Below are 72,089 nucleotides of genomic sequence, written 5' to 3'. Positions count from 1 at the left end.
TCGTAAATATGTAAAAATGATAAGTTAAACAAAAAAATACACATCTAATCAACACTTAAATTGATAACTCCAACAAACATTCAGGAAAAAAAGAAGAAGAAAGCAGAAATTGCTGCCAAATTCAATTAAAAAACAGTATCTTATTTTTTAAAAAACTATTTTCAAACAATATATGTATATATTTAAATATATATATATTTGTGTGTGTGTAAGCTTGAAATATAATTATATATGTGGTGGATAGCTCTCAAGACCCATCCACCATAAAGATAACATTAACAGAATTCTTAAATGTTGTTAAAAAAATTGTACTATTGAAGAACCCATTGTGTCACATGAAATATAAATAAGTTTCACAATCATTAGGAGAAAAGTATCCAGTACATATTTAAAAGAAAAAAAAAATCACTTAAATGATAAAAATAAATATGACAAGGGAAAGGGTGATTACTATTTTCATCACCGAAACATGATTCTTAAGCTATTCCTTAATAGTTCTCCTACTTGTTTTAGACAAACTTATCACATAGTTTCGCATCCATCAAAAAGCAACCACCAAATAATTTTTTCTTAAAAAAAAGGATCATTCAAGCAAAAAAGTAACTTTTGAAGTCATATAAAGGATAAAGTACATTAATAAAACCAAAGTTTGCAAGCAGAAGCAACTGATATCAAATGCAAACTAAAATCTTTGAATAGACTCCTAATCTTCAAAACTTAGTATCATCGCTACCCTTTAAATAAGCATGGAAATGAGTAGAATTTCTGGTACAATAATAACTTACCCAGAAAATAGCAGCAGACCTTGACAGAAATGGCAGGCAGATGTTTTGGATATCGCATGTAATATGGACATTCTTTCTCACCCTGCGATATAAACCACATAAGATGACCACAAGCAACTATTGCAGCTTTTATATGTTGAAAGGTTAAAATATAGACAGAACAATGATGTTATACCACTCAGATTGGAAGACCAACAAAGTAAAACTCTAGAACTGGTGCTAATGGTGCTGCAGAAGTCTTTCCTCTAGTGTGGTTATATTTACACGCTTTTCCAAATTTACATCCCCCTGACCTCAAATAATACTGCAAGAAGCTCAAGATTTTATAGCACAGCACACCGAAAGTTTAAATCCAAAAATAGGATAAAAAAACTGAAACTAAAATAATCTCAAACCCATAAAACATAATCACAAACAAGATCAAATGTCAAATCCAAAAATATACTCAGGAAACTATATAGTCGGATATTTGAAAACAACAAATATACCAAGATATTTATATTAAAAGGGCATGGCCTAACCAAGTCAAGTAATAGTAATATCAAACTCTATAACTAACACTCTATAACAAAGCAGCAGTAATTTTTTCAAGCAACTAAATTGTGATTGAGGCTAAATGGGTTACAGTTGAGAACAACAACAAAAGGCTAGCTACTATAGATTGGAAAAGAAAACGCTACCAGCAAGAACCAGCCGACTGTGGCATTGTGCTTGTTTCACATTGAGCAGGTTTTCTAGATAAAGGATCTGTGGTTTTAACCTGAAAATAAGTGATAGAAGTCAAGGGATTTGAATTATGAAGGCACTCAGAAAAAAAAATAAATGCAAAATCATTTCTAAAACAATGATAATAAACTAACGTGTCTTGTTATTGAACAACTAATTCAAAACTTTTGCATGCAACTTGTAAAGTTACAAAATGAAAGTCTCTCCCATAGGTCATCAAAAAGAAACTATAAAAAAATGGGCATATGAATTACGCATACCCAAGACTTTTCTTTTGAGAGTGGAGGCTCCCCTGTTCCAGTCGGAGTAAAATCATCCAACTCAGTTTCAGAAAGGGGAACACTCTCACCAGTTACATGATTACATCCAAGAAAATAACAGGAATAGATTCACCTAAAGAATGACATGTTTGATGCAAGTAAAGAATATATTATCTATAAGACCTAGAGTTGTTTAAGCCAACCAATGAACATAAACTTCAGTTTATTGACAAACCACCTGTTACATAACTGCGTTAGTAAATTATCTTTAATAATCACATGTAATAAGCCCTCCAAATGTTCAAAATTTCAGAACTGTTTTTTACTAACAAAGATGTTGCACCAAAATGAAGTAGCCCAACATGCAATTCTGATTCTAAACAGATTAATGATGTTGCACCTAAAATTGTTAGCCTAAACATAGAGAGATAATCGAAAGCTCCATCTAGTTAAATTCAGATTCCAGACTTCTAACCCAAAACTAATAGCCTAAACATAGAAATACAATCGGTCTACTCAAATTCACAATGCACAAATGTAAGCCTAAAGAAAACCAGTCCTCATTCTTTTAATTTAAGTTGATTTTGGTTAGAACTTAGATGGCAAAGGATCAAATCTATTGAGCAAAAAGAGAGCAATATTTAAAAAAAAAAAAAATTGCTATGTCAAAAGCCATTGTCTCTACCATTAAACAAAGTACTTTGAAAGACTATCGTTGATATCCTAAAAGATTTACATAATCAAGGTGGCATCTTCACACTAACACATATATGAAAAAAATATATAATATATTTGTTTGGTCTCTAAGTAGCGTCCACTTCTATGACAAAGAGAAAGACAAATCACAAGATAATATATAGACACAAATGAGAATCAGTTTCTAACATATTTGATTATTGATCCATATAGATAATTAATACCAATTAGTTTTATGAGGATTGACCTTAAATTAAACCACATAAAAGAGTTTCAAAAAAATAGAAGGATCAACACTAATGTTTAAACATAAAACAAGAGAAACATATCCCGTTTTCATCTGCATAGGGAAAATAAACAGAAGTTAAATTAAGCAGGCATCCAGAAAATAAATGCAGCATAACAAAACCCAAGAAAAGAGTGAGTAAGGTAGGAATTTAAGTGATAAATTATATGGAACTTTAACGTTAATTGGAAGCAACTTATTACATTATATGGAATTATGCTATACCTAAGTTTAACTTCTTTTACTTTTTTTTTTTTTTAATAAATACCTAAGTTTAACTTGAAAGGTAGAAAGATACCAAAATTTTGTCAGGCAATAAATAAAATAAGAAAATAAGTTAAAATGACAATGATATCATAAACTAAACTCACTCGATAAAATTAACTTCCATTTAAAAGTAAACATTTCCAATAGATAGACTTCAGCAATTGATGATTTCAGATTTTTATAATCTTTAAGAACAGTAGACTTTTTTCTTTCTTCTTCTTTTCTTATTTGGTCTTATTGAATAAATGTAAAGTAAGTATATACTTGGATATGTTTATCACATTAAATAGAAATAAAAAAGAGGAAAAATCAATAAAATGCGTGTTGCATATTTAAAACCAGAAAACGAAATTGAATTGAACTTACTTTCTGCTGCTTCTGCAATTCTTCTCACAAACTCATCCTTTTTATTTATGTCTCGGAATTGCAATCACATCAACTGTATCAACAACAGTGTATGTGGTAAAACCAAATATTAATTTTCACATTACAACATTAAGCAATTTATCAAAATCACATATTAAAATTGTAATAATGTGTAAAATTGCAGCTTTATAACAACAATCCAGACAACCAACCATTATTTTGGCATTCTAGAATCTGAAATACACATATTTAATTGCTTCCAAAACTATCTCTTAACTAAGTAAACAACCAGTGAATCTAACACCCAAACTAACACAGAATGGAACGAATTCGTAAACTCTCACCAAAATTTTCTGAAAAATAATTATGACTGACCCACAAAGCAGATTATAAAAAGAATTATGATTTTTAAATTAGAAAAAATTAATTATTTATTAATCTTTCTAGCGTTTTATCTCATATCAATGCACAAATCTTATGATTTTTAAAGGGACAAACAAAAAAAGATTCAGCGTTGTAAATACCATACATATAAGTTTCTGATTCTTGAAGCAAATGAAGTAACTATATCTCAATCATTCATCCAACTATGAAACAAAAAATAATAAGAAAATGAATACCACTTTTCTGTTGATTAAAACATACATATTTATTCTTGTCAAATAAAGCAAAGATATTGAGATTTAATTATAAAATTAACCAAATCAAGCTCTCTAAAATAAAACAACAGAAGAAAGAATACTGATTTCTCTTTTTTTCTTTCTCCCTATCTCTCTGTCACTCTAATTTATATGAGTTTATAAGTTTTAGATATTAAATAAAAGCAAGAAAGAAAAAGTTGAGTATATATATATATATATATTCATATCTATTATAATACTTTTCCATTAGTCTTGTGTTCATCTGTTGTTAAAAGTGGCTTTTGTTACAAGAAGAAGACTGAAAGGAACAAAGAATAAATTTAGACAAAAGAAGGAAGTTATATAATATTGAACAACAAATCCAAGAAAAAAGTTTTAAGCAATAGACACTTGAAACATATTTATTAAGTGCAGTACAAATAAGAGCAAAAATGAAGGAAGCTATTCTAAAATACTGAGGAAAATTACCTGTTGTTTGAGCCATTCAATGTAAAGTTGTTGCCAAAAAAAATGACAGTTTTTTTAGATAGAAAGAGTTAACCAAATGGTACAAGCACGTTAACCCAAGAGAGAAAACTAAAGATGTATTACAGATAAGAGAGTGAGCAAATGTTGAAAAGAGAGTTTGGAATCTGTCCATTTAACTTGTTAAAGCTCAAATCTCTGTAAAAAAAAAAGTGCAACTTCATGAGTGAACATGAAAAGTTAATAGTGCAAGTAGGGTAGTTTTGAGTTTCTTAATTAACTTACAGTTTTTGTAACTGTTGGAGCTCTCCGTTATTCAATGGAATTGTACCAGTGATATTGTTGTTCCTAAGTACTCTGCAGGTTTTTTTTTTAATAGTTGTTAGATTATATCTCAAAGCAGAACAGCACAGAAGAAAAAAGATATGTTTGAATTTGAATGATTTATTAGAAAGGGTGTAATAATGTGTTGAAACCATGTTACTTACAAGGTACTTAGAGACTTCATATCCTTGATAAATGTAATAGAAGAACTTACATTAGATATTTCACTTAATCGCCTACAGATAATTCACACTAAAGATTGTTAGCATTAAAAATGTGCGTATAAATATGAAAATGATTATTAAATATAGTACTCACAAGTCTAATAGGGAAGTCAGATTCGTGATCGTTGATGGTATAGGTCCCATATTTAGTATTATTAATCAGACCAAAAATAAGTAAAAATTACACACAATAAACACAATTTTTTAATTAAATTAATAAAATGGTTGAAAAAGGTGTATGAAGAAATTCATGGAGAGGAATCTGATATTGAGAAAAACAGTCAAATTTGGAAACAATATTGAAATTCCTTCTGTTTGAAAATTTGGAGACAATATTGAAATTCCTTCTGTTTGCAAATATTATAGTCGCAATCAATTTAAAGAAGTTGAGAATTAGGGCAGAGAAGAAGAATACTTACGGCAGAAAAAGGAGGAAGAAGGCCAGAAATTCAAGGCGGACTGCTGCGCTGCGGAGTTTTGTTGACCGGTGACCGGTGGTAGCTACTGACTGGGCGGTCGGTCGGGGAGCTGGGTTTGCTTCGCGTCTGTGGTCGCATTGTATTACAGAGAGAGAAAGGGCTTTGGGTGATGAGTATTTTTTTTTTTTGGCTTGAATGATACTTTAGTGTTAGCTTAATTTTATTCATAAGCTTTATTCAAAAACACTAATCCAAAAATTTATCAATAAACAGAACACATCTATCTATTTATGAAAACAATCATCGCAATAAATATGATCAAGTTAAGATCACCAGTTAATAGTATTGAACATACCAGCACAAGAATTGCAGCCCCCTCCTATTCCAAATTCCACAAGCTTCTCATTTGGTTCTGGTATGCAATCAAGAAGATTTCCAAAACATTGAGTTGTTTATAATATCTTCAAATGATTATAAATAAGGTAAAAGTTCATCTACTAGCTCATTCTTGAAAAGCATGTCAATTAAAGAATTATCTATGAATAAATTAGGCTCACACCCTTGTTTCACCATCTCAGAAAAATAAATTATTGGAATAGAGCGTTATATAGCATGAGCATTGAATTTCAAACCCAAAAGAATATTTCAAACAATTAGCCTGAAATTTTCATTCTCCAATTTAAGGATATAAGCATAGGAAGCAAACACTTGTCTAAGTATTAATGATCATTCTTTAAATTTAAGTTGATTTTGGTAAGAACTTAGAACTGAAAATAGTATACTCTTTTAACGGTATAAAATCATTATGATGGAAGAGATTAAATAAACTACCAATTCATTATACATAAAATCAAAACAAAAAGTGCAACTTGACATATGATCGAGATTCAAAACCATTGCAATATTGAGAATTTGGGAGCAAAAAGAGATCAATTCCTTGAAAATGCCCAACTCAAAAGCCATTGCCTTGCCCTTTGCCATTAAACAAACTGAAAAGCTCTAACAAAAGATTTCTTTGATTATCTAAAAGTTTCACATCAAACTAAGCAAAGATTAACTTTTCAAGGATCCCTTAAGCCTCCCAGTGAATTCTAAAGAATTCTCAAAGTTACAAAATAATTCCACTGCCACTACTATCCTATATCCCATATGCTAACAACACACAACAATAGATTCAATCCAATAAATATAACTAACTCTCAAAATAGTACACAACACAAAATTGATCCTCAGAACATATATCAACAGTTTGCGCACAGAATACACATAAATAAATAATATTCAAGAAAGTACCTGCAGGGCAAAGATATAGTTGAACTTAGAAAATATGTTAATTAAACCACTTAGGGAGACAACACGGTGAATTATCTTCAAATAAAGTACCAAATTTATTACAACTGTCAATACAAACAACTCCATTATGTAATTGATTGTATGTGCCAAGGATTTTGAATCAAGTTATGGGGCTATAGTCATATATATATATATATATATATATTCATTCAACAATCTATTTTTAATCATAAATACTAGTACAAATGTATAGATTTTCCATAAAAGTTTCCTGAGAAAATCAGGAATACTTTTTGTCCAAATAGACAATTATAATACATGAATTTGGCTTACTTTTATCGTCTCACTAATTCCTGTACAATGGAGGAAATTAGGGTAATTGTCTCACAAGAAAATTAGCACAATCCATTCATACGATATTCCTCTGGGAAAGTCACTAGATTTGGGTTACTTTTATTGTGTCACCAATTTCAATCATGATTCTTCATATTCAAGCCAAGCCAAAATCTTGGATTGGTAAAATAAAATGGAGGGAAAATAAATCATAATGTCAATGTCCACCAACTCCAACCTTACACTGACATAATCAAATCAAATCCAATCCAATGAACTCTTTGGCCTACGAAAATAAAGTAACTACAAAAGAAGAAGCTTTAAGAAGCAAAGAGAATAAATATGGTTATACAGGGTCATCAACTTGCTTGTTTTGCTAGTTCTGAATTAAAAACACTACTGCAAAATAAATCATAATCAAATCCAATCCATTCAACAATTTGGTCTACTTCAGAACCATGGAGTCTACTTCAAACCCAAAACCCCAAATCTGTTTTTTATTTTATTTTTCCTTCAAATGCAAACCCCAAAACTGAAAAAATAAGAACCATTCCTAACCAATAAACTAAATAAATTTCATATGACACAACCAGACCTAAGCCAAAAATTGGAAGAACTTTACCCGCTACAGAGATGAGACAGCAGCGATGACAGGCTATTCCTCAATATCGCACTCTGAACAAAACCCAAGTGTACCGCCTGCTTCATGACTGGAGTGCCGAAGCTTGGAGTCTACAAAGACTGTGATAGAGAAGGGAAGAAAAGGGAGGGAAATTGAATGTTAAGTACAAATATTGAAGCAATTGGAATGCTCATGAAAAACAATATTGGAAAATCACCTGCAGTAAAATTAGGTTAAGGGCATATAATAATTTGAGCAACAAATCATCTCGTGTACCAAAAAATCTAAACAAAAAAAATGTGAAAATCACTTTCTAAATCCAAGAAAGACTCACCTGAACTACTCCATGAAAGACATCACCCCTGAGAGCTTTATTAGTTACAGATATGAGACAACTATGATACCCCGGCAGTTCCTCAACGTCGCACTCTGAACCAATCCCCAAGGGTGTCGCATGCTCCATGACTAGAGCATCAGAGGTTGGAGTTTGCCAAGACTACGATGGAGAAGGAGAAGGAAAGGAAAGGAAAGGAAACGGAAGAAGGAAGAAGGCAGAGAGATGGGAAACAAGAAGAGAAAAAAAGAGGTAACCAAGAAAACATATGATATAATATTATAAGATTGAAAGGATACAGAATGAGAATGATGACTAAAATAATGGGTGAAAAAGAGACTAAAGGCGCCATTATATTAATTCACTTGGCGCCAGAAAATTTCGTTCCCTCCGTGTTTTTTTTTTTTATTTAGCAAATCAGTAATGATACTCTAGCATAATACTTTTTTATTAGTATTATATTCATGTGTTATGGAAAGGGGTATTTGGTGTAGTGACAGACCTATCATGGACATGGGAGACCAACATCAGTACCTGCAAAAAGCATACAAGTGTTAGATAACATCAATAACTAAACTATCTAGACAAAAAAAACTTTAGAGGACTTACACTCTGAATGTCAAAGAGTGAATTTGTGAGGATGGTGTTCAAGTCCTCATTCTTAATCCAGTTAAAGGTCTTTTTCGTCTGCTCCAGAAGGGACGCTTGGTCCATAATGGCACCAAAATTCTATATGGCAGACAGGTGTGGCTCAGATAATGGAGCTGGTGCAGAGGAGGAGACACCTGCATCAGTGATACTTGGAGGAATTGGCATGGGCAAGGATGGCTCTACTTCTGCAAGAGGACTAGATGCCAGTGGAGACGAAGGAGGTGCCTCGAGAGGGACCTCTGTCATTGGCTCAGGCTCAACCATGTCCCTCTTGGCTGCTCGGGTAGAAGGTCTAGTCTCGGTTAAAGTCAACCTTTGTTGGGTGTAAACAAAGCCAAACACATCTTCACCTAAAAAAGGAAAGTCAAATATTAGAAGGATATCAAACACAAACGAAACATAAAGTAAAGGTGATAAAAGTGTCAAACCTTCTGAATGAGATTCAGGTTCGAACATGACTTCATCAAAGTCATCTCAAGCAAGTAGTGAGTGCGCGGATGCACCCACCTGATCACCCTCCTGTCCAGCTAACACGAGCAAAGAGGGTACATTCTCAATATGAATAGGGCCCATGGAGTCTATGGCGTTCACGGGCTCGGAAATATCTTCATCCGGAACATCGGCAATAGTAGAAGGAAAGAACCTGACCTTCCAAGGTTCCAACCTTGATTTTCTGCTCCTCAGGGGTCATGGTAATCAATTCCTTGGCCCTAACAGTCATGGCTTGGGTCAGGAGCGGTCTATAAAAAGGCTCAATATGCTTGAACTTGGAGTAGTTGGCCTCTTCATATTTTGTGAAGAAATAGTTGTCGGCATATCTAAACGCCTTGCTGTTTCCATAAATCTCTTCCAAGAAGGTGCCGGTACCCTCACTCGTATAAAGGTGGAAGTGGAAGTACCCCGAGTTGCAATGAGAAGGGTTCGTCTTCAGATCAAACAAGTAGTGGAGCTCATGAGGTACTAGAACAACCCATTTTCTATGATGATAGATAATGTACAATGTAGATAACACCAAGATAGCATTGTGAGCTAACTATGAGGGACTAATACCAAAATAATTTTCCATGCTCTGGAAATATGGATGAAGAGGAAGTAGGGCGCTAGACTTAATGGCAAAGCATGTCCAACTGCACATACCTGAAGGGGGGTCCTCAGCTCTGTTGTCTGGACCAGGGATAGTAATGGAAATGCCAGAAAGGTCATCAGGCCTAGCATCCAGAAGATCAGTAGGCCTAGCACCCAGAGGGTCATCAGGCCTAGCATCCAAGCACTAAAAGGTCATTGAGCCTAGCACCTAAGTCTCATAGACCAACCAAGACTTAGTGTTTTCCCAAAGGTTTCAATCGTGCATCATCAACCATGATCCAAAAAAACAACGAGAAGACCCACGATCTTATAATCATTTGGAGGTGGACACATATCTCCACTACCCAATGATCGTGTACCAAACCACAATCCCACGTCTTGCTGATCATGTAACAGTCCCTTGGTACTATAAATAAATGACCCAAGGCATCATTTAGAGGGGATGATTCTTGGACGAATATTGGTTGGGGAGAGACGCTAGGGAAATCTATGATGAGTGAACTCTTCCGTTCATTTTTGTAATTGTCAATCGAGTGATTCAATACTAAAGACTAAGTGGACTAGGCTATTACAGTCCATTAGAACAGGGCTGAACTACTATAAATTCCTGTGTGTTTTGTTTAGATATTTGTACTCTGTCAGATATTTATATTTATCTCGTTCAAAAGGTGTCGTATACTGTACATACAACCGTTGGCCAATTTCATAGGTGTTATTATTGCCTGCTATGTGGGCCCCCCCACATATGGTATCCAATGTGAAGTCCATGGCCGCTGGCTCCAGTGGTGGACTCCTTTGCCTTCAGAACTCTAGATTCCTGCTTGGGGTTTCGATCTTGACTCGGTACCTCAAGCATTTTCCTAATCAGAGGAGAAACTCTATCTCATTTTGGAACCGACAAAGCTTGTTCTTGTCCCTCTTTCCTTCTTAGTGCAAGGATGTTGGCTTTCGATATGGTACCCCTGGTATGTTGCCATGTAAATCTCAACCCTTGTTGCAGTCAGGACAATATAGTTGGTGAACCTCGGCTGGTAAGGCTAGTGCTTAGGCTGTTTGTCAGTTGGTGCTTACTTAGCCTTCTTTTCTCTACTCTGCTTGGCCCCTGAGTACTCCTCTTCTTACCGTTGCCCCCATTACTGCCCTGAGGTTTTGCGTTGTTCTTGCTTTCCTTGATAGTGGTCAGATGGTTTATGCCTTTTTCTTCCTTCATGATAGTGTCATCTAGCTTCATATATTTGTCTGCTCGGTCCAGGAACTCCAGCAAGGTGTTGATGGGGTTCTTGTGGATGCTATCGCACAATGGACTACAATGAATGATTCCTGCTGAGATTGCAACAAACTTCCCTTCATCTCCTACCATGGATGCTCGGTTTTCTTCTCTCATGAATCTTTGGATGTAGTCCTTCATGGATTCATTCTTCCCTTGCTTGATGTCAGCTAGCTGATTAGCATAAACTGGTTGAATTTGTCTGGCACTGAAGACCTTGTAAAATTCCTTCCTGAATTGCTCTCAGGAAGTTATGGATCTAGGTTTGAATTTCCAATACACTTTTCTGTGCTAAGTCAGAGAGAGTGGTAGGGAATACACTGCACCTATAATCATGCTCTATACTGAGTAACTCCATCTGATCCTCGAATTTTCCAATGTGTCGCACTGGATCCTCCTTCCCAATGTATGTTGGAAATTTCAGGGTCTTATACTTTGGTGGTGGTTGAGTAGCTTGGATCTTGGCACTAAAGGGACTCCTACTTCTATGAGCCAGCTCGATATCGGAAGGTTTCTTTGTTAGGCCATGAACAACCGTGGTGAGTGCATCTATCTGAGCCTGCACTGCTGGTGGGATCGCTGCTCCAGGTGGGGTAGACGTCCCTGGTACCCCCACCTGAGGGCTGGTTCTCCTGTTGATGACTTCCCTCAGATCCTGAGGTTGTGCATCTTTCCCAAGTGTAATGCCCCAAAATCCCTAATGCGGTTTAATTGCTGGATTAGTAGGCCGGGAGGGCCATAATTGTTTTATTATGTCATTAAATGATTATATGCATGTTTATGTGAATTATATTATAATATGATGTTAAATGCATGCATGTGGCTCCACATTTAATTATAAGGGCATTTTGGTAATTTGGCCCGTTGAGGGCATATTTGTGTATTTCGGTGCATGTTGTGATTTATGGATGAGATCCCATTATTATGTGGATATATTCGAGCTATTCGGCATGAGACAATCTTAGGTTGCAAGTTAGCGGTTTTGTCATAACAGGGTAAATTATTGGGATATTGGATAATGATAATGTTTATTTGAGGATATATTGGGAGTTATTAAGATCAGGAGGAAATTCTGAGAATTTTGACTATTTTTTCCCTGGGGGTGCTTTTGGGACCCTGAGCATTACGATTTATTTGAGATTACTTAAGCTTAAAGTAGTCTGTCAGAAAGAAACTACGTTCAAACACTTTAACACTCTCTCGTTATTCCTTTTTACTGTTCGTCGCAATTTCGAATAAACTTGGGTTTTAGGAGTCGGAATCAAGCGAGGATCGAGGCATAACAATCTTAGGAAAGATTAGAAGCTTCTTGATCTAAGGATTTAGCGGGAAACAACTTAATCAAAGGTAATCCAAGCTTTAAGTTTTGAGTTTTAGAGTTTCTAAGCTTTGATTTGGATTTTGTGTGTTGATGAGTTTTTGATTTGTTTGAGCCTCGGGATTTGATGATTTTGGATCATTGGGATGTTTGGGAACTTTGATTTTTGGATTTGGAGATGTTTAAGTAGGATTATGGAAGGTTTTAAAGGTGAAAATCGGAGTTATGGCTGATTTCCAGGTGGGGGCCGCGGCCCTGTTCTTGGGCACCGCGACCCGAGCATGATGCTGATGACGATGGAGTTGAGGTGCCTGGGGGTCGCGGCACTGGGGAAGGTGAGCCGCAGCGCGTTCCCGTAGTGCTCCTATCTTGGCTGGGGGCCGCGACTCTTGAGGGTTTTTGGGGCCAAATAGGTTTTTTGATCATGGGAACTCAAGTCTTAGGCCTCGGGATCGTTCCTACTACCCGGTTTAGTAGGATTCGATGTCCTGGAGGCTAGGTCTTGGTTCAGGAACCTTTGTTATTCATTTTATTGATGGAATCCCATATTTAGTTATGACTAGGTGACCCCTAAGGAACTTAAAGACAGATCATTCTCAAGGGTCGTTCTTTTGTTAATTCTCGCTCGAATCAGAGGTAAGAAAAATGCACCCCGTATGGGACATGCATGGTTATTCATGAGGCATGTTGAATGTTTAAATGTGGACATTGATTGAATATCGAATGCTTAGCAAATCATGCTCACTTGTGTATGGCACTGACTAAATAGTCAGAATTGGCAATGGTGTCAGTATCAACTGTGAAGCTGTGACTCATTAGTCAAGTTCGGCAATGGTACTGAGCACTGGTCACATGGTATTGACTCATAAGTCAAGAACGATCTTAGCGTGTTAATGCAAGATGAAAAATATTAGATCTAATCTACATCTGTATTGAATGACTCAAATGAGTATTAATGCCGAACCGACCTCAAGTTCGATGAAAACTAAAAGCGCTTGTCTAGCCAAAGGCTAGTCATTTAGAGCCAGGGCCAGCGAGCCCCGGTGACTATTTAGTCACATGGCTATGGGTGTCGATCCCCGTAGTGACTTACCCATCAGTCACTCATATGTTTAAGCTAGTGGCTTACCCATCAGTCACTCATTTGTTTAAGCTAGTGACTTACCCATCAGTCACTCATTCGTTTAAGCTAGTGACTTACCCATCAGTCACTCATTTGTTTAAGCTACTGACTTGCTCGTTAGTCACTCATTATGGTTTACCAGAACCTTAAGTGTTAAATCACTCATCTGATTAGAGCTATAAGCTCCTTCATGGTTAACGTAATCACAAAGTGATATTCACTCATCTGATTAGAGCTATAAGCTCTGTATGATTATAATGATAATCATTTGATAGTATTTATAAGCATTACTGTGTTTTCTTGCTGGGCTTTGGCTCATGGATGCTATGTGGTGCAGGTAAAGGGAAAGAAAAACTCACCCAACCTTGAGTGGAGAGCTTAGGTGGTAATGTGTACATATGCGGCCGCTTGACTACCACGGCCAAGGAGTTCTCAGGGGAACTAGGGCGTTTACCCTATTTTTGCCGCTTAGATCGGCGGGTTGTAAATTTTATACAGTAATGACCATTTTTTATCGTAAATAACTTGTAAATGTTATGTTTTTATGGGCCCATGAACAGTTTTATGTTTTAAATAAAATATATCCTTTCCTTTTGATTGGTTTTCCACCTTAACCTATTAATAACACCTAGAAGCACGTTTTTAACCAAAGAACTCGGTTAGCAAGTTAAATTCACGGTTCAAAGTTCACCATAACTATCTTGGGGTAACCAGGGCGTTACACCAAGCCTATCAAACACGGTATTGGTGTTGTTCATCAACACCTTTCCCTTGCGAGACTGGGGGTGTAGGGGTGGTAGGTCCGCCTTGCTCTTGTCGTTGCGAACCATCACTCAAGTCTCTCCTCCTACATCACTCTGAGACTTTGACCGACCATTTCCATTCCTGTAACGCCTCTCAGATGTCTAACCTTCCTCTCCTGTATCGTTTCATCTGTCCCCCAGGAGGGAGCCTTCGGGTTGGTAACACTCTTACTCCGAGAGGAAGTGTTATTCTTCCTAGTCATGGAGGAGGCAGTCTTGGACTGCACCTCTTCATCCTATCTCTGGGAAAGTGGCTCTGAGAGCGTCCTTGGGGTTCAACTCCTCCCCTGGGACTACCTGTTACTGTTGTCACACATCCCTGCTGCATTAGCTTGAGCCTCCCTCATCGCCTAAGCAGCAGCTTCAGCGTTAGCTTGGGCGAACTAAGTAGTCACGTCCAGGGCCACAACAGCCTCCTGGTGCCTCCAGCCAGCTTCTTTCTCCCTCTGGATCATCCTTTGGATCTGGTCATCTATATCCCGCCATTGTCATTCCATAGTTTCCCTCTAGAGGGCAATTTCTGCAGCAAAGGCCTCCTGCCTCGCCAGAAATTACACCATCTCCTTCTGGTCAGCGTTCTATGGATCTTGCACATCAGGTTGATCTCCAACCTCCACCTGAGGTTTGTTAATAGGATCGACGGGATCCTGAGTGGTGGACTCCCTAGGATCCATCTTCTTCGTCTGACTGGGTTTTGGAGGCATCATAAAACTGATGAAAGTGTGTTTTTTGATTTTATACTCTCAATGAAAGCACCAAAATGTTGACTTGTGAAATTGGCCAACGGTCGTACATACGATATACGACACCTTTTGAATGAGATAAATATAGATATAGCACAAAGTACAAATATCTAAACAAACACACGTAAATTTATAGTGGTTCAACCCTTTTCTGATGAACAGTAATAACCTAATCAACTTAGTCTTTAGTATTGAATCACTCGATTGACAATTACAAAAATGAACTGAAGAGTTCACTCTTCACAATTTTCCCAAAGTTTTGTCTCCAAAAAATATTGGTTCAAAGATCCCCCTTAAATGAAGCCTTGGGTCCTTTATTTATAGTACCCAGGGGTTGTTACTGTTATATTATTTTATAATATAATGTAATATTATATTATATTATAATATAATATTTTAGATTAAATAAATGTGACAAAGAGTGTCACATATTGTAACATATAATAGAGAGTTACAATATTTAGATATATTTAGATATATGAGATATATCCAAATAATGTAACATATTTGGTGTTACAAATTTGTAACTTCCAAATATTACCCTTTATTGTGTAAATTTGTTGTTACACAATATTGAGATGAATTTCAAAAAGCCATATGTGATATGGCTGTTAGAGATATGATTTTAACCCCAATAATGTGTTTTGGGAGTTACAAAATCATTTGGGAGGGTTTGGAACCGTTTGGAAAAACAGCACATTTTTTAGTGCTGAAAATGGTCAGTGGCCATGGCCACTGAATGTTGGTGGCCGCAGCCTGTGGGACAGAGGCTAGTGGCCACGGCCACTAATGTCTCTAGCCACGGCCACAGAACAAAAACTGACCAATTTTTCAGTTTTTTTAATCTTTGTTGAACAGCTCAAAAAACCCAAATAACTCCCAAATCTCATTTTTAATTCCATATTAATCCAATTAAACATTGGTAACAGCCATGGGGGGTGGTGGAATTTGAAATTCAAAGGGTGTCTCTAAACTCTATAAATAGGAGCTTATAGCTCACTTGCAAGACACAACATTTCTATCCATTAGAGCACTTGGCTAGAAACACCTTGAGGCTTGATAATTCCAAGAAGAATTTCCTATAATCTGTGAGAGATCCCTTAGTGCTTGAGTTAGGGGGAAATAAGCTTTTGGACAAAGGTTTCAAACCTTGTTCAAGTTGGTGATCCCCAACACTCTTCACTTTGGTTGTGTGAGTGAGAGTTTATTGTTTTTGTTCTTGTTCTTATTTTCTTCCATTTGCTTTTCTACTATTTCTTCTTGTTCTATTTACTTGTACTTTTTGTTTAAGAGTTGTAATCCTTCTATTTCTTTTTGTTCAAACACTTATAGTTTATTTGTATCTTTTGTAATAGAGTTGTATTTTCTATTTCTATCATCTTACATCTCCTTCTCCTTTTATATGTAATTTTCAGTTATAGAGTTGTGACTATTTTTAAATCAATCATTATTATTTGTAATATATTGCATAGAGTTGTAATTTCTTACCATTTCCATTGAGGCAAATTTATATTTTCCTAACAGTTACATGATCAGAAAGACTGGGGATCATGGTTTGGTACATGATCATTGGGAGTGCAGGTACGTGTCCACCTCCCCATGATTATGAGATTGTGAGTCTTCTCGTCATTTCTCTGGATCGTGGTTGACGATACACGATTGAAATCGCTGGGAAAACGCTAAGTCTTGGTTGGTCTATGAGACTTAGGTGCTAGACTCGATGACCCTTTAGAGCTTGGGTGCTAGGCCTGTTGGTCTTCTCGGTGCTAGGCATGTAGATCTTCTGGGTGCTAGGCCTGTTGATCTTCGGGGTGCTAGTCCTGGTTATTTCAGCTTGAATGAGCGTGAAATTTATTCAGCGAAGTGTATTTTGGAGTTTAGGCCGACCACCTTATGAAGAATAGGTTGAGCCGACCACATCATGAAGTCCTTAAGCATGCTAGGCCAACCACCCCTAGGGGTTTAGGCCTGGTCGACTTCCCTATAGGTCTCCATTTTTGTTCATTGGTCTTTTTCAATACTTTGTTATTTTTCCATGACTTGTGATGCCACGTGCCACTTTCTCATTTGCCACGTCATTTTTTAATTTTGAGGGATAACACCTATGAACCCTATCCCGGCCCTATTAAGACCATATCCCGACCCCCAACCCTATAACGACCATATCCCGACCCCTGACCTTATCCCGATCTTATGAACTCTATCCCAACCCTATAAACCCTATCCTAACCCTATAAGGACCATATCCCGACCCCCGAACCTATAAAGACCCTATCCTGACCCCCAACCTTATAAACCTTATCCTGACCCTATTAAGATTGTATCCCAACCCCCGACCCTATAAGGATCCTATCCCGACCCCCAACCCTTTCCCGACCTTATCAACTCTATCCCGACCCTATAAAGACCTTGTCTCGACCACCGACCCTATGAACCCTATCCTGACCCTACTAAGATCATATCCCAAACCCCGACCCTATAAGGACCCTATCCCGACCCTCGGCCCTATGAACCCTATCCCGACCCTATTAAGACCATATCCCGACCTCTGACCCTATAATGACTCCATCCCATCCCTCGACACTATCATCACCCTATAAATCTACAAAAAATTGGGCAGCATCACCCCTATACTAATGACCTAGCCATTTGTAAAAAGTTAAATAAATCAATTCAAACAACACACTATAAGTTTCATCCTTATTTCTCTGCAGCACACAAAAATTTCACAGAACCTACTTCACTAATACATGCAAGTTCATAACCTCCCTTATCACCGCAACACACAATGTATGTCTCAGAACCTAATTCACTATGGATGACTATTTAGGATATTCAAACTTATCTAACAAGGGTAAATAATAATAATAATAATAATAATAATGATGATGATGATGATGATAAAGCAAGAAATAAGAGACACATACCAATTAATAAAATGCTCCAAAAGAAAAGGTTCGAAAAATTACACCAATTTATTTTCTTCTAAATAGAAAACAAAGTTAGTATAACAAAATAAATTATAACACATATAAAATAAATACATACAAAATATATATATACACCTCACATACATATACACCACACAGACCTACACACATGTATATATATACTTATATATACACACATATACACAGAGACACACATATATATAAATTACAAAAAAACATAAAATACATAAAAATAAAAACACTAAAAAATACATATATATTTATATATACCTATATATAAATAATGGTGGTGGTGGTGGCTCCGGCGTAGTGGAGGGGCAGAGGGACCCAACTAGAGAGAGAAAGAAGGATGGGGCGTAAGGGCGTGACTCTGGGGAGGGCGAAGGGGTGCGGCTCTAGGAAAGGTTGAAGTGCCGATGAGAGAGAGAGCCGGGGGCGAAGAGCGAAGGGGCACGACTCTGAGAAAGGCTAAAGGGCGCGACTCCGGGGAATGCCGAAGTGCCGACGAGAGAGAGAGAGATGGTCGGGGGGGAGGAGAGAGAGAGAGAGGGATGGGGGCAGAGGGACGAGGAGAGAGAGAGCGAGACGGGGGGAGGGGGCTCGACCACCGGGAAGGTCGGAGGGGCGAGGCTCAGGGGAGGGGGAGGGGCAGAGGTGGTGGCTCGGGGAGGGTTGGAGGGGGTGGTTGATGAGTGGGTTTTTTGTTGTTGAGAAAACTGGGACTGAGAGAGGAGAAGTCGAGGAAGATGATATCGCTGCAAATAGGCGTCGCTGATATTTTTTTATTGACGTGGCGACTATTAGCGGCGATACATGTCGCTGTTAATAGTCTTATATATTCATGTTGGTAGGAAATTTCCCATATTTTTTCAGTTTATTTTTTAATTTATTAGCGGCGACAATTAAAAATGTCACCGTTCATAATATTTTTATTTTAAAAAAATTCCCAGTCTAATATGAGCGACGACCAAGCTTTGTCGCTGCTAATAATGTCGCTGCTATAGAGCATGTTTCTTGTAGTTATCCACCTAGTCCACAACTCATTATTATTCTTGTTTATATGAACATTTGAAGATATTGTTTATGAAAATTTCTTCATAGTTTTGGCATACAAGATGTCGGTCCCTTTCACTGTCAATTTTCCTTGTATTTATAGGGAATTATGATGGAAAATATTTGGTATCTATACAATAAATGGTAACATACAAAATTGGGTAACTTCCCAAATAAATGGGTTCGTAAATAATCTAATTAAGCCTATTGTCGTTTACAATGATCAATAAATGTATATAACAATTATATGCACTTATTGCGCATATTGTGCATGTGAGTCTGTTGGGATTCTTCCATATGTGCGTTGAACCACCTCGAGCTAGTTGTCACTCTCGAACTGGATATGATTGGATCAGGACAGTTTAACTTTGATAATGCTCGGGCTTGATGAGTGCGATATGGGCACTGGACACCTCGATCTTTGTCATTGGTATTCCAAACAATCTGGGGGATCCTGGGTTGTCCCAAACTTAGTGACACAACCTTGAACTATTTGGTCTAGGGTTAACGAAACATCTCTGAAGCCTTGTATCATTTATTTATTATGTGACAACTGTACCCGAGAAAAAAATTAAGCTCGTATTTTAAGGGTACAACAATAATGATGAGTCAAAGTTTACAAAATAGTAAATGTGATGGGATAGTTTGTTTTGATACAAAGAGCTCAAATAGGTTATCTATCACATTTATTGCTTCGACAAACTCTGACTCATTTTTATTTTGATATAAAAATGTTTATGGCTTTCCTATTAAAAAAATTGAATAAGTTATTATTTATTAACAAATAAAATAAATTACTAAATTTAATAATTCATACAAATTGCAATTAAACATTTGAAAAAATTATTAAATGAAAATAATAAATTAAATAATTTTGGAATAAAAAATGGTAAATACTCATTTGGTACCATGTGTTTTATCAAAATTCAAATTTGGTGTCTTATGTTTTCAATAATACTTATTTGGTATCATTTAGTTAAAAATCATACGTATTTTGTACCTTCCGTCCGAATTTGATCAACCCAATTTTTAAATATGACCAAACGGCCCCTTAGTTATATGTAATTCATTATTTAAAATTTATTTGAAGAAATATCTCTGTTATGTGCCATATTTTCATTAGTCCAAATTATAAAATTTTATAAAGCAAATTTTAAAACTATAAAGATTATTTTTAAAATATATTTAAATTAATAAAAACAAAAATAAATTAATGTTTTTTTTTTCATTTATCTTTCTTCCCGCTTCCCTCTCTCTAATGGCTCCTTCACTTTCTCCGATTATTCAAACATAAACTTTCCTGAAGAAAAAAAAGCTACAGATCTAGCTGTTTATCTCAATTGCCTCAAAACCTTAATTAAGAATGTGTTTGTGAAACTTTCCCCTAGTGCTCCCAATTTGAATACCCCAAGTCCAATACTAATCTTGAACAAAACTAGAAACACACAAAAAAAAAATCAAGAAAGTTCATGTGAAACTTTCTACAATTCCGACCAGATCCATTGTCTCTCTCACCGCGCGTGGCTTTGAAGAGTCATGAACCCATCCCGGAGAGATCGTGACAAAAGCATCTTTTTACCCATAAGCCCTACATCACCACAATGTCATCCTGCATCCTGACAAGCCCAGATCTCAGAGAAGTCAAAAAGTTCTTCATGGCCTCATGAGTGTCGTATGTCATATCAAATTTAAATATATTTATTCCTTATTACTCACTAAATTATTAGTAAAGTTGTAGTAAGGGTCGAACCCACGAAGACTATTATTCAATCTATCATTCAAAATAAAAAGAAGAATTAGATAGGAGATTTCAAGATTTAATAACATAAAATAAAGTAATAAACAAAGAACAATGGATAATGGATAATATGATTTTCAAGAAACAATTGAGAGTTATTCTCCACCTTCGACAATCAATCTATCAACAATGACAAATAATATTCCTTATTCCGAATTAAAATATTAACCCTACAGATAACACTTTAGCAGTCAATTATCCTAGTTTCCCTAATATAATTAATTAAAGTTAAGCGCTCTTAATTAATCTTTTTTACCAAGCAATAAATCAATTGAGCACGCGATCTATTTAACCCCGAAAAAACATTACATTCAATGGAAACAAGTTAATCTAGGCAACAAATTCATTAAGTATGCAATTCATTTAACATAGGTTCTATTTTTCATCACAATTAAAATACCTGTCACAATACCCTAAGTGCAGTTTATCACTCTACTTAGAATCCTAGACTATTAGGTGAATAGCAATCCTAAGATGATAGGAGAACAATGCAAAACCCTAATTAGTGACCTTCTAAACAAGATTTTACAAGAATCTTAGCATTCAAATAGAAAAATAAAAGCAATTTAATATAATGAAATAGAAGGAATAAAATTCATCAATGCATTCAAGATCTTATGTCTAGGGTTTTGAAATAAGACTCAACTACAAAGAAAACTACCCCATAATCACACTCAAATTCACAAACATAAATATTCAAAGAAAATAAATGAGTTTTGAGAAGAAATAAATACTAGATTGAAGAATATAGATAATGATGTCTTTTCTCCTTCTCTGATGCTCTAGCCTCTAAAATTCGCCATCTGAAGTTATTCTAAATGTTAACCCTAATTCATTTTATATTTCATTAAGAATTACATTTAAAAATCAAAATTTAAGAAAAATTATATAACAGGCCTCGGCCAATGATTCTTGGTGGCCATGGCCACAGAACTGTTCTGGGAAAAATACGTCCTCTGGCTGCAGCCAAGAGTTTATGGTTGTTGCGGCCACTAGTCTCTGACTCCCGAGTCATGGCCAATGATTCTTGGTGGTCGCGATCAGTGACTATTTTCAGCATGCATGCATTTTTCTTCATTTTTTCGTGTTTCTTCATTTGCAGTCACTGACGATATTTTAACGATAACATTCTCGATATAGTTCAGAATTGGACGATTCAGAAAGCTATAGAAACCTAACAAAAATATCTAAAAATTGTATTTCTTGAAAGATTTTCAAAAGAGCATTGAAAAATTATCAAAATCAAGTGTGAAGTTTCTGACTTATAATTCCGAGTTTAACCATTGCTTGTAAACATTCCAAATTCATTATTTTTCACCCAAATCTCTTGGAAGTCCTAAAACACAAAATAAACTTATTAAATTTATATAAAAAAATAATAATCAAGTGCATAATCATACAAGAATAATGAATTAAAAATAGACAAATTTGATACTTATCGTTGTCCAAAAAATCCATCTCCCGATCTCTTGATCATATGGCCCTAGGGCCCACTGATTCTGGCTCCAATAATGGCGGGAGGCCCCTTTAAGGTCAGATAGATTTGGAGAGTGAAGAGGAAAGCATGGAGGGAGAGAGAGGGTTGGGGAAGACAGGGAAGAGAGGGAAAAATGAAAAAAAAAAATGTTGTTTCATTATTATTTTTTTGTTAATTAAAATATGTTTTATAATTATTTTTTATAATTTGAAAATATTTTTTTAATAAATCATAGGATAGGCCAATGAAAATATTACACATGGCTGTCTATTTTCAGTACATGAATAAGTTATAATTTTTTTAAATGACGATATATAGTGTAGTTATAGAAGACATTCCACAAATTTTCAGAAAATTCTAAATAATTTAAGTTATCAAAATCATGATTCAAATAGTCTGCAAGTGCATATAAATATTGAAATAAGTACATGTGCAATAAGTTAATTTAATCATGCTTTCGACATATTAAATTATTTAGAATTTTTTAAAATTTTATGAAAGATCTCTGTAATTATATTATAAAATAGAATTTTAATATATTCATGTACAGAAAAAATACTAGCAGTAGTAATTAAAAATAATATAATATAATTGAATTCTTTGGTGACAAGTTGCTAGAGAAGTCGGGGTACTTCTTGATAAGAGGCGCACGTGATTGTGATTAGCCTGGGATACACTAACATGCATATAAACTCTAATTTCTCCATTTAAAAATTTAATTAAAACAAGTTATAATTTAGTATTGAATGATAGACTTGTTACTATATTATACTATACAGGTTCAGCTAAGCGTGAAGTGTTTAATACTTCTTTGACTTTGTAAGGTCAACGTGAAGAATCAGAGAATGAAATTTGAAGCCTCGTACGCGTCTAGCTTACTACTATGTGTATTAGTGCTTTTGACTATTGAATAATGTTTATAGTTCAAAATGTTTAAAGAAATAAAATCTATTGCCTTCATGAATATTGACAGCCTACAAGGAAACGAAAGAGTTGAACGACTATTATAGCGCTAAGCCTAGTTGGTGGAGTTTTCCTACGTATTTTTGTCAAAAACTACCGCAATATTTGAAAATTATGTCAACATAAATGTAGTTGCTCGTGCGGAAAATTTCGCTAATAATTGTCGATTTTGAGTGACTACGACTCTATTTGAAAATTATGTAGACGCCAAGGAAGTCAACTAAAATAAATGAATATTTATTGATTAATATGAAGTCACTGTTAAGGGACGAGGATTTAACTTCGGTTTTTAGGTTTGATAGACTTCGGATTTTACACTGTTATCCAAAAAATTAGCATTGATGACGTGGCAAGTGATCCCTAGACACGTGGCTGACACCTGGAAGAGCTCTGCTAGGGTATCGACCAGAAGACGCATTAGAAGCAGTAAGCAGCCCAGTCTTACCTGCGACCAGTCCGGTCGATGGTTCTGCATACAAAGCAACATTACTGAGAAAATCTTTGTAAATCCCGAATTTAACTCACTCAATCTCCTGAGTATCCGATTATTCAGGAAAGAATATCTGTAACAATCTTTTGTAATCCCCCTTGAGCCTATAAATAGCAAAAGATAGCTCAAGGAATGAACTTTTGGCTTTTGAATCATTTGAGACTAGAGTAATTCTCCTAGTGATATTGTATTGTTCTTCAGAGGTTAGTGAAACTCAATGAACCCTTGTTCTTTGATCACTCATTTGATTCTTATATCAATAACAATCTAAGTGGGCGTAGGTTATTACCAGATCCTGGGGCCGAACCACTATAAAAACATCGTATTGTTATTACTTTTTTGTCATTACGTTCTTCTCTACACATTCATTCATATCAAGCATATTCTGACTCCGTGTCAGTTGACCAAAATCTAGGTCAACATACACAAATCAAAACTGAAGTCTATCCACATATACGAAGTTAAAAGTCACAAAAAATCGAAGTTAAAAGGACTTTTAGCTTCAATTATTTGGAAAAAACCCAAGTTAAATGTTCATTTTTAGCTTCGTTTTTTTTCTTCAAATAACTGAAGTTAAAAGCAGACTTTTAACTTCGGTTTTTTCCAAATAACCGAAGTTAAAAGTCCCCTTGTAAAATCCAAATTTCCTTATTACTTATCCAAATTTCTCAATTTTAATTTATATAATTCTATTTAATTTTATTTTATAAAGTTTATTTTTCATTTAATATATATCAAACATATATAAAGTTTATAAAATTAAATATTTTATACATTCCTGCAAGTTTTCTAGTCTAAAGTTTTCATATATACATTCAGCTAAGTAAAGTAGCTATAAAACTAAATTTACATATAAACAAAATAGGTCTAATAATAAATATAATTACTTTATAGTTTATCTTAATCCAAAATAAGCTATAAAAAACAAATAAACCTACTTTAACTTTGAGGGCTCCATTGAAAAAAAACAATATTAGATATAAAAAAACATTCTTAATTAATAAATCCTAAAAAAAAAACGGGCAAAGTTTTCTCTATATATACAACATATCCCAATTTCAAAATAACATATAAATTCAATACAAACACACACAACAATCAAATATGCATAATATTTCATCCTTATATCACTGCATAACACATTCCATAACTTACTTAGCTAATCTTCAAAACTAATTTGCACTAAATGATTTTAACTCAAATTCACTACTAGAAATATAGGCTTTTACTTCGGTTTTGAAATTGGCGCTTTGAAAAAAATTACATACTACTTCGCTTTTTTAAAAAACGAAGTTAAAAATTCAAAGTGAAGAGGGTCATGTTTGGTTGCACATGCCCGTGACTTATGTTTAGAGATATTAAAGATGTGAAAAAATGGTCAAGCCCAACGCAACCCTTGTGCACCTTTTACTTCGGTTTTTACCTAAAAACCGAAGTAAAAGGGTTATATAACCATCTCCCCCACCCCGAGCGGTCATATCCATCTCTCTCCTCTGTACAAAAAAACCCAAAAACCTCCATTAACAATTGTGAGTCAGCACCCATTTTCATTCTCCAAACTTTTTTTTTTCTTTATTTCTTGCTACTTTTCTTCATTATAAACCGAAATATAGCTCCAAAATCCTTTTTTTTTTAGAGAAAAAAAAATATTTGGCTGTGGGTATTTTCTCTCATGGTTTCTTGGTGTTTCTTGCCGGATTTTGACCGGAGTTTTGTCATTGAAAAGTATTTTTGAGCTTCAAAACAAGTATGGATTACTAAAATATGGTTTTGATTATAATTTTTTTATTTTTCTATGTTTTTTTTATTATTTCGAATTTTATAATTAAAATTATTAATATTTTGTTAACTTTTCTCATTATTTGTTTATTTTGTTAGGTTAAATAATGTGATAAAAATTTGGTTTATTATAAATATATATGTATATTAGTAAATTTTAGAAATTGTGACAATAGATAAATTTGCTTTTTAAATATTTGAAAAAAATAAATAGCTTGAAGATGATCAAAGTGTTGTTCATTAGTTTCTTTAACTAGTTTGATTTTCTTATTTATTGGTTTGATAATTAATTATGTAGTTTACTAATTATGTAAGTAATGTTTTAGTAGTGTCGTTGATTGAGTGGTGAACTTTGTTGTTCATTTCAGGTGAATTGAAGAGTAATATTGAAGGTTAGTTATTTTTTTTTATTTATATTACTACAAGATTTATGTATAAAGATAAAACTAATTAAATCATGCATATTGGATTTAGTGAAAGTTATGTTTGAAAATTAGTGAAGTAGGCTCTGGGAAATTTGCGTGTTGTGGTGACATAAGGATGGATTCATTTATGCTTGATTATTGTGTTTGTTTGTGTTGTTTTTATAAGAAAATTTTGAAATTGCAGTATGCTATAGAAACACAGGATACTCTGCCGGATTTTTTAAAAATTTTATAAGACTAGAACCTAATAATGATAGATTCATCTATGCTTGAATATTGTGTTTTTTTGTATTGGTTTTATAGGTAATTATGAAATTACGGTATGCTATAGAAACAGAGGAAACTCTGTCGAATTTTTTAAAAAATTTATAAGACTAGAACCTAATATAAGTTTTTTTCTAACTTAATATTTTTATTAGTATGGATAAATCATGGATGCTTGAGAGGAGAGAAACATCACAATTTCAAGATGGATTCAACAAATTTTTAGAGTTTTTCCTAAAGAATTGTAGTGATCCACAATAAATTCGTTTTCCTTGTATCGATTGTGGTAATGGAGTAAATGAGAATATTACCATGATAAATGATCATGTATTTTGTTGGGGATTTTATATAAGTTATAGTAAATGGTATTGGCATAGAGAATTATTAAATGACGACCCATATCCATTAGGTAGGCGAGGTGTAGATGATTTTGATAGTAATGATTTTGATGATCATCCTATAGAATTGCTTGATGAAGAACAAGAAGAGTTTTTTCATAATCCAGAAAAATTTGATAGTATGGTTAGAGATGCAGATAGACAATTGTTCAGTGGTTGCAATAAACTAAGATTTCCAACAATGGTTAAATTTTATAACATAAAAGCAGAAAATGTAGTTAGTGATAAGTGTTTTAGTCAATTTTTAGCTGCTTTCAATGAGATTTTGCCGCTAGAAAATTGTTTTCCGGAGTCTACATATGAAGTAAAGAAAACATTAAGTTTGATAGGGTTGAAGTATGAGAAGATTCATGCATGTCCGAATGATTGTATTTTATATCGTAAGGAGTATGCAGACATGGACACTTGCCCAGAATGTGGTTTATCACGATACAAACCTAACAAAAGTAAGGAGATTAGGAAACTTATTCCTTAAAAAGTGCTATGGTACTTACCTTTGATTTCGCGGCTGAAGCGATTATATCAAAGTATAGAACACTCTAAGAACTTAATATGGCACGAGACTGGACGAGTGAAAGATGGTAAACTCCGACATCTTGCAGATTCACAAGCCTGGAAGAAGGTAGATTATATCAATCCAGAATTCAAAAATGAACCAAGACATCTTCGTCTCGGTTTAGCTGCTGATAGAGTAAACCCGCATAGATCTCTTAGTAGTAGGCATAGTTCATGGCCTGTCTTCCTGGTTATGTACAATCTTCATCCTTGGTTGTTCATGAAAAGGATGTTTATGATGCTTTTTCAGGCCCAAAACAACCAGGACACGATATCGATGTTTATTTGGCACCATTAATTGATGATTTGAAAGAGTTGTATGAAAATGATGTTGAGACATATGATGGTTTTAAAAAATAAGTTTTTAATTTGAAAGTGGTGTTGTTATGGATTGTTAATGATTTTCCAGCATATGATAACCTATTAGGTTTTAGCACAAAAGGTTACCAAGCTTGTCCAATTTGTTGCACCAACACAAGGGCCCGCTCACATTTATACTTGTGACATTATTTTCAATAATTTTTTTTTGGGTCCGTGTTGAACCATTTACATTGAAACAATACCACTGAATATACACCAGTCTAAGATACCTCTTATATCTCTTCAAGTTGTCCATAATAGTTAAAACCTTCTGTCCCAGGAACAGACACTCCACTATTTTTTGTAATACAATTTTGATCTCAAATGTGTGTAACATATTGAACCCCATTCACTATACATGCTTGATAAGAGTATGCCAAAAGATCAGACCCAGATGCCAAAGCTAGCAACTAATCCCCATTCTCTAATGACTCGAGCTAGTGCAAGTCATATATCTAAATATACTAAAACATATTATAATAAAAAACTTATATTTCAATCTAACAACAAAGAACATCGTAGGTATAAATTACCTTCTCGTGAAACCAGGAACGAAACATTTTTTTTTTGTACAAAAGGTTATGATCACCCAATGGATCCCTCTGTTTGATCTCACAAAGGTGTTCGCTGTTGATTAACATAGTGTTATAGTTCAAAGATGTTACATTAAAAACAATATAAAAAAAAGATAATTAAATTAACGTACTCCATATAGACTTCAATTTTAGAAGAATTCTCCAGTATGAACCACTCAGCTATATTCCGAGTCTTTTTGTCGAGAGGCACTTGAAATCCCTTACTCAATGGACGACATTGAGATTGAAACACTGAAAGGTGGCGTGGAACATAAAGTATATCCGCATTTCGATCCAAACGATTAAATTTGGTTTCCACGCCTTTGAAATACATGTAACAAAATGTTAAAGTCTCATCTACCACATATCCTTCAGTTATGGACCCTTCAGGACGATCTTTATTCCTGACGTAGTTTTTTAATTTCTTCATGTATCTTTCAAAAGGATACATCCATCTCATAAATACCGGCCCACCAAATAAAGCCTCTTTTGGCAAATGCAAGACCAAATGTATCATTATGTCAAAAAAAAAAAACTGAAGGAAAAATAATCTCCATTTTGCATAAGATGTGAATGACCTCTCTTTGAGCTTTCTCCATATCATTTAGATTCAAGGTCAGCGAACATAATTTTTTGAAAAAATTTCATAGTTCCATTATAGTGTCTGATATAGATTCTGGAAGAAACTTGCAAATACCCACTGGAAGTAATCGTTTCATTATCACATGACAGCTGTGTGACTTCAACCCAATGATATTTGAGTTATTATCAGTCACTTTCTTCTTCAAGTTCGAACAAAAATCATCTGCCAGTTTAACACCTTTTAGAAATTGAAGAAATTCTCGCCTATCTTCAGGAGTCGCTTTGCAAGGAGCATGTGGTTTCATTAACTTTTTATTCTGATCTTTATATATCCACAATGCATCCCTAACTCCCATATTATTCAGATCATGTCTTGCATTTGTAGTGTCTTTGGACTTATTGTTATCCAAGATAGTACCAAGGACACTGTCACATACATTTTTCTCAACATGCATAAAATCTATGTTGTGTTTTAACTTGTTCGTACTCTAGTAGTCAAGTTCACAAAAGATGCTTTTTTTCCTCCAGTTACTATCCTCCGCGCCTCTTTTTCGTTTCATACTTCCAAACCTCTCATGCCTCCCCGCGACTTGAGGTGGTAGAGCATTAACTTGATCTAAGATATCCTGACAAGTAAACTTTCTTGGAGGAAGTTTTCTCTCAACTTTTTCGTCGAATTGAGTATCCTTTCTCCACTGATGATAACTGGTCAAGAATAGTCTATGACCAACATAAGATGTCTTACCAATCACTCAGATAGAGGATGTGTCTTTGTTGCATGTAGGACAAGCCTTGTAACCCTATCCACTCCATCTAGACAAACTACTTTGAGTAGAAAAATCATTCAACGTCCACAAAAGGGTTGCACGCATCTTGAAAATGTTTTTGTTTCTAGCATCCCCAGTTTCCACCCCATTAATCCATAGATCTTTCAACTCGTCCACCAATGTCCTCAAAAATGCATCCATGTCCTTACCTGGTGATTTTCGCTCAGGAATAAGAAGATTCAGCATGAAATAATGGTCCTTCATACAAAGCCAGGGTGGCATATTATAGTTCGTCAAGACAACAGGCCACATGCTGTACGATAAACTCATGTTGCCAAATGGATTAAACCCATCGGCAGCCAAGCCCAAATGAACATTTATACGATCTCTTGCAAAATCAGGATGTCTGGCGTCAAAATCCTTCCATGCTAACCCATCAACCGGATGACGCATCATCCCCTCTTCTTTCGATCTCCCAGTATGATGCCATAGTATCTCTTCCGCTATATGCCTTGAACTATACAATCTTTTTAATTAGGGACTCAAGGAAAAATAACGCATCACCTTATGCGGAACATTTTTCCTTTTATTCTTCTCATTTATCCACATGCTACTCCCGCATACCGGACATGAATCTTTAGATGCATGCTCATTAAAAAATAAGCAGCAATCATATCTACACACATGTATTGATTGGTGTCCCAACCCTAATTTACTCAGTTTTTTAGCCTCGTAGTGGGATGTTGGAATTTTATTTTCCTTAGGAAATGCAAACTGTAATAACTTCAACAATTCAACAAATGTGTTGTTTGGTATCTTCCCCCTCACTTTTAAGTGTATCAACTTAGCTAAAACTTTCAGAAATGATATCCAATCACAACCTGGATACAACTAAGATTCAATCTCGTCGAATAACTCGTCATAGTACTGACCCATTCCACTGTTAGCTTCTTCAGCATTGTTCGGTAAAAGGAAATCGCCAACGGACATGAATCTTTAGATGCATGCTCATTAGAAAATAAGCAATCATATCTACACACATGTATTGATTGGTATCCCAACACCAATTTACTCAGTTTTTTTAGCCTCGTAGTGGGATGTTGGAATTTTGTTTTCCTTAGGAAATGCAAACTGTAATAACTTCAACAATTCATCAAATGTGTTGTTTGGTATCTTCCCCCTCACTTTAAAGTGCATCAACTTAACTAAAAAGTTCAGCGATGATATCCAATCACAACCCGGATATAACGAAGATTCAATCGCGTCGAATAACTCGTCATAGTACTGACCCATTCCATTGTTAGCTTCTTCAGCATTTTTCGGTAAAAGGAAATCGCCAACGACATCTCGTATCTCATCTACGGGCGCATTCTCATCCACCCCTTCATCATCAACATCTTCCTCGACTTCCCCATAGTAAATCCACTATTCATAACTTTGTTGGAAACCCCGATCGAATATATGTGCTTGAACGACATCCAAAGTTTGCAGTCTAAGTTTCATTCATCTGATGCACGGGCATCTTATTCTAACTTCACAATCATTGTGTTGTGACGCCATATTCATGAAAATTTGGAGACCAATCCAATAATCATCACATGCACAATTTCTCAATTTCGTTGAACTCTTATCAATCGCCATCTACGGTAAATAATAATAATAAAAAATTTCTTTGAATAGTAAAAAAAAGTGTTATAAGAAAAATTAACATTTCTTTTGTTATTAGAAATAATAACAATAAAGACCCTACCCCTATCCTGACCTATCCATATCCCGACCCTATAAAGACACTATCCCGACCCCCGATCCTAAAAAGACCTTATCCCGACCCCCGTCTCTATAAAGACACTATCCCTATCCCGACCCTATAAAGACACTATCTCGACCCCCGTCCTTATAAAGTCCCTATCCCAACCCTATAAAGACCATTTCTCGACCCCCGACCCTATCTCGACCCCCGACCCTATGCTGACCCTATAAAGACCCTATCCCGACCCTATAAAGACCATATCCCGACCCTGACCCTATCCTGACCCTATAAATTCTCAATCTCGACCCCCGACACAATAAAGATCCTATCCTAAACCGCGGCATTTATCCCGACCCTATGAACCCTATCCTGACCCTATAAAGTCCCTATCTTGACCCACGACACAATAAATATCCTATCTCGACCCCTCGACATTATCCTGACCCTATGAACCCTATCCTGACCCTATAAAGACCTACCAAACCCTCGACCCTTTAAAGACCCTATCCCATCCCCCAACCATATCCCAACCCTCTAAAGACCCTATCCCGACCCTATAAACCCTATCCCAACCCTATAAAGACCATATCCCGACCCCTGATCCTCTCCTGACCCTATAATGACCCTATCCCGACCCTCGACACAATAAAGATCCTATCCTGACCCCCGATCCCAACCCTGAAAAGACCATATCCCAACCCTATAAACCATATCTCGACCCTATGAACCATATCTCGACCCTATAAAGACCCTATCCAGACCCTCGAACCTATAAATCTATAAAAAAATTGGGCAGCATCTCCCCTATACTAATGACCTAGCCATTTGTATTCAGTTAAAAAATAATTATTCAAACAACACACTATAAGTTTCTTCCTTATATCTCCGTAGCACACAAAAATTTCACATAACATACTTCACTAATACATTCAAGTTCATAACCTCCCTTATCACTGCGGCACACAATGTATACTCAGAACCTACTTCACTATGGATGAATATGGATATTCAAACTCATCTAACAATAATAATAATAATAATAATAATAAAGCAATAAATAAGAGACACATACCAATTAATAAAATGCTCTAAAAGAAAAGGTTCCAAGAATTACACCAATTTATTTTCTCCTAAATAGAAAAGAAAGTTAGTAAAAAAAAAATTATAACACATATAAAATAAATACATAAAACATATATATATACACCTCACACACATATACATATACAGAACACACACCCACACACATCATGTATAAAATTTAATGTGGAGTATTATTTTATATCTTTATTCTAAATGTATGTATTTAAAAAAATCATTCAAATTCTTAAAAGATATTATTTTAAATTTTAAATTTAAGTTATTTGAGTTAATATCCAAAACATATATTTATGCATGGATATTTCACTCTGATTTCAAACTGTATTTGAATTATTATTTGATTTTTATATGCTAAAATTTAAATTATTTTAAATATATATATCAATTTTATACTAATTCTGAAAATATATATATCTTTATTTTAAAATTGTAGTTATTTGAATTTATATCCAACTTATGTATATGTATATATATATATGTATTTACAGATGTTATTATATTTTTCACATACATTGAAAATAAGTACATTTTGTAAAGGAAAGAACTTGGATTTTTCTCCAAATACTCATATAATTTAGTATGTTGTATAATAAAATCTAAGAATAAATTTTAAAATACCTGACTCGCAACTGGATAGGAACGTAGTAGGATCTGGTTGATCTTGACCACCACCATCTCCGCCATGGTATGAAGCTACATTTGCTGACATCTTTAAACTAAATATGACCAAATTTTTTTGTTAATATGAATATCATATATATATTTATGAATATATAGTTGTAATCACCACAAAATTATTATTTAACATTTCTGATTACAAATCCACAACATAACAAATCCATAATTTCATAAATCATTCCACATTTCTGATATATAATTATTTCAATATAAAGTTTTTCTTAAACCGATACAAGAACTAAGTACAATAGTCACTGTCATCACTTATCAAATTAACATCTATTGGCGAAACATGATTGATGTTATCATCATCACTAAGGTCAACAAGTAAATTGTCCTCGTCATCACCTTCTTCTACGCCTTCGACTTCTTCTTCATCATCATTAATAAAATCATCGGTATCTTGAGCAGTCCAATAAGGTCGAGGGACGGTGCCTATGAATGCTGCTCGTTGATTAGATTGTTGAACAACCAACTCCCCGAGCTCAACAATCAATACGAAATTGGATGAGTTTATGTCATGTGCAACATCAATATCAGCAATCAGATCAGAACTGTCCGTAATATCCCAAACTTGCCTATGATTCACTTCTTCAACAACTTTCTAAGCTCGACCTCTAAGTTGATCATCGAGATAGAAAACATGTTTAATAGTCGCTGCTGATAATTTTTTAATCAATGTGGCGACTATTAGCGGCAACTAATAAGAAAATTGTCGACGTTAATATCCACGTTGGAGGGAAATTTCCCACTTCTTTTTCAGGGTATTTTGGATATAGTAGCAGTGACATGTGTCGCCGCTAATAGGAAAAATGCCGCCGCTAATAATATTTTTAATAAAAAAATTACCCCGTCTGATATCAGCGGCAAAAGAGCTTTGTCGCCGCTGATAATGATATTATTAGTGGCGACTTTTGGTGGCCGCTAATAATGTCGCCACTAAAGAGTGTATTTCTTGTAGTGAGTGATTAAACCAAATATAAAAGAGATACATTCACAAAGGAAAACTAGCTTACAAAAAGAGTGTTGCTATTTGTCACCTTAAGGTGCCCAGCACCACATGAGGTGGAACCCTATAGTTAGTTAGCGATACCTCATAATACTTATTAAATTCAAATGTGTGAGACTCGATATCGGTATGCCACCTTCTTGTGGTATTGGTAGTGATGCACACGGGGTGGGGAATTGGCGGGGAGTACTCCCCCCGTCCTCGTCCCCATTTATATTTCTAATCCTTGTCCCCGCCCCATCCCCTCTTATTTCCCGTCGGGGACAGGGTGGGGAATCCCCTATTAGGGCGGGGAATCCCCACGGGGAACCCATTTATTTAAAAAATAAATTTTAAATTACAATTTTAAAATTAAAATCGTAAATTATAGGTAAATTAAAATATTGCACAGTATTTATTATTTAAAATATTAAACACTATCCTAAATAAAAATTAAAATATTAAAAAAAGTACTACTATACTACAAAAACACATAAAAAATATATAAAATACATATAAAATATTACAAAAATATTTAAAAATTTAAAAGGGATCTCGTTGGGGCGAGGAGTGTTATCCTCGTTCCTGCCCCATTTAACATTCGGGAATTGAAAGTTATCCCAGTCCCCATCCCGTTCCCTATTTAGACGGAGATTCCTTGCCTCATTAGGGGCGGGTCCCCGCGGGGCCTCGTCCCCATAGAAAAAATGTGTATCCCTAGGTGTTGGGCACCAGTGGTGCCCCATAATTAGCATTTCTCTTATAAAAAAACACACATCTCATGAAGCTAATAAATATATATATATTTTTTAATAAAATAACAGGCATGAATCACACAAAAAGAGAAATATATATTCAATGACAAAAAAGAAATAATGAGAGGAGAGAAAGACAAGAAACAAAGGCTGGATACCGATCATCAACAAATTAATAACAAATCCAATCATTATACCTCCTCAATTATCAATATACTTATGTTTGGGCACACTATTATTTCTAAAAAAATAATTGAAAATGTTATTTTAGTATGTATATTTAATTCATAGGTCATTTTTAAATTAAAAGTTAAAATATAACAAAATCATCATCGCTCACTTCTTCATAGATGTATGACTCAAACATTAATTTATTTAATAATAAATCTAATATTATTTTTCTTAATTTATTTAATTGAAAACCTACTTTAGGTTTAACTCTCTGGTAGACTAATCTCTATCCAATCCAACAGAAATATGCCCTATAATTAGTGATGCACACAGGGTGGGGAATTGGCGGGGAGTGCTCCCCCGTCCTCGTTTATATTTTTAATCCCCATCTCCGCTCCATCCCCGCTTATTCCCCGTCGGGGGCGGAGTGGGGAATCCCCTATTGGGGCAGGGAATCCCCACGGGGAACCTATTTATTTAAAAAAAAATTAAATTAAAATTTTAAAATAAAAATCGTAAATTATATGTAAATTAAAATATTACACAATATTTATAATTTAAAATATTAAACATTATCCTAAATAAAATTTAAAATATTAAAAAAGTTACTACTATACTACAATAACAAATAAATAAATATATAAAATACATATAAAATATTACAAAAATATATAAAAATTTAAACGGCCCCGTCGAGGCAGGAAGTGCTATCACCGTCCCTGTCCCATTTAACATTCAGGGATTGAAAATTATCTCCGTCCCCGCTCCGTTCCCGCTCCGTTCCCCATTTAAACGAGTATTCTCCACCCCGTTAGGGCCTGTCCCCATCAGAAAAATGTGCATCACTACCAATAATATATTTCATATCCAAATCAACTATATATATATATATATATAGTCAATGGCTCCTTTTACGGGTCAAACGCACGCAATGCCTCATATTTGTGAAAGTAAACTCTTTGGTCTACAACGCTTGGATAAATGAGCTAGTTGATCAGTAGTCGAGACTTGGTATGTGGGTCAGTACAAGGAATCTTCCGTAGCTACCACTAGAAATACAGAACTTTCTATTATAATATACAATTAATGCATTATAAAAAGGAAATTGAGCAACCGGTAACCACTATATATAGAGTACATTATTAATAATTTAAGGTAGGAGAGAAGAGTTACACAATAGTTGATCAGAAGAGATCCGAAAAGAAATCCAGAATAATTAATTAGAAGATGGCAAAATCAGCAGCTTCCAAAATTGCGAGTCTTGTATTGAGAATCTTAACTATTGTTCTTCTCTTGATATCCCTCGTTGTGCTCTCCACCAATTCAAAAACTGTGGAAACCGACCTTGGTGTAGCGCAAATCAGATTTAAGGATATTCTTGCTTACCGGTAAGTACTATATATATATATATGATACATGTAATATAACTTGTTATTTATTTATTTATTTTTGAACTACCAAGTATATATTTGTGTTTTTTGCGCTATTTGTATATTTGTTTGGTGCTGTTAGCTAACTGATAATGAAATTTAAACGACAATAAACTCATATAATCATATTTTTATAGTTTAAATCAATAATATATACGTATATCATTAGAAAAATTTGTTTGCGGATTTTTGATATATATAGCAAAACTTTACACGACAAAACAAATGTAGTATGTGCGTTTTCATTTTTGTGTAAAACGCGTTAAACGTTCAAGGGAAAACGACCTGAAGTTTCTATAGTAACTTTTTCATTCCATTGAAAAGTAATGTTTAACGTTTATGAAATTACGACAATCTTTATATTGACTCGATCATGTTGTTTTTTTAACCGCATGCAGATACGTGCTTTTTACGATCGTGATAGGCGTTGCTTATTCCCTTTTGCAACTTGTATTTACAATCTTCGAGGTAATTAGAAGCAGTGAAGGCAACCTTGTATTTGACTTCTACGGTGACAAGGTATAGAATAGATACCATAAATTCATACATATATATATATATATATGTAAGGCAGCTAATTAAGTCTTAATTATTGAAGTAGTTAGAAAAACGTGTGCAGAAATTGTTTTTCGATAAGGATAAAACATTTTTTGAAATGATTTTTTTTGGGTACTTTTGGGCAGATTATATCGTATGTGCTAGCGACGGGTGCTGGATCAGGATTTGGTGTTACAAACGACATGAAGCAACTCTATGAATTGGGAAACTTCTTTGAAAAGTCGTATGCTTCCATCAGCCTCCTTTTCCTTGGATTTATCTGCACTGCCGTACTATCGGTGCTTTCTTCTTATGCGCTTCCTAAGCCAGTCTAGTATTATTGTAATAATTAGCATATACAAATGGAAAATTTGATCACACTTATTCTTTTTCTAGAAATATTTTGGAAAAAAAATGCAGTATGCTTTTGTGGGTAGTGTACCGATCAAATCGAATCCTTTGTTGCCAGGGTGGCATACGTAGTTGCAACATCCATGTAACTTTGTACTCGTGTTAGTTTTTTAAGGAAATATATATATATATATATATGACCTTTATTGCAAATTCTATATTTTGTTTAAGAATATGATAAATCAAATCCAAGTTAAGACAATGAGAAATAATTAGTAATATCATGCACACACTACAATAAATTGCACATTTTCAAATAACAGAAATATAGATTTTTACTTCAGTTTTATACTTAGTATAAAAAGAAACTTGAAGTAAAAGCTTTTAGCCAAATTTAATCAGTTTCATGTAGCAAGTAACTCCGCTGTCAAAAGACGGAGAGGCGGACTTATGTACTTGCACTAAGAAGCTCTAACTCTACCTGTTCTTTCTCTCGCCATCGTATCAATGGAACACAAACCTTCGTCTACATTAACTATTGCATCCACCTTTATTAAAATTTTGTCATCCGAGGGGGTCGTCGATCTTCCTTAACAACACAATCCTTGCACTACAAGAAAAATTGGTTTTAGAGGCGACTCTATTAGGGGCGACTATATGTCGCCCCTAATATTCTAAAAATCAAGGGCGACACATCATTAGTCGCCCCTGATATTGGTATAAGTCGTCCCTGATGTTGAGAGATTTTCGCCATTTGTGAAAATTATTAGGGGCGACACGTCGCCCCTAATATTATAGCATCAGGGGCGACACATCATTAGTCGCCCCTGATATTGGTATGAGTCGCCCCTGATGTTTTGAGATTTGTGAAAATTATTAGGGGCGACTATATGTCGCCCCTAATATTCTAGAATCAGGGGCGACACATCATTAGTCGCCCCTGATATTGGTAAGAGTCGCCCCTGATGTTTTGAAATTTGTTGTGAAAATTATTAGGGGCGACTAATGATGTGTCGCCCCTGATTCTAGAATATTAGGGGCGACTATATGTCGCCCCTAATAGTCTATAATCAGGGGTGACACATCATTAGTCGCCCCTGATATTGGTCTGAGTCGCCCCTGATGTTTTGAAATTTTTATGTCGCCCCTAATACTCTAGAATCAGGGGCGACACATCATTAGTTGCCCCTGGTATTGATCTCAGTCGCCCCTGATATTTTGAAATTTTTTCCACTTGTTAAAATTATTATAGAATATCGCCCCTGATACATTTTATCATTCTCCTCCACTGCATAAAACCTAATTACACAGCCATAGACCCTCATTTTCCTCTTTGCCTTATAGTTTCGATTTATTTATTGTCGCAGACCTCACCCTCACTCTCACTCTCGATCTCAGCCGCCGCACCGCCGCTGCACCCTCACCTTCACTCTCGATCTCAGCCTCATCGCCACCGTCGCCGCTGCACCCTCACCCTCACTATCACTCTCGATCTCAGCCTCACCGCCGCTGCACCCTCACTCTCGATCTCAGCCTCACCGCCACTGTCGCTGCACCCTCACCCTCACTCTCGATCTCAGCCAGCTGATTGTAGCCGCACCGCCACCGTCCCCGCACCCTCACTCTCACTCACTACTACAAAACTGGGCTTTCCCGACACCCAACCATGACAGTCAACTTTGTTGACTGTCGTAGTTGCTTAGTGTGACTCTACGCCGACCGTTAAAAACTGTAGGCATAGAGACCAACGCCGACAGCTAATAACTATCACCGTTGATTTTGACTGTCGCTATTGACTCCAACGCCGACAGTTAATTCGAGACCAATGCCGACAGTTAAAATGTGTCGCTATTGACCCCAACGCCAACAGTTAATTCTAGACCAATGCTAATACTAGATTAAAATTAAAAAGGAGTTTTAGTTTTAATAGCTAAAAACATAAAATGAAATAAATATCAATGATTGAATAACTAAGGATATAACGATATTAAAGAAATAGTCAAGAATTACTCTCCACCTTCAACAATCAATCTATCAACAATGATGAATAATATTCCCTATTCCCAATTAAACTATTAACCCCGCAGATAACACTTAAGCAGTCAATTATCCCAATTTGCCTAATATAATTAATTAAAGCTAAGTGCTCTTAATTAACCCTTTTTACCCCGCAATAAACTCATTACACTTTGTGGAAACAGGTTAATCTAGGCAACAAATTCATTAAGCATGCAATTCATTTAACCTAGGTTCTATTTCTCATCACAATTTGAATACCCGTCACAATACCTTAATTGCAATTTATCACTTTACTTAGAATCCTAAACTATTAGGTGAATAGAAATCCTAAGATGATAGTAGAACAATGCAAAACCTTAATTAGTGGCCATCTAAACAAGATTTTACAAGATCCATGACATTCAAATAGAAAAATAGAAGCAATTTAATATAAGGGAATAAAAAAAATAAAATTCATCAATGCATTCAAGATATCATGTCTAGGGTTTTGAAATAATCCTTAACTATAAAGAAAACTATTCCATAATAATATTTCATATTCATAAACATAAATATTCAATGAAAATAAAAGTGTTTTGAGAAGAATGAAAAACTAGATTAAAGAATATAGATGATGATGTTTTTTCATCCTCCTCTGCTGCTCTAGCCTCTAAAAATCGCAATCCAAAGTTATGATAAAAGTTAATCCTAATCCCTTTTATAGCCCCCAATAATTACATTTAAAATTTAAATTTTAAAGAAAAATTTGTCGCACGGCCGCGGCCACGGGTCATATTCTGGGTCATGTTCGCGCGGAGGTCGCGACCAGGAGATCATGTTGGCCGCGGCCAATCACTACTACAATCTAGACATCAGGCATCGGTCATGGTAGGTCAGTTCTGCAGAAACCGACTTAATATATGTTCATAAGTCGGTATTCAGGGAACCGACCTTTCATGTTAGTCAAAGAGAAGCATGGCGTCGGTTTTTAAGGAACCGACCTGCCATGCATAACATAAATTATCATTGATGATTTCTTGTCATAACATAAACTTTTTATGACTATATGTCGTTTTTAATCTTAACAAATAATTATTTGTGACTGAAAGTATTATACAGTAACAATTTGTCCTTGAGCAAAAATATATGTAGTCACAATAAATTATTATTTTTGTTGCTAATACTTTTAGCTACGGACTTTTAAATATATTTTTAGTCACAATTTTTATTGTAATTATGGAAACAATATTATTTATAGTGAAACTTACATATATGCCATCTTAAAATTTTAATTAAAGAGATAATTAATGTAATAATATAATTGCATATGTCATTCTACCTCGATCACTATCTTTTTCTACCAAAATATTTACAGGATTTATACTCTTATTTGTTGGCAATTAAGTTTCAAAAATTTTCACATTCCCACATATTGTAAACTTTCATTCACAATTTCGATTGATTTTATGCTACTCAAGATCAATATTAGTCGATCTACAATTCTATTAAAAAAATTGAGACCAACAATTGATTTATGAGTTGAGAATTTGAATATGAAATTGTCCTTTTTTTCAAAATTTTATTCAGGTAACCAGCAATGAGATAAATTATAACCGGTTACAACTTTTTCAAGTTTAAAACTTGTAACAGGTTACAAGTTTAAAACTCGTAACAGTTACAAGTTTAAAACTGGTAACAGGTTACAAGTTTGGGAAAACTTTTTTCTTTTGGTTTCAAAATCGTAACCAGCTACTACTCTTGAACTAAGAAAAATTTGTAACTAATTACTACTTTTATCGTTGTAATAAAGTAATTGTGATAGGATCTTACATATTTTGGAAGAAAAAAATTCAGATCCAAGATTTAACTATAAATAATATTGTTTCCATGATTATAATAAAATTTGTGACTAAAAATATATTTAAAAGTCCGTAGCTAAAAGTATTAGCAACAAAAATAATAATTTATTGTGACTAAATATATTTTTGCTCAAGGACAAATTGTTACTGTATAATACTTTCAGTCACAAATAATTATTTGTTAAGATTAAAAACGACATATAGTCATAAAAAATTTATGTTATGACAAGAAATCATCAATGATAGAACCGACCTATTATGCAACTTAGTAGGTACTTAGTAGGTCGGTTTTATAAACGGACCTACCATGCTATTTTCTTGATATGTTTTTTTTAAGTATACTAATTATTATTTATTAATTACCTTATATTGTATTTTTTTTAAATATAATATTATTTACAATTCGAAAAAAAAAACTTAAGAAAAAAAAATCAAATCTAAAAAAAATAACCAATTGCTATGGTACCTGGTTGCTTAGTCAGGTGTGAAAACAAAATCAAATCTAAACAAAAGAATCTAAATTAATCGCTATTGTAACTGGTTACACCTAGGTCTAAAAAAAATCTGATATGAATAAAATGAATCAGGCGTCATGGTACCTGGTCATTAAGCATGCAATCTATTTAACCTAGTAAAAGCATTACACTTTGTTGAAACAGGTTAATCTAGGCAACAAATTCATTAAGTATGCAATTCATTTAACCTAGGTTCTATTTCTCATCACAATTAGAATACCCGTCACAATACCTTAATTGCAATTTATCACTTTACTTAGAATCCTAAACTATTAGGTGAATAGAAATCCTAAGATGATAGTAGAACAATGCAAAACCTTAATTAGTGGTCATCTAAACAAGATTTTACAAGATCCATGACATTCAAATAGAAAGATAGAAGCAATTTAATATAAGGGAATAAAAAAAATAAAATTCATCAATGCATTCAAGATATCATGTCTAGGGTTTTGAAATAACCCTTAACTATAAAGAAAACTACTCCATAATCTTAAAATTTTAATTAAAGAGATAATTAATGTAATAATATAATTTCATATGTCATTCTACCTCGATCACTATCTTTTTCTACCAAAAAATTTACAGGATTTATACTCTTATTTGTTGGCAATTAAGTTTCAAAATTTTCCACATTCCCACATATTGTAAACTTTCATTCACAATTTCGATTGATTTTATGCTACTCAAGATCAATATTAGTCGATCTACAATTCTATTAAAAAAATTGAGACCAACAATTAATTTATTAGTTGAGAATTTGAATATGAAATTGTCCTTTTTTTCAAAATTTTATTCAGGTAACCAGCAATGAGATAAATTATAACCGGTTACAACCTTTTCAAGTTTAAAACTTGTAGCAGGTTACAAGTTTTAAAACTGGTAACAGGTTACAAGTTTAAAACTGGTAACAGGTTACAAGTTTGGGAAAACTTTTTTCTTTTGGTTTCAAAATCGTAACCAGCTACTACTCTTGAGCTAAGAAAAAGTTGTACTCGTTCCAAGTGGTTTCTTTCCGAAATATTCTTGGCGAATGTGGTGGGAGCCTTGACTGTTTCAAGGTCCCTGACTGACTGAGCGTATCCGGGTTCATGTTCGGGTATTGTTTTGGGCGTTTGGATGATACATTGTATACGCGAGCCCACTTACATGAGTTTGGGCCTTGTTGGCTAATTAGGCTAGCTCATTGGGCTGAGTGATTGCTTGTTGGATTCTTTTTTATTAAGGTCACTGATTTTGCCCACTACAGTTTGTCCCTCACTCTTTGGTATGGAATTCATTCTTTATCAAAGAGTAAAAAATAAATTAATTCTATCTTGTTTATCCAACTTCCCCATGGTTAGAGAAAATTATTAGAGTATGCCTTGACTCTATTTACACCTTTCAGTAATTATTCACGGGGGTCTCGCTCTAGTTTTGGGGGTTCGGGGGCGCAACGCGGCCCCCGAAAGGTATACGCGATTTACTTGCGACCGAGTGATGCACCGTAATATAAAATAAATGGAAAATGGTTGTAGGGATATTTTTGCTATTTCATTGTTATTATTATATTTCAGTATTTAATAAAAAAGAAATAAAACCCTAAATCGTTAATCTCCTCCACTCTCCTCGTTTCGTTTTTTGCATTTTTCAGTTTGAGATCTCTGCATCTTCGTTCCAAAATCGAAGAGGAGATTATTTCCCCAGCTTCTCTCCGCTCTCTGCATCGTCTCTAGTCCGCCAGCCTCCGACTCTGACGATCTTGGGGTTCTTAGTAGGCGTTCTCAGTTCGCCAGCCATCGACTTCGACGACAGTCGGCGTTCTCAGGTTGCCAGCCTCATACTTTGACGATCTTGGCCATTCTCAGCTTCACCTTCGATCACCGACGGGTCTGCTCACTCTTGGGTCTCTCTCCCTAACACCGACGGTCTGTGACTCCCTCTCGGCTCTCTCTCCAAACGGTCGACGACACCCTCTTGGCTACGAGTTGCTCTCTCTGCCGAAACACAGGTAACCCGAAACCCACCCAAGTTTTTGTTTGAGTTATGAGTTTTGAGGTTTTGGTTTTGAGAAGAGAGGAAAAGAATACACATGGAAATGCAAGTAACGGTTTTGGTTTCTCTAGCTATTATAAACATTTGAGCTTTCTCTGTGATCATTTTTTGGTTTGTTTTCTTTATTTTCTTATATATATATGTATATATTTGTTTATTTGGAAGATTGATTGTCTTCTGTTTGGCTGCTGAGAGAATTGAGGGAAAGTCAAGGAATGATTTTTCTGGGTTTTATGCTTCTTTCGGTTTGGGGTCTGGTATTTCAATCATTCAGCTTGAAGGTCTTTTTTATTCTTCCCCTTTTAATCTAGTCTTCAAGTCTTTAGATATTTGAGCTACCGTGTACATATTCTGTTCTAAGAATTTTTTGAATCATCGGCTATATGCATATTGAAGAAGGAAAGTTCATCGCTGCCTTCCTTTGTGTTTGTCTAGTCTGTCAGAGAATGGGTCTGGATTATTTGTTGAGACTTGCTATATATACTAAAGGGCCTTTGATATTTGCATTTATCTCTGATTTATTTTGCTGGACTATTGTGTTGAAAGATTCAAATATGCCTTAATTTTAGCTATTCCTAATTTTGGAATTTTTCTTGTTTTAGCATTTGATACTTTTACTCAGTCAAGGTTTTGTGAATTTTATACTGAGCATAAATTACAGATGTCTAGTAGTGAGTTTTTGTAGCTTTGTTGAAGGGTCTGATTCTTTTATTGGTCTTTTCTGTTGATTGCCTTTTGTGATATATCATTGAAAAATGAACCTGAGGTTTGAGTTTTGTATTTGTAAATTCAATGTGTTTTATTGAAGGAACCAAATCATAGTGTACAGTTTGTAAGTATTTAAATATGTATATATATACATATATATAGAGAGAGATAGAATATATGTAAGTAATGATGCTTATAACAACCTTTTAAATATATTGGATTTTAAAAGTTATATTTTTTACTTCTGATATGAGGTTTTTCAAATTAATTGATATAGTTCAGTGCACATTCATATTATATTGGAATTATATATATTTTACAGAAAAAGTTACATTGGATTACAAACTTAAGTGCACATTTACATTGGATTTTAATTTTATAGAAAAGTGCTAGAACATGTTAATTATTACATACAGGACAATATCAAATCTGGAAAATAGCATGTGAGACATAACTTCATTATTAAACATTCCCATAGTCACATGTATAAATCAGATAGTACTTTTCAGAATTTACTCATGCAATAACACGGCAATGCATTCAGAGTTGAATGGTAGTTCCAGTAGTAGTAGAAGCATGGTTTTCAGAGTTTATTACTAGATAATAAATATTATTATAGAGTGTCAGAAGACTAAGTTTTCTTTAACTAAACACAGTGATCTCTCTTGCAACTACCTCAATGGATCAATCCCCCCAAGCCTTTCTCGTGCACCCCTGCGCATTCTGTAAGTTACTTGTGCTCTCTTCTTATCAATTATTTATATCAATATCACAATGTATCTCTCAAATGTGTCATCATTTTTTAACTGTTGGCTGATTTGGTGCAGGAGTGTACTGGGAAACCGACTCAGTGGTTCCATTCCTCCAGAGATTGGTAACATTAGAACGCTCAGGGAGCTGTAAGTCTAATATATAAATGTGTAATATATAGTATGGTAGTGTCAAAATGTAAGAATTTTTTAGCAATAGTTTTCTGTCAATTCTTTTAAGGATCAATTTAATGTTTCTTCAAAATCTGTAGGACTCATATAGAAGCAAATATTTTAAACCACTTTGTCATATCAAGACTTTTTTATTTTCAACATATAACAAAAAAAAAAAGCAAAAAAATGTACAAGACAGAATGGTTAAGTATATATATTTATAACAACAACAAATAAATATACGACTTTACGTTCATTACCATATTTCTATGGTGACAAATTAAGCCAAAATACTCATAGTTGGCTTATAATTGTGTATTTATATATAAATATATATATACTCAATCAAGGTTTTGTGTATTTTATACTGAGCATAAATTACAGATGTCTATTAGTTTAATTTTGTACTTTTACTTAGTCAAGGTTTATGTTTGTTTATATTTAATTTTTTGGGTTGATTTTGTGTAGAAATTGAAGGAGTATCTATTGGAAATTTGGTCACTAGAGTATTTATAATTTTGTGGCATCAAGGTATTTATTTTTTAATTATGTTATTATTTTAATTAATATGTGAATGTGTGTACAAAGTAAGATTTGTTTAGTGATATATTTATATATGTGTATAAAATTGTAGCATGTTTTAGTATTTAAATTTGATTAATAATATGTATATTGTGAATGTTCTGGGAATTTTCTGAGTGTTTTTTGTAGGGTTTTAAATTTTTGGGATATGTTATAATAGAAATGTTATGCTGTCGAAATTTTGGTAGAGTTAGAGTACTAAATAAATAATAATATAATAAATAAAACATTGAATACTTAGAATTAACAAAATAAATTAAAACATTAGATAAATAATTTAATTTAATATTAATAATTTAAAAATAAAGTGAAAAATTATAATTTAATATTAACAAATTTAGTAATTTAAAAATAAATTAAAAGTTAGATAAATAATTTCAAAATAAATTACAAATTTATAATTTAATTTAATATTAACAAATTTTGTAATTAAAAAATAAATTTAAAAATTAGATAAATAATTTCAAAATAAATTAAAATTTTAGATAAATGAATTAAAAATTATAATTTTATTTAATAGTAACAAATTTAGTAATTTAAAAATAAATTAAATAATTAGATAAATAATTTAAAAATAATTTAACAGTTAGATAAATAATTTCAAAATAAATTACAAAATTTTAATTTTAATTTAATATTAACAAATTTAGTAATTAAAAAATTAGATAAATAATTTCAAAATAAATTAAAATTTTAGATAAATGAATTAAAAAATTATAATTTTATTTAATAGTAACAAATTTAGTAATTTAAAAATAAATTAAATAATTAGATAAATAATTTAAAAATAATTTAACAGTTAGATAAATAATTTCAAAATAAATTACAAAATTTTAATTTAATTTAATATTAACAAATTTAGTAATTAAAAAATAAATTAAAAAATTAGATAAATAATTTCAAAATAAATTAAAATTTTAGATAAATGAATTAAAAAATTATAATTTTATTTAATAGTAAAACATAAGATTTAATAAAACATTATAAGACATCATAAGATTATAATTACAAAATTATAATTTAATATCATAAGATTTTATAAGACATCATAAAACATCTAGTGTTAAAAAATATTTCTTTTTTTGTTGCTTTTCTTTGGTGATAAAATTTGATCACCAAAGATTGGATAGACGTTTTATATATTGTCACTTAGTGATAATGTTTTATTAATTATTTTCAATCACGAAAAGCCTTAGACCCGTTCGGTGAAGCTGAGTCAGTAAGAACTCTTAAATATGCTTCTCCGAATTATCCAGGACGGTATGTGTCCGCATGGATAGTTTGGATTTGTTGTGTACCTATAATTTGATCTAGTACTCATTTTATTGTTTCGTTAATAGAGATTTCAATATGTGTCTCCTTATTTGTTCTCGTAAGTGGGCAAACTTAATTTTAGTCTACCCACTTATGAGAACTATAGGGAGGTGCTGCCGAAATTTTTACATAAACGAAACAATTTTAAGAGTGTAGATTAAATTATATGTATACTACAAATCTGAATGGGATAGGTTCTTTACCCTTATAGAAGTGGAGTGAAAAGGTGGATTAGGGCACACACACACATAGTCAATAAGTTTTAATTATTGTTTATTCTTGTATCGTAGATGCCGATCGATAAGAGTTGGACGTCATTAAGGAAGCGTAACTGTGATGCTTATTGGAACGGTCTCCAAGCCTTCTTGAGAATGGCAAAAGAACACGTAGACTACGATGGGAGAATTTTATGCCCGTGTGTGAGGTGCCTGAATGTTAAACTACAAACTATAGATACAGTGGAGGCTCATGTCTTTGACAAGGGTTTTCAACAGAGTTATCAAAAGTGGGTTTACCACGGTGAGGTGGAAGCTAGTGTCGCCAATGAGGTAGTTGAGGAGAATGAAGATGTAGACGAGATGGTTGACGTCGTTGATGATTTCCTCTTACCGACAAATGCAGAGGAAGCAGATGGTGTGTCTGGCAGTCGAATAGGACAGTATTATGACGAGTTGTTCGACGAGATTGAAGCTGAGTTGTATCCGGGTTGTGATTGGATATCATCCTTAAACTTTTTGGCGAAGTTGATGCATTTGAAAGTTAGAGGGAAGTGGCCAAATAACTCTTTCGATGAATTGTTGAAGTTACTAAAATTTGCATTTCCGAAAGATAATAAAATTCCCCCAACACACTATGAGGCGAAAAAGAAGCTGAGTAAGTTAGGGTTGGGATATCAATCAATCCATGTTTGTAAATATGATTGTTCCTTATTTTATAATGAGCATGCAAGCAAAGATTCATGTCATGTGTGTGGGAGTAGCCGATGGGTCAATGAAAAGAAGAAGGGGAAAAAGGTTCCACACAAGGTGATGCGTTACTTTCCGTTGACTCCCAGATTAAAGCGAATGTACAGTTCAAGACATACAGCTAATGACATGTTATGGCATCATACTGGGAGATCAATAGAAGATGGGGTGATGCGTCATCCGGTTGACGGGTCTGCATGGAAAGACTTTGATGCCACCCATCCTAATTTTGCAAAAGATCCTAGAAATGTTCGTCTAGGCTTGGCTGCTGATGGGTTTAATCCTTTTGGCAACATGAGCTTATCATACAGCATGTAGCCTGTGATTTTGACGAACTACAATCTCCCCCCTTGGCTATGCATGAAGGAAGAGTATTTTATGCTAACTCTGCTTATTCCTGGGCCAAAATCACCGGGTAAAGACATGGATGTATTTCTAAGACCCTTGGTGGATGAGTTAAAACAATTGTGGATTAACGGAGTCGACACAAGAGATGGCACAAGGAATGAATTGTTCAAGATGCGTGCAGCCCTTCTGTGGACAATTAACGATTTCCCTGCTCGTAGTAGCTTGTCTGGTTGGAGCGGGCAAGGGTATAAAGCATGTCCAACGTGCAATGAAGACACCACTTCCATTCGAGTGATTGGTAAGACATCGTATGTCGATCATAGGCGATTCTTGAGGAGTAATCATAAGTATAGAAGGGACAAGGAATTTGATGGCAAAGTTGAGAAAAGAAATCCTCCACAACAGTTTACTTGTCAACAAGTTTTAGATCAAGTCAATGCTTTACCGCTTCAAGTGTCTGGTAAACATGAAAGATTTGGGGGGGTGAAGCGCAAGCGAGGTGCAGGGGAAAGTAATTGGAGGAAAAAAAGTATTTTCTATGAACTTGATTACTGGAGTTCAAATCAGTTAAAACACAACCTAGATGTGATGCATGTTGAGAAGAATGTGTGCGACAGCATCCTTGGGACTTTGTTAGATAATGATAAATCTAAGGACACCACTAACGCAAGACATGATTTAAAGAATATGGGGGTTAGGAAATCGTTGTGGATTTACGAGGATGCCAATAAAAGGTTAATGAAACCGCATGCTCCATACGTGTTCACTTTTGAACAGAGGCGAGATTTCTGTCAATTTTTGAAAGGAGTGAAGTTGCCCGATGGTTTTTGTTCTAATCTAAAGAAAAAAGTCACAGACAATGACTCAAACATTGTTGGGTTGAAGTCCCATGATTGTCATGTGATAATGCAACGATTACTTGCAGTAGGTGTTCGCAAGTTTTTACCAGAATCTATATCCACTACCATCACTGAATTGTGTAATTTCTTCAAACAATTGTGCTCTAGGACACTGAACGTTTCTGATATGGAGAAAGCTAAGGATGACTTGATTGTTATTTTATGCAAGATGGAGTTGATTTTCCCTCCAGCATTCTTTGACATAATGATCCATCTGGTTTTGCACTTGCCTGATGAAGCAATATTGGGAGGACCTGTATTTATGAGGTGGATGTATCCTTTTGAAAGATACATGAAAAAATTAAAAAACTATGTCAGGAATAAAGCTCGTCCTGAAGGATCTATAGCAGAAGGATATGTTGCAGATGAGGCTTTGACATTTTGTTCAATGTATTTCAAAGGTGTGGAAACAAAATTTAATCAGCCTGATCGAAACGAAGATGCACCGTATGTGAATTGACACCTCACAGTGTTTGAATCTCAATGTCGTCCTCTTAGTAAGGGAATTCCCGTGCCCCTCGATGAAAATACTCGGAATAAAGCTGAGTGGTTCATATTGGATAATTCTCCAGAAACTGAAGTGTATTTAGAGTAAGTACATAATTAATATTCATTTTATTCTTTGTTCAATCTACTCCTTAATTAACAATATTGACATTGTTAATTAATTAACAGGGAACACCTAACTGAGGTGCAACAAAGAGATATGGCTGCCAATCATAAATTGATACATAAGAAAGAGTTTCGTTCATGGTTTCATAAGAAGGTAACTTGTACTTAGCAAATTGCATACTACAAATTACATTCTCATTCTAATATATTTCTTTATTATTAGATATATGACTTGCACCAACTTGGGTCATTAGAGCATGCTGATGAATTACTAGCTTTAGCATCTGGGTCAGATCTATTGGCTTACTCCTACCAAGCATGTATAGTGAACGGAGTTCGATTTGTCTCATACAATCGAGATCAGAATCTGTAACGCCCTACTTCCTTAGAGCCGTTACTAAGTGAGTTTTTAAGACAAAACAATGTGCAATGAACTCGCTAACCGAGGTTTTGAAACAAAAGTGTGACTAGTTAAAAGTTAAGGCTGTAATCTCTGAAAATGCGTCGTTTCATTAAAACTTCTATTATTAAACATTTGGGATCCCAAAATAAGGTTTGAAAACTAATTACATCTTGAAATAAGGTTACAGTTGAGAAATCATAAAATCATAGGTTATTACAGCCATTTTTGAAGAAACCCCCAACCAAAGCAGTCGGGCAGGCCAAACATGTACGCGTCGCTTCACGCTCTCCGTACTCATGGTTGGTTGACTCAGTCCTTGCGACTACCTGCCACACGGAGCACCCGTGAGCCGAAGCCCAGCAAGAAAACCCAAATAACACATAACATATGCAAATCAAATAGCTAGCATAATTCACTGACACATAGGAAAAACCATCATAATAAACAAGTACGGCCATGCCGCCCCCAAGGCCTTACCAAAGCTTGGAGTTTCGGTTCTCACCGCGAGGATAACTCATGTATCCCTTGGGTCCCACCCTGAATATAAGCATCCCATGTGCTGTGTGTTACTTTCGGCCCCACGGCCGCCCCGGCCTACGCCGTACTCGGCCCCACGGCCGCCCCGGCCTACGCCGTACTCGGCCCTTGCCGTTCAATTCATCATAATCACACATATAGTACATTCAAAATAAACATTCACACACATCACGGTTCATTTAAGGTTAAGCATTTGCACGTAATACAATCCGGGGCCATGCCCTACAATCACACAGTGGGGCCATGCCCCAATCTCGGGTGTTACGGTTTTCTTACCTGTATTCCGTGCTTCCCGATGCACCACGATCACGAGCACAGTCCACTAGTACGAGCCCCTCCGAAATCCTAGTCACAACACACATAAAACACTTTCAATACTAACCAAGCCTAGAACCACTTCCCGGGACCAATCCCGCACTCCCGGGACCTCTAAATCCATAAAGCGAAGCATCGGAACCATCCCCCGAGTCCCCGGGCAAAAGCCCTAAAAACTCAACTTTTGGGCTGCCAAAATGGCCTAGGGCCGCGGCACACCCCTCAAGGGCCGCGGCGCCCAGAGCCCAAGCCCCCATCTTGAAGCCTCCTTGCGCCGCGGCGCCCAAGAACAGGGCCGCGGCGCTCATACGCGAACCCAGATTTCTGGGTTTTCTCTTGCATTTTCACCGAGCTAAAACCTTCCCAAATCATACCAAACCAATACCCAAACCCCAAAATCAATTTAAGACTTTAAATGGACCCTCTAACAACCCATAAACACTAGATTCAAGCTCAAAACACAATCACACTCACAAATCCACCCAATTGATTTCAACTTCAACAACTTAAACCCATAGGCCAAAAACACAAACCCAAACTTGAAAAACCCAAACCATACCTCAAAAATCTTAAAACCCAACAGATAAAACTCTTAAAATTGTCTAGGATCCTTACCTTTAAGTGGAGAATCCACCCTTTGCTTCCTTGAATCCATCTCCAAGTCTCCAAAATCAGCTCCTTCCCCTCTTCTTCTTTTCTTCTTCTAGCTTTTCTTTCTCTTTATTTTTAACAAAACCAAACAATAACCAAGCCCCCAAACCGTGTACCCCATATAACCCAGCTGCCATATATCAAATTCCCAGCCAAATGACCATTTTACCCCTCCTTGCCTATTCTTTCCCAACTAAACCTCAAGGGCACTTAAGTCCTTTTACTTCTATTTCATTTCTACCATTTTCTATCTAGAACTTGTTACTCTCAGCAGTAACTAATGGTTACCCAGGTTACTAAATCACCAATAACCATACCCGCTAAATCTTAATCTTAACCATAAAATTCCCAAAGTACCCCTAGGCTCCTCCCGAGCCGGGTATAGAAATCTCGTTGTGACTCTTAAGTTGACTAGCTCTCTAGGACCGTCTCGGCACGTGCATCACAACAATAACACCACACTCACGTGGTACAATTCACAGAATACAATTATCACATATATGCCCTCAGCGGGCTAAAATTACCAGTTTACCCCTATCATGCAAACGGGGTCCACATGCATATCATTTCATCTAACATGCATACTAACCACATAGTCATGCGCCTCAATGTTCAATTAGTCATATAACATGCTTTAAATCATAACCATGCATTTATCTCATAGAATCACACATAAATCCCATTATGCCCTCCAGGCATGCTAATCAAGACCCTTAAGCCTTATTAGCGAATTTGGGTCGTTACAGAATCGAATTACACAAAACAGTGGAGTGTGTGTTGCTGGAACAGAAGGTTTTAACTATTATGGGCAACTTGAAGAAATACTCCAGCTGTCTTTTACTGGTTCTTATTCGATGGTATTATTTCGATGTAAATGGTTCAATACAGATTCGAAAAAAAAGAAAACCATCACTGTAAATAATATTACTAGTATCAATGTTAGCGGTGAATGGTATAAAGATGAACCGTTCATACTAGCTAGTCAAGCAAAACAAGTATTCTACATCGATGATCTCGTTAGAGGACGAGATTGGAAAGTTGTCCAAGAAGTGAATCATCAGCAAGTTTGGGACTTTCCAGATGCTTCAGATATGATTGCTGATGTTGATGTTGTACATGACACCAACTCATCGAATTTTGTTTTGACTGTGGATCTCGGAGAGTTGGTTGTTCAGCAATCTGATGTACCAGCGACTCAAGTCAACACGGCCCATCGACCTTCTTTAGTTGTTCAAGAAGATGATGGATTTATTAATGACAATGAAGATGATATGGCAGACAGTGTAGAAGAAGCAGAAGATGAGGATGAATTAATTGTCGACCTTAGTGATGATAATACTGATGATGTGTGCCCGATAGATGTTGATGTAATTAGTGAGGATAGTGACTATTCTACTTAGTTTTGTATCTAGTGTTCAATGTATTATACATATTGAGAAATAAAAAGTTCATTTCCAAATAGCATGTTTCAAATTACCTAATCAATTGAAATAATACTCAATAAATTAATTATAAATAATAATTAAATATTAAAATAGATAGGTTAAATTACTGTCGTGTTAGTAGATGTCAGCAGATGTGGCTAGAGCTCACGGTGGAGACGCTGGTGGTGATCCTCCACTGGATCCTACTAGGATCCCGACTACATGCGACTCAGGTAATTTTTTTGTTATTTTATTTACACATATGTTTATCATGTATATACTAATATTCTATGTATTATTAATAAAAAAAAATACAGGAATCCCAATTAAGAGAAAGGGTCGTGGCGCAGCTATTGGAAAAGATCTAGAGGAGAGGCGGCGTAAAAATGGAAAACCACTGGAAGTAACGTTTTGCCCACAAACGTACAAGGTTGTTGGGGGCGAGCACGCTGCTTTTGTCCGCCTTGTGGGAACCCAAATTAAAACGAAAGTTCCCGAACATTACGGTTCATGGGAATTAGTGCCTCAACAATACAAGGATCAGGTCCTTGCCATAATTCAGGTAAAAATAGTATTAAATATATTTTTTTAAAATTTGTCTTTAATATAGTACATATATTATTAATATGTTTAATTTTCAATTTAGTACTATTATCAAATAGCGGGCCGCGAGGATTTCTTAAAGTGTTTAAATGGTATCGATCGAGAGATGAAAGACCGATACCGCAATAGGAAAACACTAAGACACGAACACTTTGAGAAATACTACAATGGACCGGAGGATTGGGATAAGGTTCTAAACAACCCAACCAATGATGTTAACAAGGAGGAGTGGAAGCAGATTTGTCAGTTATTTACAAGTGCACAATTTATTGCGCGCTCCATAAAGAATAAGGAAAATCGGAAGAAACAAAAGTATTCTACAACACAGGGTACAAAATCGCTGGCAGCCATCCGTTTTGAAAAAGTAAGTAAAAGATAAAATATTATCAAAATTATGTTATTTTAAATTATATGTTCTCTAACATTTTGGTTATATTTTTTAGACGAACCCGGACCTCATTGAGTCATGGAAGGATTATCATTGGAAGAAATCAAAAAATGATTTCGTGAACGATGATGCTCGCCAAGATTATGTAAGTTTGAATTATATTTTTTAATATTAATAGAGTTATATTTAATGTTAGTGTCTAACATTTTTTGAAAACAGGAAAAACTGAAGGCTGATTTTGAGTTATGAACTCAGCAAACATCCACTGATGCTTCTAATAATGATAGTCCGTCATCAGTTGATCAGGAGGAGGTGCTACAAGAAGTATTAGGCCAAAGGCGTGGACATGAGCGAGGAGTGGGCCGCAAATTGAAGGGGTCGGGGTCGAGGTCGAGGTCATCATCTACCCAACACTCTCACTTCAGCGAGTCTCAAGTTCCTCCTCATCATTCAAGAGAATATATAGAAAATCTGGAGAATAATTTACAGAAATTGACTGATCAAGTTAATTTCTTAACTCAATATTTTGTACCTTCATTTCGTCCACCAAACGTTCAGATGCCGCATGTGCCTGATAGTGACAATACTTCTAGGGCTTCGTCTTCTCAACCTCCAGCTCCAACTCATCCTTCTATGTACGGGGCAGCGCCGTCTTATCATATGGTACCTCCATATATGTACGGAACAACACCTTATCCGTGTCCGATTCCACCGTCCTCCCAGCCATCGTATCCCTACATGTATGGAGCTGGATCGTCCACATTACCTCCCCAATATCCTTGGCCGATGCCGCCAACGCAGCAATCACAACTACCGCAACAACCACAACAAGAAGACAATAGGGAGGAGGACAAGGCAACTGACTTAGGAGACTAAGTTTATATTTTTATTAATTATTGTTTAATTTTATGAATATTTGTTATGTTAATGTATTATGAATATTTACAATTGTTATTTTAATATACTAATTTGAATATTTAATATAATATTTTTATTTTTAATATATTTGTTTTTAATTAATTAAATTTTAAATAAATATTTCGATAAATAATTATCTAAAATTTTATTTAATTAATTTTATTATTTTTTTATAAATAGAGTAGTATTAGGGGCGACATTGTCGCCCCTGGTAATATGCCACGTGTACAATTTGGGGTGACAGAATATAGTATTAGGGGCGACTTGTCGCCCCTAATAATATTTAATTAATTAATTTCATTATTTTTTTATAAATAAAGTAGTATTAGGGGCGACATTGTCGCCCCTGATAATATGCCACGTGCATTATTTAGGGCGACAGAGTATACTATTAGGGGCGACATGTCGCCCCTAATAATATACCACGTGTAAGCATTTGGGGCGACAGATTATAGTATTAGGGGCGACATATCGACAAAAATAATTCAAAATTTTCAAATTTTTGAGGCGAAATTTCAACTTTTAGGGGCGACCCTATAGTCGCCCCTAATGTACCCTTCAGGGACATTTTTCTACGGGCGACTAATCAGGGGCGACAAGTCACCCCTGATACATATTAGGGGCGACATGCGTCGCCCCTAAAAGTCATTTTTGTTGTAGTGTTGTCATGTACTTTTCTCATGATTTTGGAAAAACCACTATCCTTCCAACACTACTTCATATTCAGGCACCACCATAAGCATGCAGGACATGTACATCTTCAACTTTCCTTCCATCGCTACACTTGAAACAAAAGTATAGATGGAAGAACATTCCTAGAAAAGAAAAAAAAAAGCATTGTTAGTCGGAAACCAAAAGTGATCAGTGTTCCATACGGACAATATACTTCTATCCCTAGAAAAATGTCATATAATCTTATTTTCATGTTCCATAGATCCCACGTGTATACTCAAATTCAACATTGCATCCTCCTCGTCAAAAGAAATTATTAATGAAATCAACATCTCAATCCCAAAAACCACGCCTAAGATCAATCACTCTAGATCATCAGGTAAAAAAAGCTTGTCATTTTTTTTAACTTCTCAGTCTTGAAATCCATTGGTGTTCTAAAACTTTAACATATTTTCATCTGACCCAATCCGCCATATATAACCTTTCAACACTATAAGTCTTCCCCATTCAACACTATAAGTCTTCCCCATGAAAGACTTCTCCTTGTAAAAGATGGTTGGGAACCCAAATTAAGAACATTATTATTCGAATGAGAATTGCTAAGGGCACCACTGGTGCCCAACACCAGAAGGAGGTGGCATATTGATGTTGCAATCTAATATCGAGTCCCACATATTTGAATTAAAATGTATTTTGAGGTATCGCTAATCAACTATGGAGTACTAAATAGCAACACTCTATTTGAATAGTAACAAGCTTTAAATTGGTAGAATATTTTATTAAATTAATTAGAGTTACCAAAAACCATAATTCTAATTAATTATGATTAAAATCAATGTTGGGATTAATAAACAAGCGTTTAAGGTAGTTAGCTAATATTGAGTTACCCAATATTTCATATCCTATTGATTGTCAAATATTCTGACATCAATTGTGCCAGAAACCTTTGAAAGATCTCACCTATATAAATATAGGGTTTTGGTCCCCAAGTTCAACAGTCATTCTCATACTTCATCTAATGAGCTAGTGAGAGCTTGGATGTCTGTTACCCTCTGCAATACTCTTTTCATTCTTTTTTGCAGATATAAAACTTTTAGATCCAAGTTATTATCAAATCAATGGCTGGAGGTATACTTTATCGATCTGTTTTATTTTGTAACAATCCTATACATTTTATTATGAATATTAGGATTGTTAATGCATCTAAATATAAATTACCTAACATTTGATATCAAGAGCTATGTTTACCTCTCGCTTGATTTTATTATACGCATAAATATATATAAATATATATTTGCATAATATGTATATATGTATCTATAATGGTCGTGTACTCAAAATTTTTTGTTTAGATTGTTTTACTGCATATTGTTGTTAGGATTGTTATAGTTAATCAATTTCTAACCTATTTGTGCATTAAGACTAAAGCATAAATTGTATAAATGTGTTAAAAACTTTGAGTTATGACCCATTGTTCATTTATTTTATTTTATTTTTGTTTGTATTCTGTTTTTATTGCATAATAATTGGACGAGAGAAATGCTTTTAGTTATTTGTTTCTTGAATTCGTGAGCAATGAAAACATGTATATGAATATATATAAATAAATTTTTTTTACTCACATTCAGAAAAATAGATAGATGTTGGTTCTCTAGAAAAATAAATGAAAAAAAAAAACAAACTAACATAATGGAATAATAAAAACAAATACAAATTAAAAAAAAAGAATGCATGAAAAATAAAACTAGGAGTGTTGGAATTTACTAACCTGGATAAATAGGATCATAAAGAAGTATTTCATCTACTTTTGGTGTTTTTAATTCTAAAAATAGTTTTAACCTTTGCCCATTTACTTTAAAAAACATTACCAGTTTTAGACTTTTCAATTTCAATAGCTCCATGAGGAAAAACAATATGAACAATAAATTGACTAGAACATCTTGAACGTAATTTATCTGGAAACAAATGCAGACGAGAGTTGTACAAAAGAACTTTCTGATCTAGAAATAATTCTTTTCTTAATATGTTCTTATCATGATATAGTTTTGTACACTCTTTATAGCTTTTTGCATAGTAATAGGCATCATTAATCCTCAGTTCCTCCAACTCATTCAGATGAAGCTTTCTTTGATTACTTGCTTTTTCTAGAGCAAAACTCAATTGTTTAATTGCCCAATAGGCTCTATGTGCTAACTCAACATGCATATGACATGTCTTCCCATACACAAGTCTGTAGGGTGACATTACAATTGGAGTTTTGTACATTGTACGATATGCCCATAAAGCATCAATTAATCCCAAAGACCAACCTTTCCTAGTTGAGTTCACTGTTTTTTCTAGGGTGTGCTTGATTGCCCTATTGGATATTTCAACTTGACCATTAGTTTGTGGATGATAGGGTGTGGTGACTTTATGTGTAATACCATATTGTTTCATCAAATGTTAAAATGTCTTATACAAAAATGTGTACCTCCATCACTAATGATAGCACGGGGTGTACCAAAATGGGAACAAATATTTTCTTTCAAGAAACGAAGCACCACTTTGTGGTCATTTGTGTGACATGCAACAAATTCAACCCATTTAGACACACATCAACCCCAACAAGAATATACAAATTATCAAAAGAGTTAGGAAATGGTTCCATAAAATCAATACCCCAAACATCAAAGATATCAATAATAAGAATAGGGTTTAAAGGCATCATATTTCTTCTAGACAGACTTCCTAAAATTTGACAATGTTCACATGATTTATAGTATATATATGTATCACGAAAAATTGTGGGCCAATAAAATCCACATTGTAAATTTTTTGCAGCAGTCTATTTACCACTAAAATGGCCTCCACAAGCATGATTATGACAAAAAGATATGATTTTAGATTGATCACAATTTGGAATACATCTACGTACAATCTGACCAGGACAATATTTATACAAGTATGGATCATCCCAAATAAAAATTTTCACCTCAAAATAAAATTTTGATTTATCTTGTTTGGACCAATCGGATGGTATACTTCACTAGTAACTATATAATTAGCAATATCAACATACCAATGTAGAGAAGAAACATACATCAAATTGTCATAAGGAATTTTTTTTGTTATATGGGTAGACTCTTCAATAGTTTCAATAATTAACCTAGATAAGTGATAAGCTATCAGACCCCTTTTTGTCATGAATTTCTAGATCAAACTCTTGTAAAAGAGGTATCCAACAAATTAAATGATCTTTTGCATCTTTCTTTGACAAGAGATGTCTTAATGCAGCATGATCGGAATAAACAATTATTTTAGATCCTAACAGATAAGGTATAAATTTTTCTAAGGCAAATACTACAGCAAGCAATTCTTTCTCTGTTGTCGAATAATTTAATTGAGCATCATTCAGAGTTTTGCTAGAGTAGGAAATTATATGAGGTATTTTATCAACTCTTTGCCCTAAGACAACTCCAATAGCATAATTAGAAGCATACATTATTTCAAAAGGAATGTTCCAATTAGGATGTCGAATAATGGGTGCAACAGTCAAAAGTTTTTTCAATTCTTCAAAAGAAATACGACAACCATGATTGAAAACAAAAGCATTATCATTTCCAAGTAAATGACACAATGTTCGTGACATTTTCCTACAGTCTTTTATAAATCTCTGGGAAAAACCGATATGGCGTAAGAATGATCTAATTTCTTTCATAGTCTTAGGTGGGGGAGTTTTGAAATAAGATCTACTTTAGCTTTGTAAACTTTGATTCCCTTAGATGAAATCGCTTGTCCCAAGACAATTTTGTTTTTTTACCATAAAAGGACATTTTCCCCAATTAAGCGCCAAATATTTTTCTTTACAATGAATCAGGACAAGAGAAAAATGCTACAAACATTCATCAAATGAAGATCCAAATTTAGAAAAATCAATCGTAAATACCTATAGAAAACATTCAACCATATTAGAAAATATTGAGACAATACACATTTGAAAAGTCGTAGGGGCATTGCATAGCCCAAAAGCCATGCATCGATAAGCAAAGGTTCCAAATGGGCATGTAAAAGTTGACTTTTTTTGTCCTCAGGTGCAATAGGGATTTTTTTGTATCCAGAATAACCATCAAGGAAACAGTAGTAGGCATGTCCAGGTAATCTTTCAAGCATTTGGTCAAAGAAGGGCAATGGGAAGTGGTCTTTCCTAGTGAGGGTATTCAATTTTCTATAGTCGATGCACACTCGTGTGCTCAGTTTGGATCTTGGTGGGAATAAATTCATTGTTTTCATTTTATACCATAGTAATATCATACTTCTTAGGAACAACATGAATAGCACTAACCCATAAACTATCAAAAATAGGATATATAATACCTACATCTAATAATTTAAGTACATCATCTCTAACCACTTATTTCATATTTGAATTTAGTCTTCTTTGAAACTCATGGGATGGCTTTGTGTTCTTCTCCAGATGGATTCTATGCATGCACATAGATTGACTAATTCCCTTAACTTCTCCAATTGTCCATCCTATAGCTTCTCCGTAACAACTCTCAAAACATAAAGAAATCTAAATTCTTACTTTAATTCATTATACTGAAAATCCATATAAAAAAACTTTTAAAAAGATCATGTGCGCACACTTTTAGTTTTAGCAAACAAAATTACAACTACTCTTTTACAGAGTCAAAGAAAAACAAATGTCATAAAAGAAATAACAAGCTCCCAACGTTTCTTTTCAAAATGGTGCTCCATGAAAACCTCCCCAGGTCGATCCACATGTACATATCCACAAGAAGACTCTGACGCTCACGGCTCCACTTTGCTTTTGTACTTACCTACAACATGAAACAACTAGGTAAGCCAAAATGCTTGGTAAGAATAGCCTTGCACACAAATATACAAAACCCAATAACAGGTTACCCTAAGGTAGTTACCACTACCGGTCATAAGGTATTGGATAAATTCCAACCCTATTATACAATTCTTAATAATAGTCATACAGAAAATCAAGCACATTGGTTGTGCCCAACAACCAATGTTCATACATATCAAAACAACCTGCATTCAGAAAATTTCAAGAGCACCCAACATGGATAACCATATCGAACAATAGCTTTGGTTGTTTCTAACAACCAAGTTCACACTTAACACAATAATCTGCACTCAGAAAATTCCCAGAGCATACAATATATCACTGATAACGTATTATCATCCACTAAGAAGATTCTCAGAATATTAAAATATATTTAACACACATCAAGACTAAGCAATTAAATTATAAAGAAAGGATCCGGACCACAACCCATTTCCAGCATTTATGTCCTGGCTCCAACCCGGACTATATCACTATTGGCCTGACTTCAACCCAAACTACATTACCATTGACCTGGCTTCAACCCGAACTATATACTCACCATGTCCTGGCTCCAACCTGGACTATATTGTAATGCCCCAAATTTCCTAATAAGGTCTAGGACCTTGATTAGGAGGCCGGGAGGGCCATAATTGATTTAATATGCTATTAATGATATTATCCATGTGTTAGGTGTATTAAATATGCATGTGAGCTCATTTCTGATTAATTGGGTGATTTTCATATTTTGGCCATTTCGGGCATATTTGGCATATATGTGATATGTGTGTGGTGCTTTATTATTATTTAGTTATGCTAGGGTTACTCAGCGCGAGACGATCCTAGGAGGTAAGCTAGTGGGAAAGTCAAAACGAGATTTATTATTGACTCGGAGTGAGTCAAGGGGTATTTAGAGCATTATCGGGTTATTGGGTAATAGGAATAAGAATTTGATGATAAATTGAGAGTTAGTAAGATCAGGAGGAAATTCTGCAGGTTTTGACTATTTTTCCCCCGAGAGTGTTTTCGGGACCCCGAGCATTAGGATTTGTTTGAGGTTACTTAAGCTTGAAGTAACCTTTTAGGAAATAAAAAGAATGTTCAGAACATTCTCTCTCCCTCTAAGTTCCATTTTCGTCTCCCGATCGCATTTTTGAAGGAAACTTGCGTTCTCGGACTCAGATTCAAGCGAGGATCAATGTATAGCGATCCTAGGAAAGATTAGAAGCTTATTAGCCGGAGGATTTAGTTGGAAACAACTCAATTGGAGGTAATTCAAGTTTTAAGTTTTTAAAGTTTTTAAGCTTGAATTGGACTTTGTGTTTTGATGAGTTTTTATTAGATTTGAGACTTGGGTTTTGTTGGTTTTGGATGATGGGGATGTTTGAGAACTTGGATTTTTGAGTTTGGAGATGTTTGGATAGGTTTTTGGAAGGTTTTAAAAGGTTGAAAATGGGGAAAAATGGCTGGTCCGAGGTTGGGTCGCGACCCTGTTCTTGGGCGCCGCGGCCCAGGCTTGAAGAAGCAGGTGGAGGTTCTGTTTGGCCTGAGGGCTGCGGCGCTTGCTGGGAGGGCCGCATCACTTGGTGCTGTTTATGGCCAAATTTATGTTTTGGTTAGGGGAACTCAAACCTTAGGCCTCGGGATCGTTCCTACTACCCGGTTTAGTGGAATTTGATGTCTCGGAGGCTAGGTTTTGATTCCGGGTTTGGTTTTAGAACTTGAACTCATTGGATCACCATTTGTGGTTGTGACTAGGTTATCACTAGAGGCTTGGAGTAAGGATCATGCTTGTGGCTCATTTATTGGTAACCTGTGCTTGGACCAAAGGTAAGAAAACTGCACCCCACATGTGACATGCATGGTTATTCTTGATGCATGTTTGATGTTTAAATGTGAATATTGATAGCATATTGAATGCTTAGCAATCTTGCTCACTTGTATATGGTTATTAATGAGGCATGTTGGATGTGTTGGTTTTTATTGATCAAATCAGAGATTATACGCAGTGGAACAACAATCAAATTGTCAGATTAATCCCATAAGATTTCTAGATCTACTTCTTCACACTCATATATATATTGAATCAATGACAAAAATAGAAACATTACCTCAGGTCCTTCCTTGCTGCTATCTTTTCGTATGGCTGAATCCTTGAGATCTCACACCAAGATCTTCCAAAATGTTCTCAGTCACCCAAAGAACGAGTGTGGGCTCGCTATACAAATAATAGGCAATAACTATTTATCAGATATTCTCAACACATGAGATCTGATCTACTTTTGGACCTAGGTTTTGTGAAGAACAAATGACCTTTGTTTTGGTCACTGATCTTTTTCTCTGAGAGAATCCTAGATATTTTTCTATCTCTTAAAACTTACGTTCTGTGAAAACTGATATCCAATATTTAATAATATCCAATATATTAAAATATTTGTTATTTTAAACAAATTCAAAATAACTGATCAGTTATCAGATTTTTGTTTAAATAATAATATTTAAATCAAATCAAAATATCTCATTATTTATTTAATATTTAAATAACTAAAATTGTGGAATCAAGAGACCAAGTCTATCTCTTATGCGTGTAGCACAGTGCCACACGTGCACCACATGCATGTGCAGGCCTGTGATTTTTCCCAATTTTATTATTATTTAAATACCAAAAATCCCAAAAATAAATTAATTCAAAATTAATTATATTTTTGTTTAATCAAATAATTAATTAATTAATTACACATAATTAAACAATAATTGTGTTTGATACATAGAAAAATATTTTACTTATCACATAAGTCATTTTTGCCCATTTTTGTATTTGCCTTTGACAGTGATTGTTTGAGCCATTCTGGGGACCATGGACCTATAACATTAAGCTCCAATAAATTGAAACTAAATAATTAAACTCTTTAATTATAATAGTTAATTTATTAATTCTGATATTACTCAACTATAAATTCAGAATTGCACTCTTTATGTTATAGATATACTTTTGCAGAAATCTTTTTCTTAAGTCGTCCATTGATATAACCATCTTGCAATAGTTCAACCCTCTAATTAATTAGTTCATAAATTAGAATGGAAGAATTACCATTTAACCTTTCTAATTTACTTCTTATTCCTTAAGTACCATTAATTCACTAGTGAATAATTAATCTATAATCTAATTATAGATTTGAGCTCAAAATCATTCAGTTCCAGAATTAACCCTTAAGGGAACTAATATACGATCCGTTAGGAAAGATTAGATTCCGTATTGTTGATACATGCTCCCAGCCATCCATGATATTAAATCTCCAAAACAAAAGTCATTAGTCTCATTCTTTGAAGAGACCTTAACGAATGAATCAAAAGATTTAATAAACATGAACAGGAGTTCATGAACACTCAGGATTTAGGTTGATCTATAAATGATCATCTGTTATGATATGAATTACAAGTATTTATTATTAAATGGTTTTTGGATAAAGACTTTAATTCATATTGGTCCATGTCATATATAATCATATTATATAAAGCACCTTTACCGAGATGTCTTACCACATCAATAATCTGAATCTAGATTATTTGTATCATTATGATACTCAGTAAACCGTACTTACAACTCCAATTAAAGAATTCCATAACTTTAATTTGTCATTGTTGACTATTTTTATTCATTCAAGTGATCTTAATTCTCTCGTACTAATACAAGATCACATCCTCAATAATGAATATGGAATTTTTCTGATATTTACAAAATTATTCAAACAATAATTTAACAATCTAAATATGACAATAATAATAAACCATTGTATTTATTTATTCACAGAAAAAACAAATGTCTTTACATGCTTTTAGGACACACTCCTAACAGGATGTTTAAATTTGATGCATGTGATGCACAAGAAACATGTGATTAGGGCATGCCATGAATATTGAATATGAGACTGTTCAGAGCTTGAGTCTCTATATTTATGCATGATTCCAATTATGCTAGCAATTGTTAAGTAAGCATGCTGAATGCTCTGTATTTAGATATTTGACATATGATATATGTTTGGTAGCATTGGTTACTTGTGTATGGCACTGACTAGTCAGGGTCGGCACTGGTCGCGTATTACTGACGTGAGAGTCAGAAACAGCATAAGAGCCATGAACACAAGGCCGATAAAATATTAGATCTAATCGATTTCAACGTTGAATGACTCTAGGAGCATTAATGCTGGACCGACTCGAAGGTCGATGAAAATTCTAAGCGCTTGACTAGTTACTTAGAGCCAGGGCCAAAGGCCTAGGTGACTGTTTGTCACGTGGCTAAGGAGCGGAATCCCATGGTTGTGACTCTATGGTCATGTGATAGGTTATATTGGTGACTAGTTCATCGAAAACCTATCTTGTTTAAGCTAGTGAAAAGATCACTTATTTATAAAGGGAACGGAACCCACCTTAGTGACTTTTACAGCTGTCACTATTCTATTTAGGGCTATAAGCCTAGCATGGTTACCAGAACCACTAGTGTTAAATCACTTATCTGATTAGGATTGATTTGATAGTCATCCCCTCAGGAGGGTGGGATTCCTTATCCTGGATACCCACCGTTACGTGAACTTATTTTCCTGCTTGAATAGGGCTATATTTGCAAGGCATGTACCTTATGATTTGATGACATGTTATTGCTATTCATGAGCAGATTAAGTTTTCTTGCTGGGCTTCGGCTCACGGGTGCTATGTGGTGCAGGTAAAGGCAAAAGAAAGCTGGAACATCCTTGAGTTGGAGAGCTTAGGTGACGATGTGTACATATGCAGTTGCTCGACTGCCACAGTCGAGGATTGAAAGAGGAACTAGGGATAAACCCTGTTTTGCCGCTTAGATCGGCTCGTTGTAAATATTTTCTTGTAATAGACCTTTAAATTATATTTTTGGGATCCCAATGTATACAGTAAACGTTCTAATGAAACGTTATATCTTAACCAAAATTTTTAATCCCTAAACCGCTAATCATACTTAGTTACATGATTTTCGCCAAATGACTCGATTAGCAAGTTTAGCACTGTTTATAAGGCACACCGTAACGGTCCCTGGAGTTTAGGGTGTTACAATATCACCATTTTCCTAGCTCCAACCAAGACTATATTATCATTGTCTTGGCTTCAACCAGGACTATATACTTACTGCGTCCTAGCTCCAACCCGAACTATATACTTACCATGTCCTGGCTCCAACCCAGACTATTTTACGTTAGGATTCTGGCTCCAACTCGTACCTACTTACCATTTAGCCGCATAATTCCAAAGCATTACAAGAGTAGGCATTAAGCATACCCTGGTCTTAATGACCTAAACAAAACTAGTGTAATCTACTATGACAAACACACACTAGTATATTCATGTTGTAGCCAAGAAAGAGAAAGAGTAACTTACTTGGAGTCCTTAGTTCCTAGCTGGATCTCTTAACTCCGCTATCCGCTTTTTCTCTTCGCGATTACTGTAGTTAATAAAATGTACTCGAATCAAACTATGGCCACTAAAAAAAACGAGACTTTTGCCGGCGCGTTTTTGCGTCAACAAAAGTCACGTTTTGCGCCGGCAAAAGCCCTTCGGGCTTTCCCGACACACTTTTGCGTCGGCGACACGTGATGGAGAGCATCTGTCAATAATGGCATTTTTGCCGACGCGAAACGTACTGTGCCGATAAAGGAATCTTTTAACGACGCAAAACTGCGCTAAGAAAAATACGGATGCGCGCGGCGAAAAAATTTGCCACGAAATTATGAAAAACACTTTTAGCGGCACAAAATTGTGCCACAAAAGTTGTTGCTTTTAGTGGCATGACATGGTGCTGACAAAGGTAGATATCTTTAGCGACACTTTTTTTTGCCGGTAATAGTAGATTTTTTAGTGGCGCATTTTTGCACCAGTAAAGATAGAGACTTTTGCCAACGTAATTTTACGCGTGTAAAAGTATTTTTTAAATATTTTTTTTAATAATATTACCAATTTGATTTTCAATATATTAATATTAATTAATAAATTTCAATTTTAATATATTAATAATTATTTAATTTTTTATTAATATTATTTAATTAGAAATGAAATAAAAATTAAGATTTTATAAATAAATAAAAATATTTATAATTATTAATGTTAATTGTCTGTACTAAACATGAAACTATAATAGTTAGTAAATAAAAGAAACTCTGTCTCTAATTAATTAAACAAAGCACTGAGCAGTACATCTTGACGCCATTGACGGCTCTCAAGTTTAGTCGTATACTTCTTTAGGTTTTGATTTTCCTGCATAATGTCCTATGTTTGATGCAAAATGGTGTCCATTTCTGGTGGCAATTTCCCAGACATTTGAAAAGTTAGTGAAGATGTTGCCCTCCTTGCGCCAATTACCCTAAACCTAGAAAAACCCCCCCAAACCCTTTCTTATAACACGAGCAGGGCCCAAGGACATCCGTGACAATGTCCATATGAGGCAGGAACTGACCGTCGACATTATCACCGACACAAGAAGCAACAAATGATACAGGGGTCGTACTCTGTGATGCTCGGCGCTTGGTCATCTCAGTCTGCACAATAAAAAACACATATACCACATTCCAATATAACATTATTTGAAAACATAACTGAGAAATTTTTAATATAACTACATATAAAGTATACCTTTATTATCTATCTGCCAACATCCTATCATTAATGACTGTAGACCAGTGATTGGAAAAGAATGTAATTAATTTTGTTCCTGTATCAGGGAGAAAATAGGCTAAAGTTAATTTGGTAATGAAAATCCATATTTAAATCACAATAATGGAGATATTGTTGATATATACAGTAAATGTAGTGAATTCCATTAATGGGGAATTTATGTCTCTAAACATATACATCAACAATATTTGCATGTGTAGTGATTTAGATATAGATCTTCATGAACAAACTAACTTAGCCCATAAGCTCCCTGATAAGGGGATAACATTAGTTACTTTTTTTTTTTCTTAGTCCGCAATCATTAATCATAAAAATATTGGTAGATAGATTATAAAGATTTAATTGTTATAAATTTAATTAATAATTAATAAGTAATTACTAATTGACACCAACCAATTAATGATTAATATTTACTAAACTTTTTCAAAGTTAAATGATCATAAATTAGTTAAGGTTAGGCAACTTACATGTTTTGTCGCTGCTTCATCGCTAATCAACTTATCCTTCTTCTTGTGGAGCTGCTCGAATGTGTCGATCATGCTCGGAAACTGGCCAGTAGACGGGTCGATCTGAAAAAACAAATTATTAAAACATTGTTACCTTTATAATATTTTCTTAACCGTAAAGATATAGGTTATTGTAACTTACGTGATCATAAACATGAGCAACGATGGATTTGGAACCGTGTCCTCCTGGTATGGTCAGTTTTGCCTGAGCCACTTTATTTCTCTTTGATATACGATTCAAACAGAAAAATAATACTCATTAATCTAGATTGTAAATTTATAATTAAACATTAATGTAAAAACTAAGGTATACCTACTGAGAATCAGAAGCCCAATAATCACATAGAATTTCCTAATCAGAAGAACTAATCGAATGATAAGGTTTCGACTTCTCTCTCTCGTTGTCCACCTCTCCTCCAACCTTTACCCAGTGTTTCTTCATCGTTTGGTGCCAATCACTCAGATGCTTTTGTATTTGTCTTATTATGGCATCGTTGATTACTTGATTGTCTTGTGGATAAATGAATTTGTTCTAAAATCACAATTAAATTTGGAATTTGTTATAATATTATGAAGACAGAAAAAATAATTAATAGTGAGTTATTAAAGATTTACAAAATGCTTACAAATAACCTCTGCCGAATAACTTGGAGATTAGTTGGCGTTACTTGTTCCCAAGCTAGTGTAGTTGGGGGTACAGTTTCACATATATAACGAGCCATGGAATTGTTGAACCACTTGCCGTACGTTTGAATAACTTTTCCAGTTTGTGCGTCAAACTCTACTTTCAGATGGCTAACTTTTTTGGTGGCCAGCTCCTTCTCGATATTGGCACCGTAATAATCTCCCTTGCCCCTCTTGGAGCTACCACCGGTGTCATTATTTGGTTCGACCATTCTACATTAAAATATGCATTAATCAACTAATTCAAATTATTTATGCTTATTGCTTTTTGTTATAAAATTAACATTTTATTACTTATGGTCTTTCCAAACCTACCATATTCCGACCTAGTGGATCCCTTGGAGATAGTAAGTAGTCATGTACTTTTCCACATTAAGTGGGGTTTCAGAAAAGAATTGACTAATATACTTACTAGTTCTTTGAACCACTTAGGAAACTCAACTTCTTGTCGAACTTCAAGATTCGAGCCCCCCTGTCTTCTTAATTCATCCATATCTCACTACAAACGAACAACAATGTTATGATTTTTTCCTTTACCCAGTATATAAACCAAACAAATTTGTTTAAAAAGACTAGGAAACACACCTAAGGTACTCCTTAATTTCGGCACAATTGTTCAAGATATACCAATTAGCCTTTTGCTTTAACTACGGATTGAGGAGCATACTTGTTTTCATAACAAATGGACGACCAACAGCCTTATAAATAGAATATTCCCGATTTGTTTGGGATTCAACACGATCATCATTCCACTCAAGTTGATTGAATCGAGTCTCAACCCTTCTGGAGGTACATTGAGCAAAAGGTTAATGCCTCGTTTACCATGTAAGCTTCTGCAATTTGATCTTTCGGATGTGCACGATTTCTTACATACTGTTTATAAATCGCCATTGAACATTCAATGGGATACATACACCTAAAGTGCACAGAACCACCAAGGATTGCCTCTTTTGGAAGATGCAAAACCAAATGCACCATAATGTAAAAAAATGCAGGAAGAAAAGTCATTTCCAACTTGCACAATATGGTGATAATGTTTGTCTCAATCTTCTCAAGGTCTTTCACATTCAAAGTCCGTGAACAAAGTTTTTTGAAAAAACCACACAACTCAATAATTGGCTTATGAACTTCAGGAACCAAAAATGATCTAATTGCAGCGAGCAACAACTCCTGAAACAACACGTGGCAATCGTGTGATTTCAACCCAGTTATCCTTCCATCATTGACATTGAAATTCTTTGAAAGTTTTGCAGCAAAATTGTCCGGGAATTCAATTGCCTTCCCAAATTCACAGAAAACTATACGCCCCGGGACACTGAGGGGGTGTAATTGGCGAGCAGTTTCTTCCACTTGTTTCCCTCCTTGCGAAGATGGAGTTTTTCCCTAATTTTCATGTCTGCTAGATCAAGTCTTGCCTTGTTAGTATCTTTATATTGTCCCTCTAAGTTCAACAAAGTTCCCAAGACACTATTGCAAACATTCTTCTCAATGTGCATTACGTCCAAGTTATGCCTGAGCAATAATTCCTTCCAATAATCAAGCTCGAAAAATATGCTCTTCTTCGACCAATTAGGTTCAGCCGGAGCCCTTTTTCGTTTCACACCACCAAATTCTTTGTGTTTCCCAGGTTGTCTAATCTACAAATTCTCTAATTGCTTCAACACATCATCACTGAAGAAATCTTTCAGTGATGGCCCGAGTTCCTTGTTACCGTCGAATAGTGCAAGTTTACTCCTCAATTCATGATCCATATCAAGAAATCTTCTATGGCCAATGTATGAAATTTTACTTCTAATCCCTATAGAGGGAGTTTCTTCATTACATGTGGGGCACGCCTTGTACCCTTTTGTGCTCCACCCAGACATCATAGCATAAGTTGGGTAGTCGTTAATGGTCCACAAGATTGCTTAATGTACTATCGTATGCATCTCGTGTACTATCGTATGCATCTCGTGTTTTGCCACCATCCACCCATAACTCTTTCAACTCATCAAGCAAAAGGTATCATATAGACATCAATATCTTTTCCAGTTGTAGAAGGGCATGGAATTAGAATAGAAAATATTAATGACTATGGTTTCATGCAATTCCACGACGCCATGTTGTATGGGACAAGCATCATGGGCCACATGCTATAAGAGTTGCTCATGTTCCCAAAAGGATTGAAACCATCTGTAGCCAACCCAAACCTAACATTTTGAGGTTCGGCTACGAAAGATGTGTACAACTCATCAAGGTGCTTCCACGCCTTATTGTCAGCGGGGTGCCTCATCACACCATCTTCCTTTGGCCTTTTAGAATAGTGTCATCTCATATCCTCTGTAGTATATCTCGAACTGTACAACATTTTCAATCTCGGCATCAACAGAAAGTACTGCATTACCTTATGAGTCACTTTCTTCCCGTTCCCACGATATCTTGCCAGCAACACTCACCACAAACAGAATAGAATTCCAAATTTTCATTCTCCTTCAAAAACAGTGCACAGTCATGCTTGCAAGCATTGATTGACTCATATCCCAGTCTAATACTCTGCAACTTTGCCTTCGTCTCATAGTTAGACTCAGGTAAAATTGTTCTGTCAGCCATACCACAATTCTAGAAAACCATCAAAGTAATGGTTGCTGCACTTGTTAATAACTTTCAGATGCATCAGATTCAGCAAGAAGTTCAACGCGGAATACTTTTTGCAACCTGGGTACTGTTCACTTGACATCTCCTAGAATAAATTGTCATACTTTTCGTGATGTTGAACATCATCTTGGGGAGGATCATTATAGTTTCCAGTGGAAGTGTCATCTTCAGCGTAAACATCCTCCAGGATATCCGCTATATCTCATCTTTATCCTGATCTCGTACCACATTTGGTGGCGGCGACAACGCCTGTCCATGGTAATGCCACACTTTGTAGGAATGTATGATGCCATTGTTGAATAAATACATCAAAATTGCATTTATAGGCTGGAACGTAACATTCCCACATTTCTTGCACGAAAAATGAGTTAAACCTGGCTGTGCACGGGGGAAGCAGGGGCAACTGGGCTCGGGGGGCATGAGGCGCAACTAGGCTCAGGGGTGAGCACACGGAGGTGGAGGTGGTGGTGGAGGTGGTGGATGGGATCAGAGAGAAATAGAGAGAGGAGGGAGAGAAATAGAGATGGGATATGAGAGAAATGAGACAATGAAAGGGGGTTGGGCAGCTGATAACATTATGATGACTTTTGTTTGCTCATTTCGTTGCGTTGGAAAAATTAATAAATTGTGCTGACAAAAGTCATCCTTGTTGCTCTAATACAAAACAGTGTTGTTTCAATTAAGTGGACTTTTCTCGGTGCAACAAAACGGCCGGCAAAAGTTTTCACTTACCACGCGTGTTTGAAAATTCGTAGGTGAGAATTTTCCTACTACACTTTTGCTAGCGAATTTCGTGAAATGCGCCGGTGAAAATACTTTTACTATCACAATATTGTGCCA

The 72,089-nt window shown here is 34.9% G+C and overlaps 3 protein-coding genes and 1 long non-coding RNA gene across 6 annotated transcripts in view; 2 read left to right on the top strand and 2 right to left on the bottom strand.

Annotated features, from left to right (window-relative positions):
- The window catches only part of LOC133796033 (uncharacterized), a 3,494-nt gene extending 3,167 nt beyond the window's left edge, over positions 1–327 (bottom strand). The window contains exon 1 of the mRNA XM_062233514.1: positions 313–327. Coding sequence (XP_062089498.1) covers positions 313–327 — 15 coding nt within the window. The remainder of the gene's footprint in view (positions 1–312) is intronic.
- A 4,257-nt stretch (positions 328–4,584) lies between these two features.
- LOC133794139 (uncharacterized) lies at positions 4,585–5,067 on the bottom strand. Its single transcript, XR_009875122.1, has 3 exons — positions 4,981–5,067; positions 4,778–4,849; positions 4,585–4,690 (listed from the first exon to the last, which is right to left on the bottom strand). It is a non-coding gene; the product is annotated as an uncharacterized LOC133794139 (long non-coding RNA).
- Positions 5,068–36,058: 30,991 nt separating this feature from the next.
- Positions 36,059–37,443, top strand: LOC133794135 (CASP-like protein 4D1). Its single transcript, XM_062231334.1, has 3 exons — positions 36,059–36,300; positions 36,741–36,861; positions 37,026–37,443. Exons 1-3 carry the CDS (start codon positions 36,140–36,142, stop codon positions 37,212–37,214), a joined length of 471 nt encoding a protein of 156 aa, XP_062087318.1. The 5' UTR covers positions 36,059–36,139; the 3' UTR covers positions 37,215–37,443.
- An 11,005-nt stretch (positions 37,444–48,448) lies between these two features.
- Positions 48,449–50,344, top strand: LOC133798422 (uncharacterized). Of its 3 annotated transcripts, XM_062236697.1 has the most exons (3): positions 48,449–49,963; positions 50,048–50,138; positions 50,208–50,344. In XM_062236697.1, the coding sequence occupies exon 1, from the start codon at positions 48,486–48,488 to the stop codon at positions 49,830–49,832; it is 1,347 nt and encodes a 448-aa protein (XP_062092681.1). In that variant the 5' UTR covers positions 48,449–48,485; the 3' UTR covers positions 49,833–49,963; positions 50,048–50,138; positions 50,208–50,344. The 3 variants fall into 3 exon arrangements, with proteins under 3 accessions (XP_062092681.1, XP_062092680.1, XP_062092679.1); XM_062236696.1 differs by having other exon boundaries at positions 50,048–50,344; XM_062236695.1 differs by having other exon boundaries at positions 48,449–50,138.
- The last annotated feature ends 21,745 nt before the right edge of the window (positions 50,345–72,089 follow it).

This window comes from Humulus lupulus, chromosome 8 (assembly GCF_963169125.1).
Source record: "Humulus lupulus chromosome 8, drHumLupu1.1, whole genome shotgun sequence".
Classification (NCBI taxonomy): Eukaryota; Viridiplantae; Streptophyta; class Magnoliopsida; order Rosales; family Cannabaceae; genus Humulus; species Humulus lupulus.
The sequence above is the reverse complement of the archived record's forward strand: the minus strand, read 5'-3'. Positions and strand labels throughout refer to the sequence as shown.

What these genes read in the sequence shown, in the direction of transcription:
- LOC133794135 (XM_062231334.1), top strand. Translation starts at nt 36,140, where the DNA reads ATGGCAAAATCAGCAGCTTCCAAAATTGCGAGTCTTGTATTGAGAATC. An exon ending in AAGGATATTCTTGCTTACCG is followed by an intron (nt 36,301 to 36,740) that starts GTAAGTACTATA and finishes AACCGCATGCAG; the next exon opens with ATACGTGCTTTTTACGATCG. An exon ending in TTGACTTCTACGGTGACAAG is followed by an intron (nt 36,862 to 37,025) that starts GTATAGAATAGA and finishes ACTTTTGGGCAG; the next exon opens with ATTATATCGTATGTGCTAGC.
- LOC133798422 (XM_062236697.1), top strand. Translation starts at nt 48,486, where the DNA reads ATGAAGGAAGAGTATTTTATGCTAACTCTGCTTATTCCTGGGCCAAAA.